Source organism: Durio zibethinus, chromosome 10, assembly GCF_047325235.1.
Source record: "Durio zibethinus cultivar Kanyao isolate XHJ-2024 chromosome 10, ASM4732523v1, whole genome shotgun sequence".
Classification (NCBI taxonomy): domain Eukaryota; kingdom Viridiplantae; phylum Streptophyta; class Magnoliopsida; order Malvales; family Malvaceae; genus Durio; species Durio zibethinus.
Genome location: NC_143171.1, coordinates 22,975,717 through 23,047,805, shown reverse-complemented (window position 1 = coordinate 23,047,805; position 72,089 = coordinate 22,975,717). Strand labels below are relative to the sequence as shown.

Sequence of the window (72,089 nt, the reverse complement as noted above, 5' to 3'; positions counted from 1 at the left end):
TCGAAAACTTAATCATTTGATGCACTTAACAACTTAGATCTCATCGTAATATACTTGCATCCATGTTGGCGAATTATTAAATTCGATGTTGTATCCTCCTCCTCATCTAAGTTATCTTTTCAGGTTTTTAACTTAGATAAACCCTCTTTTGACTCAAATCACCTTTTTAGATTTTTGACTTGAGTCTTCCTATTTCATTCTTTTTTTTTTAAGTATAGTATTTCTTCATAGTGTCAAAATTTATAAGATTGAACAAATCATCTCCATCCATCTCAGCTAATATCAATACTTTACTCGAGAAAGCTTATTTCATATCATATAGCTCTTTCTAATTTGGAGTCTAATTTCTTTTATTATCATGCTGGTTTAGAAGAATTTTTTTCGAGATCAATTTCCTTTCTCAGAAGCAATAAGATCGAACCTTTTTATCATAAGCTCTCATCATTCTTTTTTGATATAACTTACCATGGCACAATGCTGTCAATTTCTTATCTTTGATGAAATTTAATTGCTTATAACACTTTTGAACCTATTTAACCACTTCCGGTCTAACTTTTTTTAAAACTCTCAAAGATGGAATTTTCACTTCCATTGGCAATACGGTTTCCATCCCATAAACTAAAAAATTAAAGTTGCCTTAATAGAGTTACGCACTAATGTTCGATAAGCATGTAAGGCAAATGATAACTTTTCATGTCAGTCTTTATAGGTCTCGATCATCTTCTAAAGAATTCATTTTATATTCTTGTTTGTTACCTCAATTATCGTATTCATTTTTAGATAGCATGACATCGAATTATGATGCTTGATCTTCTAATGGGCATATATTTCTTGCATTATCTTACTATTTAGATTTTTGACATTATCTAAAATGATTCTTTTTAAAAGTTTATATCTATAAATGATCTCTTTTTTTATGAACTTATAGATCATAGATCATGTTACATTTTCAAATGAAGTTGCTTTCATCTATTTCATGAAATAATCTATCATTACAAAAATAAACCTATGCCTATTAGAAACTTTTGGGGTAATAGGACCAATGACATCCATGCCTTACATAGAGAATGGCTATAGTGGTGCCAAAATATGTAAAATAGTTGGTAGAGTATGGATCTGACACTTGTGACATTTTTTAGCATAATTAATATAGTTACTTTACATTGCCAACTAATAATACCTAGCTCTTATGATCTATCTTATCATCATATGCCCATTTGCATATGTGTTACATATCCCATCATGCACATTCTTGATAATCTTTCTCACCTTAGCCATATTCACATACCTCAATAATACTTGATTATGATTTTTTATACAAAACATCACTATCCAAGAATAAACTCATAACAAGTCTTCGAATGATTTTTTTATCATTCTTAATTGCTTGGTCTAAGTATTGTTGATTCCTAATGTATTACAAAATATCATAATACCATGGCTTTCCATATTTCTCCTGTTCTACATTAGAACAATGAACTGGTATATCTTTAACATCTAGCTTGATCAGCTAAATATGAGTATTATTATTAATTCAGATCATTACTGTCAGAGTAGTTAAGGTATCGATAATCAAATTCTTTTCACAAGGTAAATGATCAAACTGAACGTCTTCAAATTGCTTAATCAACTTTAGGATATATTTATGATATAGAATGAGTTTCAGATCTCTTATCTCCCATTCTTCTTTCAACTAATATATAACTAGAGCTAAGTCTCCAAACATTTTTAATATTCTAATCTTTTTATTTATAGTAACTTGTAAACCCATGACACATGCCTCATATCAACGATGTTATTTGTGCAATTGAAATTCAATCTCACTATTATAGATAATGTGTTCTTCTGGAGAAATTAAAATTACCTCAATTTCATGCCCCAAAGCATTAGCAGCTCCATTAAAGTATATTTTTCAACACTTCTCATCATGCTCTTGCTTCTCAAGTTGAAAAATAGTCATCAAATCTTTATTAAAAAATTTTAACTTCATTGGCTCATAATCTTCGATAGCACGATCTGCGAGAAAATTGACTATAGCACTTCTTTTGATTGTCTTTTAGCTTACATATATGATATTATATTTTAAAAGTATTACTTATCATCTAGCAATTTTTTTAGACAATGAAGGTTTCTCAAAGATATATTTGATTGGATTTAGTTTTGCTATAGGTCAGGTAGTATGATAAAGCATGTATTATCTGAGTCTTTTGACTGTCCAAGTTACTGTATAACATATTTTCTTTAAAGAATATTACTTGGGCTTGTATTTTTTGAACTTCTTACTTAAGTAGTAAATGACTCTCTTTTTCTGCTAGATTTATCTTATTGTCTCAGTATACATCTCATTGACTTCTTGCACACTATTAGGTATAAGATAAAAGGTCTCCCTAGCACAGACGACACCAACATTAGAAGATTGGACAAGTATTGCTTAACTTTATTAAAAATATTTTGGCATTTCTCATTTTATTTTCTCGAATTATTTTTATGAAAAAGCTTAAAAATGGGATCACACCGATAGGTAAGCTAAGAAATGAACTAAGAAATATAGTTTAGTCTACCCATAAAATCTTAAACTTTTTTCGGTGTGTTTAAAAGTGACAAATTTTGAATGGCTCATATTTTGTTTGGATCGACTTTAATTCCTATTTCACTGACCACGAAGCTTAATAACTTTTTTGACTTTGCCCTAAAGATATACTTGGTTGGATTTAGCTTGAGTTAAAATTTTTTTAACCTTTCAAATAACTTTATGAGGTTGGTAACATGATCTTCTCTTTCTTGAGATTTCATAATCATATCATCTATATACACCTCAATCTCTTTATACATCATGTAGTGAAAAAGTATCATCATAGTTTTTTGATATGTAGCTCTAGCATTTTTTAAATCAAAAGGCATAATTTTATAGCAAAATGTACCTTACATGATCATAAAAGTAGTCTTCTTCATGTCATCCTCAGTCATCATTTTCTAATAATACCCTGAGAATCCATCCATGAAGGAAAACATTGAATGTCTTACCATATTATCCACTAGTGTGTCAATATGAGGCAAAAAAAACTTATCCTTTGGGCTAGCCCTATTCAATTCATGATAATATACACATATTCATACATTTTCATCTTTCTTAGGGACTGGTACTATGTTGACTATCCATTATGGATACTTAGCTACTTGTAGAAAACTTGCATCAAACTACTTCATCACCTTTTCTTTAATCTTTAGAAAGATCTCAGGCTTCATTCGCCTTAGTTTTTGTTAGATTGATTTACATTTTGGCTTTAGAGGTAATTTATGTTTCACTATTTTTAAGCTAAGTCCAGGCATATCTTAATAAGATGAAGTAAATACATCTATAAATTCTTTGAGCAAATCTTTCAACCTTTATTTATCTATTGATGAAAGTGAAGTGTCAACTTTAACCTCTTTCTTGTTCTCTTCATTTCTTAAGTTCACCATTTTAGTTACCTTATAATAAGGCTCAATTGATTTATTTTCTTGCTTAATTAATCTCATTAGGTCCGGAGGTAATACATATTCCTCATAATCATCTTCGCTATCAAGTTCATCAGTGTTAATTAAATTTTCCAAATTAACCCCTTGATTATTATCATGATTATCTTTATGTTCATTTAAAGACCTGAAAATTGAATGGAATTGGATCTATTGGCAAGAAGTGTGCAGAAAATGAAAAATGAGAGCAATAAAAAAATGAATGAAAATGCATCCTTCCTAATCTTTTTTAAAATAATAACAAATAAATGGCCCATACATAAAAGATTATCCCAATGTTTTTGGGCATAAGTTACTGGGATGTAAAATTACATTGAATCAGTTTCAATGATAGTAGGCATTTCATTGATACTCCAATTGTTAAGCTTGCAACTTAGTAAACTAGGGTAGACCCACATTTCTTGTTCATGCCCTCTTTCATCTCCAATTGTATGGACGAACAACTTAAAGAATGCCTCTGCCATACTTAGTTCAAAATCTTTCTCTGCATTTAAGTATGTAGGTCTGAAGGGGTCATTCAAGTATGGGATGATCACAGGCATAGTCTTCGATTCATACCCTTTTAGCCTCACCATCTTTCTTTTTGTCTTATTTGCTTGTCTTCTTTTAATCTCTTATCTTTTTACCTTATAGCCTAGGTTTAACCTATCGCTATTGTTAATTATTGTTGGGGCCTCTCTTATCTTTTGTAAATTTCTATTAAGTCCTATTTTAGGATACCAATTCTTGCTAATGATTTGACTTACCATTATTTTTTAAAACTATTGATTTTTATATCCTTCACCTATAAAATTGACTAGTTTAAAGGATCGATAAGAACATTTCAATACTTTTTCAGTAGCTTTCACATATGGGGTATTCAATGGCTGAGTCACAAGTATATCTTATTTTTCAAATACTACCACCAATTAACCTTTCACATTAAACTCAATCTTTTTGTGCAAGGTAGAAGGAACATCACATGTCATGTGAATCTATGCCATTTTCAATAGACATTTATAAAATGAAGAGATATCTATCACTTAAAATTTTACATTAAATGTGCATGGCCTAATCTACAAGAACATCTCTATATCTCCTAAAACTTTATACCTGGTCTCATCAAAAGCTTGAACGACTATATGACTACTCTTCAGATATGAGTAATCAATAGGTAGTCTTATTAAAATTGATATAGGCATGACATTAATAGCAAAGTCATTGTCGATAAGGACCTTGAATATAATATGACATTTACACTTGATAGTGATATATAGAGTTTGGTGCTTCTCTTTTCTTATGGAGGAATTTCATTATCGTTAAATGCTATGAAGTTTAACATAACCAGGTTTCTAATTAAGTGATTTACATACTCAATAGACACATTATGTGCTACATATACCTAGTTTAACACCTTCAGTCAAGTATTTTAGTATAATTTAGAATTCAATAGTAGTGATAGCAATGAAATTCATGCTGGTATCTTATTTAATTATTCAACTATAAAGTATTTACTATGCTTTACTAGCTTTAAAAATTCATAAGCCTCTTCATTTGATACTGGCTTTTGATAGTCTTTTTCAAGCAATATTGTTATATTATTTTATTCTTCTTCTACCTTGGCCTTTTTTTTGCTAGCCCTCTATAGTATTTCAAGAGTATAGCATCTTTTACTTCGGGTAATCTTCCTTACACTAGTTATATTGGCAGCATCAAACTTAGATACATTCTCCTTTTGTCCCTATATTACCATATCACAACCATATTTCCATAGCACAACTTTATCATTCTTGTAAATGAATAAAGTAGAGACTTGAAAAGTTATCGACCTAGGGATAAGCCTGTCTATGATCGATTTTGGTTTATCTCTATAGTAAATTATTATCGATTTTGGAAACAATTTCAATGGCTTGTCAATCATAGACACTTCAACACTTCTTAAAATATCATTCTCTTTATAAAGCTCAATCTGGTAAGAATCTATGAGCTTTTATACCTCATGATAAAATTGTTTAGAAGTTTTAATAGAGTGGTCAGATGCCTCACTATGATATTTATAGTTGCTATTTGATACATATCTTTAATGATAATTGTGTGGACTCACTGGTTGTATTATGTCAACTTTACACAAAGCATCAAATAGCTGACTGATAGGTGTCTTGATTTTTTTCATTTTCATTTTCATATGATGCTCTTGATCCTCACTTAGAGCATTCACATTATGGTTAAGCAAAAGATTACTACTAACATTAAGTGTTGCTATCCCTTTTATATCAAAGTTTATCATTTCATTTTTGATCAATTACTGTACATTATGCTTCAAGGTAGTGCAATTCTTTGTGGAATGACCAGTAATTTCATATTGGTAATCAAAGTGAGTTGTAGGATCATATCACTTGGGACAGGGTGGTTTGAGTGGCTTTAGACAACTTGAGAAAATTAAGTGATTATTATAGAGCTCCTGATAGAATTTTGCATAAGTCATGGGGATTGGGTCAAATATAAGTTTTTTCAAGTAATTTGTAACTCTTATGAACCATTTATTGGGCTAGCAAGATAAATTTAAAGTTTTACGAGAGGTTGAGTATCAGGACTATACATGATAGTTTTGGGGTCTAAAAGCGGACTAATATGTTGGTGGGTAAAATGGTTATGGGGTAGGCTGATATGGGTAAAGTAAGGTATTATTTATAGTAGGGTAATATAGGGAGTAAGCTTATGGTAGATAAGGTTGATAACCCTTGAACTGTTATTTTTCAAAGTTCACTACTTGAGTAGCTATATCCCTTTACCTCTTTAAATGATTCAGTTTTTTTCTTTTCTATATTCTGCAAAGAAAGGCGATTAGGGGCTAGATCTATGATATGCTAATATTGACTAATAAAGTCATAAGTTATATCACTCTAAGACTAAATGCAGGTTCTATCTAGTTAGACATACCACCTAGCAGTAGAGCTAGTAAATTTATCTTGAAATACATACATTAATAGCTTTTTATTATCAGTATTGGTAGCTATCTTTTGGTAATATATGATGATATAAGTCTTTGGATACTTTGTACTATCATATTTTTCAAACTCTAAAATCTTAAACTTCAAAAGAATACTGATATCTGAGACTAAACAAAGCCCAGCAATATTTACAGAACCATAAAAACTAATTCTCTTTACTGCTCGTAATCTTTCCTCAAGCATATGTATCTTTCTGTCAACTATTGAGTTTCCTAGTGACTTGACCACTTTTTTTTTCTTTTTTTCTTTTTCCTTTAAATCATTTAGATCAGAGACTTGGTTTAGTTTTATTACTTTTTTAGTAAAGACAAAATTTATATAACTTTGGTAATACCCTGGATTTGAAATTGATGGCATTCTAAGGTATATATATCCTACAGGGTATGTGAACTGTTATGGTAATACATTTTATATGGACTGGGCTTGATATGATCCATAACCAAGAGGATATAAAAGGTTAGTCATTTATTGTGATAGATTATCCTATTGGCTAGTATTTTTTTTTTACATTCTTTTCCTTGTTCAACTTATTCAAGGTCTCCAGAACCTTATTCAACTCTGCTTCAAGTTTCTTTTGAGCTTTCTCTATCTTCTTCAGACGATTGAAATTTTCTTGTTTCATTCATCTGGCTTGAGCTCTTATATTGTATTGGTGAATTGATTGTGTAGGGTTTTTACTTGGTAAAGCTATCCTTGAACCTTGAGTACCATAATTATATCATTATTAGAAATGATATGCTTTATGTTTGCTATTTTAATGCATGAATGGAATGTGCTAATATTTTCCATATAACTATCATTTTACATTAGTACATCTCCATGGATGTAGATATGAGATCTGATTTATCAATAACTAATATGTGGTAAATATTCTTTATATGAAAATGATGTAAATGCTCAATGTTAAACATGACAATGAAAATGATGCATAGAGTTAAATGATAATGCAAGCACTAATTGAAATAATGCAAATATGCAAAGTCAAACAAATAAAATGATTAGATCACAAACTGTTCTTTCTTATCTCCTAACTTTAAGGTACATCTATCAATGGGTAAGAATGACTCTATCTTTAAATTGACCTCTTAAGTGAAAATTATATGTTGGGCTAAGTGATTTTAACTACTAAAGATCTTCAAATTGTTCCTTATATCATTATTCATCATAAACTAGTAAGGCATTCCAATCTTTACCCATCACAAGCTAGTAACGAAAAGAATTCAATTTAAGAAGAGGTATTTTGCTAGCCATTGTAGATATTATCATCTCACAAGAGCATAAGTACTTTACTCCCTTCTAAGAGGGACGAAACTCAAGTATAAAGCTTATATAATACAAATGCATGTGATAATGTGTGTGAAGGAATAGAAAAATTTTCAACACCATAAATCAAGATAAAAAAAGAAAAATGTTAGTAAACAAATAACATAATCTTTACACTTTAAAACCATTAGATCAAAAGATAGAATAAATTTAAAATGTTATGGCCTGACTCTCTATAGTTATCTCTAGTGGAGTCACCAAACTGTCATAACATATAAATCCGTAAATCTATAGCTAAACTTAATAAGAAGAGTTACCACCAATCTTTTATTACTAGGTGTGATTGGTCACCTAATAAATCTATCCTTTTACTGATCTCTTAAGCTTGACTAAGGGTCCATAAAAAATAGGTTCTGATTTATTAATCATAACAAGGTTCAGGAGTTCGGTTACATATGAAAAATGTTATAGCACCCTTACATGCCCATCCAAGTAATGGTACCATTTTATTTTAAATTATCCTAAAGTTTTGATTCTAATGGTCTTAAATTTAATATTAAAAATAATTCTTAAGATTTCTCTATCAATCTGGTAAATTCTAAATAATACTTTCTCATATCAAGAGTATTCAAAATCTTATTTATTTTCTTGAAGAAGTTCTATCATCGAAAAAAAAGTTTAATCATTTTTCATTTTGGTTTTTTATTGAAAATATATTTAATTATTCTACAATTTGGGTCAAATTAGAAATATTTTCTCACCTAGAAATTTTTTAAATAATCATCCATTTGTGATTACTAACAATTTTATCCTCGAAATTTATTTTTTGTTTTACAAGTTTTATTTGTAAATTTTCCACAATTTGGTTCTATTTAGAAATTTTTTTTTCTTTTTTTTTTTATCTTTAGAAAGAAAATAATATGACAATTACTTTTTTTGAATTCCATTTAAATTTTTTCACTATTTGGTACAAATTTAAAGAAATTTCTCACCTAAAGATTTCTTAAGAAATTTACTATTTGAAATTTCTAAGATTCTCATCTTTGAATAATTGTCAAATATTTTCAACCAAAATTTTTAAGTTATATTTTTTTATTTGGAAAATAATACAATTACTTTTATTGAAATTTCATCTAAATTATTCTACCATTAGGGATAAATTTAGAGAAATTCCTCACCTAGAGATTTCTTAGAAAATTTATCATTTGAAATTTTTAAGATTCTCATCTTTGGGTAATTAATATATAAATTTCAAAATTTTTATTAAGTTTTTTTATTTTTTAAAATTGAAAATAAATATGAATTATTATTATTTAAACTTTATCTAAATTATTTTAGCATTTGAGACAAATTTAGAAAAATTTCTAACCTAAAAATTTTATAGAAATTTATTATTTGAAATTTTTAAAAGTTCCATAATTAGATAATTAATATTTATTCTCAAAATTTTTTTATTTTGTAAAAAAACTTTTAAAATTTAGTCATGCAAAAATATTTTAAAAATAAATAAACAAATAAAATAAATAAAAAAATAAAAATACCAAAAACAAGAACGGCTCGACTCGACGACTGACAGGTTCGGCTCGACTGTAAAGAAGAAGTGGCTAGGACAGTTTGGCTTTATAGCTCGACTTAAGCCAAGAATAGGGACACAGGTCGAAAGTGGGTTGACGCTATAGGTCGGGTCATCCAAATATAAACAAATGGATCTTGGTAGATCTAAATGTCAAAACGACGTTGTTTAATAGCAATATAAAAGATCAAATTCTTTTTTTTTCTTAAATTTTTCCTTTTTCTCTCTTTTTTCTTTTATTTTCTTTCATTCTTTCTTTAGAACTCAAGAACATTAGTTGAATCTTCATTAGATTTTAAAAATTCACATCAAATTTTGGGTTAAGTCACTGGAAGTTTGGTGAAAGTTTGTCAGTTTCTGGAAAACTAATACCAAAAATTGAGAATATCGCCAAAAGCTGGGATTGTTGCTAGAAAGTTGCCAAAATCTTCAAAGATTGCCGGAAAACTCATTTGGATTTTGAAAAACTCATTGGAATCTGAAATTTTCATATTTTTTCCAAAAAAAAACTTTTCTAAATTTTCTTTTTGATTTTGTTGGTCTCTCTGCCTTTTTGCTGTATTTTTTTTGCCTACCTCCATTTATGTGTCTACTAATTTGTCTGCTAATCTCTCTGTATTCCTTTTGAGGCTTGATGCTAATTTGTATTTATAGGATTTCAATCTAGAAAATCTTAAACCAAAAAGGATTTTAATTTCCTTTAAACTTTCCTTTCAGATTTTAATGCAACTTAAACTTTTTAATCCATCTCAAACTTTGCAATCCAAACAGACACATTTTACACAAACTCAACTATTGATTTTGTTTTTTTGGTTTTTTTATTTATTATTATTATTTTTTTAATTAACAAAAACAAATAGAACTCTATACATATTGAAATATCTACAACTTAAAAATAAAAAAAAGGGATTACATGTGTTAGGATTTAAATTTTAAATCTGCTGGATGTTTTTTTAAGAATAATTATATAAATTAATTGAATTAAAATTTGAATTTAAAACAACAAAATAGTTGAATCATTAATCTTGTTTGCTTATATTCGTATAATTGAAGTTAAAACTAGCAAAACTGATATAGGCTAAAAAAAATTCATTCAACTTGTTCAAATTTGATCTAATTTAAATTTAAAACGATTTAACATGAACTAATCTAAACTCAAAATGATCGAATGTAACCAAACCACTAACCTAAAACAACTCAAACTCTAAAACAATTTAACTTAAAATTGAATAATTTAAAATAAAAATAACCTGAATTTAAATAATTAAAATTTTAAAACTCAAATTATTCAAATCTAAAATAACTCAAATTTAATATAATTTTAAACTTGAGATATCCAAAATTTCTTTAATCTAAAAAGATATAACTTGAAATAATTCAGTTCATTCAACTGCCACCAAGTACTACTAGTAATTTGTTGGTACAAATTTACTCTTTGTAAAATCATATTGAAAAGCCATGGCTTAATGGAGTAGAATTTATCAAAGTGTTATCCAAAATAAGCCAAATTAATTCCTTTTAAAAACCATTAAATGACAAAAAGGAAAAATAAAGAAAAAACCCAAATCTTTCAAGCAGGATGGAACTTGAAATATGAATTAAGCTTTAAAAGAAAAGTTAATTTTTGAGGTTACATTCTTTTCCCGTTTTGTTCATATACTAGAATCTACCCCAAAGGATCTCCAATACTAAGAATCAATACTATACAAAGATGACACATGGTCCAAACTGTCACCGACTTTTTTTAATAATTTTAATATCATTCTCAAGATTTGCACTGAAATCAAGTAGTAAGAGAAAAGAGGTTTGATAGGCGAGATTGAGAAGATGCTTTGGCCTTTGGAGCCGAAGAATTTGACTCCAAAGTCATAGTTGAAAGAGACACAGAGTGCCAGAGTGGGGAAGGGAGAGCCCATGCTTTAAAGGTGACGTTGATTTATACATTGACTCGAAAAAAAAAAAAAAAAAACAAAGTCTTTCTGATTTCTCCTCCACCAAAATTCTCAAAGATTTGAGACTTTAAATTAATTAATAAATAAATATTTCTTTTGTCCTTTTTTTTTCTATTTTTAGAATATTTCAAAATTATATGATATTAATTTTTTTGAATATTTAAATTTTTTTATATTTTAAAATCATTTTTATTTTTTGATATCAAAAATTATAAAACTTAAATTTTATAATTTTTTTAAAATTTAATATTAAATAAATTAAAATTACTTTTTTTTAAACCTTCATCAAAGACAATATATAAATACTATGAGACGGAAAGAATAAACAGAGACAAGACATTGTCACCTCATCTGTTACCCTTTTGCTTCAATCACATCCATTTTCTAAAGAAGCATACAAAATTTTAGAAATAATAATGAGATACGCACATTAAACCTCGGGGAAGCAAACATTGGAATTTTAGTGTCCAAAGTTATATACCTAGTTGTTATAGATAACATATTTTATATGACATTATGGTTCATGTATTTAGTTTAATGATAAATATTTAAATAAATCATGAATCGAGTTAAATTAGATTCAATTAATTTTTAAAAATTTGATTTGGGTTTTTAAAATTAAAAGTTTTAAATATTTAAAAATTATATATTAAAATATTAAATATTTTTTAAAATATTTTAAAATTAAAATTAAAAAATTATTTTTATTAATAATATAATATTTCGAACAAAATTAAAATTAAAATTTTAAAATTTTATCCAAAATATTGAGCGTACATATCAAGCTATTAGTTCAGCCCATGAACATACTTCTTATCAAGGTTGAAATTCAAAACCGTGCTATGGATGCAAGAGGTGTGAATCAGGTGAGGGAGACAAAGTTCTTGACTAGTATCTCAACCAATCTTTCTACAGGCCAATTATTTTTTTTGACAAAGAAAAAGAGTTATTTTATATGATATGCTTCTTTTCCAATAAAATTGTAAAAATATATTTATCTTCAAAAGGAAAAAAAGGATACCATCTTTTTTATGGTTTTGTTTATTGATAAAATTAAGATCAAATTTTAAAACATTGCAAACTTTATGTTATAAACTAATTAAGAATATTAACAATATTCTCTTCCGTATTAAAAAAAATAATTAGTATGTCAAATATAAAAATTTCCTCTTTTTCACTTTCTTGCATCGAGTTCTTCAAAAGGACTCTGTTCGTTTTTTTTTTTTTTTAAATGAGATCATAATTTAAGAATTAAAAAAAATTATAAGTGTTAAAATTTAAAACTCAAATTTATTGAATATTAAATTTTAAAAATGATAATATAACTAATTGACCTTAATTTCGAATTCATATGATCCATTGTTTGAATACAACTAAACTTTGATCCCCTGCATCTCCAAAAACTTTTTTGTTCTCACGGGCAGTGTTGTATCATGTGGAAACTACCCACCTTTTTTTTTTTTCTGTATTTTTATGAATAGTTACAACTTTTTTTCCTATTCTGTATTCATAAGATATCAGTTGACTTGTTGTCATCAAACTCATCTTCTCAATTCTAGTATCATCCGAAACTTCCCATTCTCGGCCTGTTACAAGTTTTTTTTTTTTTTGCAGTAATCCACACTTAAATATATGAACATGTTCCTTCCTATGTATGCAAGAAAGCAACAACTATTAAACACAGGTATTCATATGATAAAAGTACATAAGAATTGTTGAAATCAGAATATCAGATTGCTAAACTTCAACCAAACTGATAAACTGATCCCTTATTCCAAGACTTATTTCGATGAGATGTCCAAGTTTAGTATTTGCTTTATCACCCGTCTCTGCAACATAACCTTCACCCTCATGCTTCTTGACAGAGCTGCAGTAATGGTTCACAATCCATGTTCAAGGTTTTATGCTGAAATTGCTGACCCCCATATTGTTGTAGTGAAGCAGATGGGCACTAGTTTTTCAGTTTTGTGTACCATTACAGATATTCTTCTATCAATACAACTAGAGATTATTGACTTGGCATGGTACACATATAGAGGAAAACTTCTAATCTTTGATCATTTAATAGAATCACTGTCTTGACCAAACTTGATAATCTGATCCTTTATCAATATACTTTTGCCAGCTGCCATCCAATTGATTTTCCTTCGAAGGATTCCAATCAAAATGCCCTAGTTTTATCACTAGGGTATCACCAACCTGTGCAACATAACCTTCGTTATTGGCATGGTATATCTTGACCGAACTTCGGCAATGGATCCCAGATCGTCTTCGAACTTCTATTAATTCCATTAAGAGATCACGGATGCCAAATTCATAGAAGTGGTCATAAAATATTACAGGCTGCAATATTAAAAGAAATGAAAATTGTCACATGCTCGCATGACAAAAGTAAAGTATGAAATTTATGATTCAATCATGTCTATCCTTTGATGCTCCATTAAGAGACATTTGAAGAATCTAGATAGGGAAAAAACGCATATTGTAAAATCCAGAGAGTAGGGGTTCCAAGAAACATTTTTCAGGAATTCCAGTTCTGTGTCTGATGTAGAATAATACAGCAATTTCAGTGACAAAGAACTTACTGTTCCAGGATGGGTCAGGATGTAAGCATATCCCTGTGTAAGCTTATCACGAGGAAACGGCCAGTGACCCTAAAATAAAACTCAAAAGTTAGTAACTGTTGATATAACAACATGACGAAGTGGATTGTTGTGGGCATTATTGATGGATATTATAATTAGTAAATAGGCACGTTTGATGCGTACATGCATTACTTCATATAAATTCAGAAGTGATTATCTGCTTTAAACCTTTTCAACGAATCTACAATATGGCCATATCCATGTACTTGGGTTGGTGGAGAGGTGTCAGAGATCAAGAGGTCATGAACTGAAATGACTGTTAGTGTTAGATGTACAGATAAGGCTAATCCTAATAGTCTGGCTCAGATTGAAGTGGATTGAAATTTGCTGAAATATTCTATTCAGAAAGTCACACTTATGATTCAACAAGAAAAGATATATAGCATCATAAGCTTCATCATGATATAAAACACTACGATCCTTTCACTCTTTCAGATGTTCTTTTAAGAAGATGGCTATGCTCTATCTAGGCAGACGAGAAGGAGGAAAGATAACTACTTCAACCGTCAAAGTGATAAAAGAAAGTTATGTAATCTAACAAGGAAGTTTAGCTTAGAGATTAAGGTGTTTACAGAAATTGTACCCATTTTGACAGTCAGGAAAGATGATACAGCTCTGAGTGTGTGTACGTGTGCCAATTTTTGGGAATGCACGTATGTGTTCAAACACATGCATGCTAGCATGTCTTTAAGAGAGATAGGGAAGGAGTACCTGCGTTGATCCAGTATCATGGTTCTCTAGGAATGTAACAGCACGTGAAGGCCACCATCCCATTACTCCTGTTGGTTTTCCTTGAGGATCTATCAATCTCCAATATTGATTATGTAAAGCAGAGTGGAGTATCCCCTGCAATGGAAAAATACTTGAGACTGCATTTGGAGGAAGCATGAAGCTATTTGAAAGCAATTTCTCCTTATGGCTTATAATGGACATGATATGGCTATCAGAAACATGTGGCAGGCAATATTTCAGATAAATGAATCACAAAAATTTTCTGGTATAAAATTTATAGAACATAACTTTTTTCAACATGCAAAAAGTGTTAGCAGGCAACTGGAACCTTGGCAGTGCAGCTATCACATTGATGAATCAAATCTCAATGTTTTACTTGCATCATAGTTTCTACATACCAGAAGAAAAGGGGGTCTTATATAATTGTTCTTTTCCAATATATGGTCGTGCAAATTAACAATTGAAGAAAAATGCACAAGACATGCACTATTATAGAGATGTCCGTACCAGGCATTAGCAAGTCTCTGAGAGAGAAAGTCTGATTTCAAGATGGCCATGTTAACATTCTTATTTCCAGAGTCTTGTCCTATGCATGTGAAGAGGCCTAATAAATTATATGCTGCCTTTAATTAGAAATACCTTTGTTGTGACATCAAAAGCCGAGGAAGTACCACCGGTGGCATTAATCCAGTTGATTATACGTTGCCGATGAGCATCTAGACATGTCAGCAAAGTCCCAAATATCATGTACGCCAATTTTATTCTATGAGAAAGAAAATGAAACACATGGCAGTTCCATGCAGTCACCAGAAGGACTTAGAAGCACAACACATGAATCTGAATTAAAGTGGGGATCGCATTGCATCACACAATGCAGAGCCAGAAATAAGAAATCTGTGAGTGAATTCAAGGGCCAAGTTGACTAAACTACCCACAAGAATTTCTGTAATAAATATGAACATTATTGAAATCACTTAAATTGAAAATTTCAGAAATGATCACTTCAGGGGTTGACAAGAACTTTTCAAATACCCCAAAACAAGATCTGCTTCAATAAATGTTTCAGAATTCACCGCATGACAGACCAATCAAAGAAGTTTTAACATTGAAAATAGCCACTAACAACGGATTATATAAGCTTATGTGTTTCATTGAATGAAAACTGGAGTTTGCTATAGCCAAAATGTCAAACGAGATCAGACGATAAAGTTAATTTCTTCATAGACAGTACTACATTATTACCTTGATTATAACACAAGTTACCATGTTCATAAGCCAAACTGTCCCAATATTCTCCTATAGCAAATGCAGGATTTGAAGCTTCTATATATTCTTTCGCGTATGTGCCAGAGAAGCCTCTGCAAAAAAGAGCAAATAAGTCATTAATGCTGCTAAAAATGGCATCATCCATAGTTTGATTCAAATGTTTTTGCCTTCTTTTTCCACTTTTTAATGTCCTCTTTCAAATATTTTAGAGTCCTTTTAGGTTTTTGTCTGTGGGCACATTTTATTGTTGGTAAAGCAGAGCGTGGTAGCATTTTGGGATGCACTATCGCATTTTGAGGTTGCTTTCCTGATGGCTTTATGCACAACATTAGAAACCATTCTTGCATGAACTTATAATGAAGTTCTACTGAATGATTTCTCAGCTTCATTCTTAGTTTTTTTTTTGGCCAGGAAAAGCTTCATTCTTGGTTGATGGCGTAGAAAAGTAATTAAGGTAGCTTTTATCCAAAAACTCAAACTAATCTCTGAACTTTGTAATACATTGCATGTATCAATGTTTTCTCTTTCCGGAATACGTAGACAATCATACATGTATGTACAATAAGCTGGCATAGATAAAAATATTGCAAATCTATCTGATATCAGGCTATTCGATTTCTTAGATTGAGTATGAATGCACGACAGCACAAGAAAATGCAAGAAGTGATTCATTATTGTTTCTACCGCAATAAATATTAACTTAATTTGCACTGGTAGAATTACATGGTAGGTTTTAGTGCTTATGCATTCCCCCTGCTCATGGTTTACCATCACAAATAGTAGATCAAAACACTCATTACTAAAGAAATAGAGGAGAAGTTAATGACTGTTGAACATAGGTTCATATACTCTGGAAATAAATGAACAAGAAGCATATTGACCAGCCATCCCACAGCACAAGAGTGGAGGAAATTTCAACAAAGAAGCAATCTATTTCCTTTTTCTCTCATCATGCCTACTGTAATTTGTTTGTCAAAATATATGTACAAGATAAGATGAAATAATAATTCTTGTACCCCCCAATAAAATAAATAAACTAATGACATGTAAGAAAAAAAGGACAATAGAAACACCTTCACCTCACAAAGTCAAGCCGCCACCCATCAAAACCAATATCATTACGGAGCCAGTTCAACCATTGCATTATATCTCTTCGTACAAAGTCTTGGGAATGATCAATGTTTGGTGCTGCATGGAAGATATCACCTAAACATAAACTAAATTAGTTAAATTTAGGGAAGTCCTATTTTTCATTTAATATCTAGAAATATCATGCCATCTGGTTCCATGATAATGTCTAATATGGTTAATCAGCACTTTCTTAAGATGTCACTGCTCTAATTAACAAATTTCAGATCAGCTCCTAGTAGCCAGTGAATTTTTTATTAAATGAACAAATGCTTCTATTTTACAAAAGTAGAACTCAATCCATCCCTCTCTCTCTAATTTTCTTTTAGAGAAAAATGTTCAAACCTATGCAAAGGTTATTGTTGCTATGCATATAGTTAAGGAAAAAGATCCTTTCTGATTCGATTGAAAAAAATACTCTTTAACACCTTTGTAAATGCCCCAATTCCACATAAGGCACATATAAAAGCATAGCCTCAAATTAACCATATTTTCAGGAGTTACAATCTACAGTTTCTACTCTATATTACTGAATTATATATCTTCTTCAGTTCATTTAAAACAAACTATATCATATACATACCACTTGAAGGATTTCCAAGGCCCTGGAAATTTGGATCATCACAAACAATTGCTTCAGGCCCCCATGCAAGCTTGCCTCCAAAAATATTCCAGACACCATTTGGACTCTGAAATAAGCAAAACATCATTTAACTAGACCCCTGCAATAGACTCATTAAGTTCCTGTCACACTTTCAGCAATGCCTCAAGATCTGTAAATAAGTTTACACTCACTAAGGATTTTTCCCTCAAGAAGTTTACACTTCTATATTTATATAATTCAACTACATAAAGAAAGTTTAGCAACCATTAATTTTCTTATTCTTGATAGTTATGGTTGTCTGAGATGCATGGCTTATTAACAACCAGATAATCAAGTGGATTTACAGTATTTGAGTTTAAAATAATCAAAGAAGTAAAAGGACATATGTAGCAACACATAAGTAAGTTCCCTTGAAAGAATAAGAATCCAAAACCACTCAGTTTTGTCTTACTTAGTTTGAATTCAAAAAGACATTAAGTTAGTTTTAAGTAAAATATACCTATTTGAGATTACTGATCCCAGTTTGCAGCACATGACGAATACCTTTTTGTTTGAGCGAATTTTACGAAGTCTTTTAGATAAGAAAATACAGCCACAAAGAGCAAAATTGAGACTTTAAAAGCAATTATTGAGGGAAAAATCTCCCTGGGGGTTGGGGGAAACCTGTTTATGCGCACAGCGATGGTTAAGTACGACATCTCCCAATGCCTGCATATATAGGTGACACAATTTAAGGTTCAGTTCACCATAGGCAACAACTAACAAACAGTATAGAACAAAACAGCATCTGCAATATCACCAATCTTGAATATTTAAACCTCTGTTATCTTTTTTATTTTCTTAGTTTTGTCATTCTTCTGTTTGCAACTTCCAAGATGAAGATGGAGGTTTCATAATATTTCTACCACTTTAATTTAATATATAATGAGGTTATGCAATAATTTCTCATAAATGATTTTTCACAAATATATGATTTGCTCAAATTAATACTCGTATCTGTTCCCAACACTTTGATATTACGCACAATGAGAAATAAAATTTCTGAATAATGCACAAAACTACATAGAGAAATTCCATTCCAAGAGTTTGAACAAAAAAAAAATGTCATAAACAAGCAGAAAGGAGTCCCAAATGTTAACCACTAAAGCTTACTATTCAAAGAAATTGTTCCACATACCAGAAGGTCCTGAGAGTGCATTTCCTCTATACAAAATTTCAGTTCTTCCACAGAGCCATATGAGGAGTTCAAGTTGTAAAGGTCAGAAGGCATATAACCTGCAAGTTATTCCATATTATTAGCACTGCATAAAACAATAAAAAATGTGTCCACAATGTTTAACACCCGCAAACATATTAATTGATGTAACGTGTACTACCGAACAAATAAAATTAGCAGAAAAACTAACTGCTCACTAGGTTGATTTCTTAGGTTTGCAACATTATCATAACAAGAGCATGACATTATCTTCCATACCAGAACAACCACATGCATACATGACATGTTATCTGGAATGACAATTTACTCTATAAAATGTAATAGAATGGTTTAAATTTCAGAAGAGCCATAATTCCAATGAGAAACAAGAAAATAGTAGATGAAACAGTTGAAACTAGTGGAATTTACCTTGAGGTGCAACAGATTCTGTTGGTGGTGGGAACCATACTGCAGTCATCCCAGATTGAGATAAATCAGCAGCCTTAAGAGCTAGCTCCTGGTACCACTGCCTTCTCCAACTTTCCCAATTGAAACCTTGAAACTTGAAATTAACAAATTAAGATTTATGAGTGTTGAAAGTTTAAACAATAGAATGATATCTCTTTATAATGAATATTTTTAGCTGTTTCATAGTTAATCAATGATAACCTCACCTGAAATCAAGTCAAATAAGCATAAGTTCCTATAGTAATAATAAAATGCACATATCTCTATCCCTACCAAGTTTACAATAAAATCAGACATGAAGACAAAGAACAAAGATTAAAGTTGTCTTCAAAGTTAGCTGGAATAAACAAATAAAGTGATAGACAAGAAAAGGTTGCTGGTGAAATCAGCAATATCTCTGGGTGCCTTCAAAAATCTGAAAATACATCACAGATAACACCAAAAATTGAAAAAGGAAGACCTTTTCCCTCTATGTAAGGTTTAAGGAATGGGGGGAGTAAGATATCATATGGTGTGAAACTTACTAAGCAGTCATTGATACAAGTTAAATTTATTTTTTATCTTGTTATTTAATGGCACAAATCAGTCATTCTGTCTGCCAGGAGGAAGTAATTGCAGAGAATGAATCCACTCTACCACAAATTAGTATTAGAAAAAAGTGTAATGCTTCCTTCAATAAACAAATATAAAACTCTGCCATTTTGTTTTCTAGAAAAAAGAAGATAAAGAATTACAATTTACAAAGTTTCAAAGTGGTCATTGACACAAGTGGCAAACATACTACTTTTGCTGCTAAAAGTAACAATGCAAACTAGGTTAAGATCCTATATTAGCCAAATAAAATCATTTCATTTTCCCAACATGACGGACATTTGACCAGGATAATATACTTAATAGATATCTATGCTTTAAGTTAAAACCATGAAACCTCAGTTAATCAAAGTCATGTGGTATCAAATCAATAGCAAGTAAATCCAGCCATATCAACTCACCACAATTTCTCTTCCTGTTCCAGTTCCTGGCTCTGCATTGATTTTCATATTCTAATGCAAATTAGATATGAACCTTCTTCTACAAATTTTTTTTGGGAATGGCAAAAGGAAAATTTAAGATAAAAGGAAAACCAACCTAATTTTTTTTCTTCTGGAATCCTTTGCCATTTAACTGTCTTTCGCTGAAGTGCCCGTTCCAAAGCCTTACGTTTCTTCTCTATTACTTCTTTTTCAATTACATGTTCAATAAGCATATCACCGTCTTTTGGCTTTTCTTGAGCAATGGACCAAACCTCATCAGGTTTGGGCAATTCCAAAGATTTAAAATTTGTATTTAGGGCTTCAAATATGTCAGTCTTTCTAGGTGGAAACTTGGGACGGATGCTCCGTATCCTTCTTGCTATCCTCTGAGAAATCTCCTTACGTGGACCATCACTCAGAAGTTTCCATTTCTGCGAATCATCATCAGTCAAAAGGTCTATCCTCCCACCATTAACAACATAGATGGCTTCTTCATCCTCTTCATTTTGTGGCCTTTCCTTCAACAATAATGACTCAGCAATCTCTGCTCTCTGTCTCCACATCTTTAAAGCACTCTCTGATGTCCTCAGTGACCTCTGTAGGGCTTCACATCTTCTCATGTAGGCATTGTCTCTCGAACGTGTTGTTTCTTTGGCAGCATTAACAGCAGCTTTGATGCTTTCCAACTCAGCCTTAAAAGCCTTGGAAACAGCCCTCTTTCTTTCTATTGCTTCTTTCTTTATTTTCTCCAACAAAGACTTAATCTCCTCTTCCTGCTCCAGAGCCCTTTTCCTACTCAACTCTTGAAATTCAAGCAATGCCTTCTCAGCATTACTGGCTCGGAGTTCTGCTGCATTTACTTGTGCTTGGACCTGTTGCAACTCCAATTTCAACCTGTCAACCTCACTTTTTGAAAGCAATAATTGAGATTCTAACTCACTGACAGCCCCTTGTAACTTAATATTCTCAGACTGAACAGAAGCAATAGAATCAATTGGATTTATACTATCATTGAAAGCAGCCACAGCTTTTGCAGCCTGGTCACCGGCCTTTTCTGCCACTTCAAGGGCCTTGGTTATAGCATCTTTTGACTGCTCAATGATTGACAAAATAGTGCCTTCGGTTGCTTTTCTTATTTGTTCTTCAATTTGATACGCTGACTCAGCAGCCAAGGTTTCTGCAGCTGAAACCCTCAGCTTGGCATCTTCTAATATGTGAGATGTGGCCTGTTGGAAAGCAATCTCTGTTAACTTTTCAACTTGTACTGCAAGTTCAACGGTATCTTGTTTTGCAAGAACCAACTTAGATTCCAAGGTAAATTTCTCTTCCACTGACTCCTGCAGCTTCTGATGGAACAGAGATTTCGCTGACTCCAGTTTTGAAATAGTCAATTCCTTGTCATGCAAAATCTCAGCCACATATTCCTGCTGTTTAGCCTTAGAGCAAGCAAACTCTTCAAGCAATTGATCTCTTTCTTTCTCAAGGGCTTCTTGTCTGGCCTGAGCCTCAGAAAGAGCTCTTCTGGTCTCCATTAACTCCACCTCTTTCATCTCCAAAATTTCATATCCCCCTGATGAAGAACCATCTTCATTATCAGCCACATCTGCAGAAGTGTCATAGGGATCGTCCTGCCATAGAAATTCAACAATCACCAGCCATTCCCAACCTCTTGGTACAACAGTTACTCAGCTTTTTCATTCATTTATTTCTTAAATAAAGGGAAAAATCACAACTACGAAACCAAGCAGAGTCACCTGTTTTTACAAAGATCCAGGCAGACTACCGACTCTGAGAAACCTTGGTTTCACTTTAACATTCAGTAATCATATCAAGGCAAACTTCTAGTAAAATTTTTGGGAATTCTTGCATTATTTATATACAATTACACAATCAACTAATCAAAATTTCCCCAAAATTCCTATTTAAACCTAAATAGCTAGCGAGCGTAATATGTGTGCTACTCTAAAGCCAAAACTAATGACAATAATAAAATATGCATCAGTAAACACTCACCATCTTTGAGGCTACAATTACTCTTGGTCCGCACTGCCAGTTGCCAGTAAGTAAATGCTTCCTGCAAGAACATCATCTTCCATCCATGATATGATAAAATGCTCACATTTCAAGTAACAGCTATACCTTACCAAATAAGTGTGTATATAAAAATCAAACAATGATCATAGAACTATGAAAGAAAAAGATAACAGGTATTGAGTAAGTTATCAAAAAAAAAAAAAATTGGAGCTTTAACTTAAATAAAGAACCTTTTCCTGTTAGAAGAGCCTCCCAAGATTAAATGAAACTGCCCACGTGGTGTGCCTGAAGAAACAACAGGGAAGTGGGGAAGAAGCATCCCAAAGGCTGAACTTGGCAATAAAAAAACACTCATTTTGCTTTCTGTCAAGAGAAAATAAAAATTTTAACAACATTTTTTGAACTTCACACAACCAAAGATGATTAATTAGCAAATAAGTTTCGTTCGTAAAAAGTTACGTCCTTGGTTATAGAAAAAAGATATTGCCTATTGCTTCAAAAATAAAGATCTCAAAATCAACCTAAACAATTAATGAATTCTATATATAGCAGAACAAAAAGTAATAAAAGCAAAGCAAAAAACCCATTAAAGTGAACATTGTGATACGTTTATACAAGTCATTGGATCATGTAAGAAAGAATAAACAAGTTTATATAAGATAAAGTCATCAACTTGGCTGCAGAAACAGTTATTGCCTTGATTATTACTTAAAAAAAAACAAATCAATTCTAGCAGAAAGAAAAGTATTAAAGAAAAAACAGAAAATCCATTACGGTGAACATCTTAATGCATTTAGATAAGTCATTGGATCATGTTAAAAGACAAAAAAAAATGTAACCTGATATGTATTAATCTGAAAAGAGTTGTGGGAATTCAGTTCATTGTGTTTGATGTTGAGTGTTAATTTTTTTTTTTATCCGATTAAGGAGAGAATTAGAACAATGGGAAATTAGGGTTTGGAGCTTAGCATTGGAAACGGAAATAGGCAAAGAGAAGGGAGAGGGAATCGCGGGGTGAGAGATGCAGTTTATATGGTAGAGAAGAATGGGAGTGGCTTTGTGAGATTGCATAACGTTCATGCAGTTTTGACTATCAGTTTTGGAGGACCAAAATGCCCTCAACCAAATTTCAAATGGTCATATTCTCAAAGAAACATAAATTAGATAACATTTTTTCTTATTATGAAAAAAATGTAAAATATTTTTCATGTTTATTTTAATAAAATTATATATTATTTATCTTTTTACTCTTGCAACTAGTGTTCATAAAAATAAGTAATCATAAATCTATTTATTTTTAATTTCTTGCTTTTTTATATATTAAAACATAAAAATAAAAATACCAACCAAAGGACCATTGATTAAAAAAAAATCACTTTAAGTTATAAAATTGAATTTGTAGCTTTACTTGAATGTTGGTCCAACATTGATTAAATTTATATAAGGAGCTATTTACTGATGGAATGACTATCTATCTTTATAATTTTTTCTTGCATTAGAATTGATTAAGATTAATTATAATTTTCAAAATCCTAATTAACCCAAATCATTATTTATTATCAAAGAGATTATAGCAACCCAAATCACTATTGTTTATGAATCCATTTGTAAAGTTAAAAAATTATATTTTTTTATATAGTATGATAATTCATAAAAATATCATTTATTTAAATAAAAATGAATTTACTAATTTAATAAGAAAAATATGAAAGAAAAAGAAAAATTACAGTGACAAATTAGAGGGTAGTTAAGTCAATGTGTTAGGAGGTTAGATCAGATTCACGAGGTTCGACGGGCTTACCAGGGAAAGCAAATGTGCTTTTCTCATAGTACTAAATGACAAGAAAGAAAAAAAAGGAAAGAAAAGCCCAAAAGGCCAAAAATTTAAAAGCAAATGATGTTGGAAAAGGATTGTAATTATTTTCCAATCAATCAAACAATCTGACTGAAAAAATAGTTCTGAAGTCATTGACTTGACTTTAGCAAAAGCCATAATTCTTTAAGAAACTAGAAAACGGTCACAAAACTAAACAGCCTCCAAAGCAAAAGAAAACCCATATCCAAACAATTTTGAAGCATCAATTTGCATTACCAGCTTGAGGAGACTATTAGCAACAAATTACAAATTACCAAGAAAAAAAAAACCAAATTTCCTAAAGAAACCAGGAAATTTTCAATTACCCAGAAATATCAGCATCCTTTTATTAGCTTGGATGAGAACATTTGCAGGAAATTACAATTACCCAAGAAAAACCCAAATCAGATTATAACAAAAAATATATATTAACTTGAATCCAAAATCACTCCCACATGTCTTAAGAAATTTAAAACCAACACTGAAAATGAAAAGAGAGCAAAAACCCAGCTGTTATTTATAGAGATATATAAAAATAAAAAAATAAAAGTTTTTACCAGCTTGAAGTAAGCTTGTTAACAATGGAGGAAAGGCCTAAACCAGAGAGATCAGAAGGGATGGCGATGGCTGTCGTCGGAACTTTATATGGAGGTTTTAGCTTTGTTACAAATCTGACTTGAATCCTCCTTGAGTTTTCTTCATTGGTTTCTCTGTTAATTTCCATTTTTCTTCAAAATTTTTTTTTCTTTTGGGCTTGTTAAGTTTAGAGACAGAAGAAGGTCTGCATTTGGACATCACTGGAGTCCCGTTTCAGTGCGCTGACTCTCTTTCTTGGTGCAATCTCATCGCTGGATGTCATATTATCAGTGTGAATGAAAATATGCCTCAAAATTTTTACTGAAGGCAAGGGTAGTTTTCACAAAAGACTCTACTTTATTATTACTAATTTTTTACTTTTAAAATTAAAGTGCACTCAAACTTTTTTTTTTCAGTTTGTTCATTCTTTTTTTTTTTTTAACTTTATTTTAAATTAATAATAATAATTATTTTGATATAAAAACAATAATATTAAACTTTAATTATTTATTAACTTTATAAATATCAAATATATTATAAAATTTATTTTAAATGAATTTTAATTTAATATCTATTATGATAAATTTATTTTATTATATTTTATCTCACTTTTATTATTACGTTTATATCCAAATACATATATCATTATTGATTTTAATTTAAATTTTATAATATCCAATCTTACATTACAATAACTAATTTTATTATCATCATTATTTTTAATTTTATCAAAATTAATCTCATCATTCATCCAAATAGACTTAAGCAGGAGGTTAAGAAAAATGAAATAAAAAAAATGTGGGGAATTAGAGTTTTAGTTTATGGTAGAAACTTCAAATCAGCCTTGTTAGGTTTTTTTATTTTTTAATTTAGTTATAGATGTTTTTACTTCTTTTTTTCTCTCCTTTTTAATGGTTGAGAAAAAAAATTAAAAAATCAAAAATTAATTCAAAATCATAGTATTTGATTCTATTTGAATTTTTTTTCTTATTAAGTTCAAATCAAATTTAAATATTAAATGTATATATTAAATTCGAACTAAATTTTAGATCAAATGTAAAAAATATAAAAAAATAAATTAAATTATATATTTTTATTAATTTATATATTTTTTTAAATTTTTATAAAATAAAAATAATTATTTTCTATATAAATCTATTTAAATATGTTAAAAATTATATTAAAATAATATATAAAAAAATTTTAATTTAGAAATCGATAAATCAAATCAATAAAATTCGATTCAAATTTATCAGTTTCAAAAAAATATCGATTGAGATTTAAATCAAAATTTAAAAATATATAATATTATATAATTTTTAAAAAATCGAATTGAATCTAATTCATTAACACTCTTACCCTTTGTCTTTTTCAGTTTTTTTTTTTTTTTTCATTTTATTTTCAAGTGAAGAAAGAGAATCTATCCCTAATGTTTATTGTAATGAAACCAAATAAAACTTATCAAGTGGGATTTTCTTTTTTTTTTTTTTTTTGTAATTTACCCTAAAAGTTTAAAAAGCAGAACATTGCATTACATATAATTGTAAAGTAAACTCATTTGTGTCTCTTGTGATTTTTTCCCTTTACATAGCACCATATGATTTTTATTTTCTTAATTGATCTCCTATGATTTTTAAGTTTTTTTTTTTAACATAACAATATATGATTTTAATTTTCTCAATTAACACCAAGTAATTAGGTCAATGTTATTTGGAAGTTTAAATGACTTTCAATGGCTTAAACTCAATTAGAGGAAAACACAATTAGTCCCCTGCAGCTGAGATTTTCAGGATCAAAAGCAAACCCTCAATTTTCAAGGATTTCTATGATAAACAGGAGATTGTTGCTAAAGTTTAGCATTAACCTTCAGACACTTCAATCCAATCCATTGTCTATCAATAGTTCCCATTTGTCTCTCTAACATATCTAATGGTATTCTTTTTTCTAACTTTATATATATATATATATATATATATATATATATAAAAGTAATGTTCTACATAACTTTGTAACCAAGAAGCTAACTGAAAAAAAGAGAGAAAAATCCATAATTTTGTTACTACTTGATGAACTGAAAAACCAGCAGCACCCTAAAGGTTATTGAAAAGCATCTCCCTCTTGCAAATCCGGGCAATGGTTCTCACTCTCAGCAGTTACCGTCTTGAGCAAAATCTGCAATCAACTTTGCAACATGGCGAGGCTTCTCAACGTGAGGAAGGTGACCACTATCTGGTACTCGTTGCATACTTGCCTTTGGAAGCTCAAAAAGCAGTCTCTTTAACATGTCAAAAAATAAAGAAAAAATGAAATCAAAAGATGTAGTTAAACCATATATTGTCCTGGTTATTTCTTGATAAGGTCTATGCACCAGGGAAAATAAAGGTCATTTTGGCAACTTGTCTAACAGGTTCATATTACCTTTGATTAGTATTAATAATAAACAAATGGATAGTACATGAGCATCAAGAACGTCTAATGAAAGAATCTGTGTTTCACAAGTAGCTCTGCATGGAATTGAGTGACTCATATTCCATGTTATCATCAAGTATGATTTTATAGGCAAAATGTGCAAAAGCATACCAGGCTGCTAGTGTTTTCAGAAGAAGATGCTTTGTATTTTTTGAATTTTAGTCCATAAATTAATTTGGGATTTGAGGAAATTTTATGAATTAAAATTGTGGCCTTTTTTTGTACAAAGGAGATTGTAGTTTGGAGATGAGAGAAGGGATTACAAGTAATGGGTGGGATATCACCTCTTAAAAGGTGAACTTTTTTTTTAATGGAAGAAAAAACCCCAGCACCAGTATTGCGGCTATATGGAAATTGTATTTGTATGGAATTATTCATATTTGAAGCAAGATCTCATAAGTAATATAACCTAATAACTTGAAATGGGACCTCATAAATAATTGCCTGAAATAGCGAAAACTCACCATTGCCAGTTGGTTGCTCACAATCTTATCATTCTCGCCACAGATAATCAGTGTTTTCTGCTTCACCTACAGAAACAAAATTCAGATAGAATGTTACAACAATATTTCCCACTTTTTAATCTGTCTTCTCCCAACTTCTGACAACCTAATATTATGTCTAAGCTGTAAATGAACAGCTCATCCTTCAAAACAGTCGGACTACTAGAGAAAATTAACCTTCCATTTGGCCTCATATGCAACAAATATGAGAAAATAAATACTTTCAAAAGAAGCATTCTTTAGCAGTTCTTTTTGTGCATTCTATAAACATAACACATACAGAATCCAACTTAATTCAATCTTCAGCAAATTCGTGCATTAGGAGCACAGTCCCCGTTACTGCCACAGATGTGGATTGCTTTCATTAGATCAAGTCAAGCTATAACCTCATTCCGGTGAATGCAGAAATAAAAATAAAGCACGAAAACTGATAGTGCAGAATGCAGCAAAAAAAAAGCAGATGGATGAACTGATAACGGAATTCTGTAACTCAAACCTTAATTAGCTTTCCCCAGATAACCAATAAATACATTAAGCTTTTACATGTTGGCATTTTACCTTTTTCTTTGACCGTAATGCCCCCAATCCCACATCCGCCAATTGTGAGGATGCTATGATATATAAGATTAGATTTAATCCTATATTTATAAACTGTTTTTTGTTGGATAAAACCGTGAGACCTTCGAGTCAAAATTAACTGGCAGCAATTGAAGCACATGTTCTCATAAAACACTTATGTCCTCGGCTATGGTTAAATTCACAGGTCTATGTCTCATGTATTGTTAGAACAAGATGTTATAAACTGCATGCAAAGGCTAAAGGACTAATGTTTACTGTTTAAGCACACATGAGCCTCAAAATTTTCTCGATGTACCTGCTTTATTTGGGACACTACATTGTAGCCTCCACTAACCATAAAATTAACAGTCGCGTCTTTCCACCAAGGCATGTGGCAATGTAAGCGGCCAACCTATGTTGTCATATGAAAACAAAATTTGAGTTCAGCTTTTATACATAGCAACTTGTTGCAAGAGAAAACTAACAAATACATTAAATATCAGTGTTCAAATAGTAAAAAATGTCAGAGGTTAAAACTTACATTTGTCCAGTCTAAGCTCTTGGATAATGGTATGCCATCAAAAGCCAATAGATTTGCATAAAAGCGTAAAGGGAATGCTTTTAGTAGAGAAACCTGATTCATAAGCATTACTAGAATGTTAGCATTAAGTTCATTGATAGAATAAATGAACGAGCAAAACAGAAATGCCACAAACCACATTATTTAAGGGATATGGAAACTTACCCCAGCATAAGCTACTAATTTTGGTAACTTTGCAAGGTTTCCTGTGCCTTCTGCATATACACTAGGATTGATCAAAACCAACTTTTTGACCTGAGATGTTCAGAAAATATTGTTACTAGTGCGCACAAACAGAAAAGCTGAGTAACCAGACTCCAAGTGAGTGAGGTTAGGAGAAAAGGCATAAGCAAGAGTAAAAGCAAAACTGAGAATACTTGAGTAAGATATTCTAAAGCATATACAAAGTTAGAATGCCTCTGCAACTGCTGCCTATGTGGATATATGTCTATCTTACAAGCGGGATATGCAAAATAGGAAAGTGATCATTTAATTGATAATTAATTGGATCAGAAGTATAATGGTGGCTAACAAAATTTAAAGGCTGTCACCACTTTGACAAATCAAGTTATTCCTATTTGGGTTTTCTTATTCACATTGATTTCTTTTTTTTACTCTAGATCAATTTCCTTTCTTTTTGTCAACACTCTGGGATGTACTCATCCTTAGGTCTCAGAACCACATCTGCTAACTAAACATTCAAAAATAAACCAGTTTAGAGTGAAATTTGTTTAGAGTACAATGGCCTTCAAATCATTCATTTTGATAAGATCGAAACAACTATTGTGGCTGATGTTCCAAAATTGACGCTCTTATTAAATGAATAAAGAATACCAAAAATGGTAAGCAACTGATTCCATACAAGAAACATTGGTGTAAATTTTTTTTAATTCCTTGACAGCATAGCTGTCATTTGGTGCCTGGATTTTCAGTCCCAAAATCATTGATTCATGAGGTGGGGCAGGTTAGCATAACACCCGGTTCATTGATAATCAATCTATTTCGAATCCTCATTCTACCATTTCAGCTAAAGATGAAAATTTCCCATATGTTAGTACAATTTCAAGTTCATATACTCCAGTCCAGAGCTACAGCAGTAAATAATGGAAAAGTTCAGATGATCGGACAAGAATTATTTAGCTGCATACAACTTCCAAGTTCTTTGGCATGGATTTTTCTTAGAATTTCTTTTTAATGAAAACTATTTGACATTTGCTTGCAGCAAGATAAATATATATGATAGTGGAACATGGACAAGCACTTGGAAAAGCAGTGAGTAATTTTTCAGACAAATCATTTACAATGAATCAGGCATGAGAATGAGCTAAATCGTAGAGGACAGACTTACAGTTTCTGGATAATTTACTGCAAAGTCAATTGCAATAGCAGCACCAAGACTTGGTCCGACTAAGACCACTGGCCTTTTGATGTGGGACTTCCACAGCTAGAATAAATAGAAAACAATATAAATTCAAGGACTGATCTAAATGATCTCCATCAAACAACATAAAATGCATGTACCCAAATCATCCACACATCTCAAGCCAGAATACCAATTAGAAAACAAATATGAATTCCAAGTTCAAGAATACATGTTCGCAGCAACACTTGAATGAAAATTCAAAGCATTTAAGCCAATGGCATGAGACAACTAAACGACTTAAGATGCAGTAAAAAATTTCAGAATAAAAGAATTTGATGAATATACCTGATAGAGGTGGTAACGTTTAGATGCTACATTACATGGCGGAAGTCTTCCTAGTAAAGGTTAGCAAAAATGGAATCAAGAAGAAAGAATATAAAGACCGGTCAATATCAAAGCAGACTGCAAGAAATAGACATAAAGACAAAATCCAGTGGAAATAGAGTTAGGATGGGAGGATGAACCTAAATCAGAGAAGCCCCACCCAAGAACGTCTAGAGCCCATGCCTCCAAGCCAGATTCTTCGAGCAACGGGTAAGCACGCCTCCATTCTAAACAAGAACTAAGGGATAACAACATATTGAAACTGGTTCAGCAGGAAATAGGAAGCTTATGCTAATTACTTTAAATCTATATGCTATTAACCTGTCAAAGCAATGGAGAAGAACAACTGGATTGGGATCAGTCTGTACTAGTGGTTGTACACAGCTACTCATTATAAAACTTTCAGAACATCCAATCTGCAATTGTGACAAGAACATCATATAAGTTCCAATTTGGGAGAGCCAGATGAAAATTTAAAGGCTGGAGTAAACAAAAAACAGGTAAACTCTACAGCATAGCTCCCTGTGGAAATCACACACTGATACATGCATCTGCCTAGTAATTATCTGGTATGGTTTTATAAGGTAACATAGTTTTCTTTTACTAGAATTAAAATTTTAATTTGAGCTATTAGCTATGATAGAAAGAGAAGGGTTTTTTTCTGCTTGATTGATCAAGTATAGGTAGAAATTTTCGAAAAGAAAAACTCCCAGTACTCGATCAACAAAACACCCTTGATTTTCTATATCTAGAACTTGGAAAAACTACACATTAACAACACAGAATTCTAAAATTCCCCATCACATCCACCAGCAAACTCCACCAACAGCTAGCATTCTCCAAAAAAGTCAAAACACAGAAGAAAACTCTTGGTAATCAAAACCACTTTTTTGGGTCAGCCCAATACATTAAAATGAAACAAAAAAAAAAGTGAAGAAATAAAGAGACAACACTATAAAGAGTAAAATGAAGGAAGAGAAGGAAGAAGAACATTAACCTGTACAGGGAGCCTCTTAATCCTCCTAGCCAAATTTCTAGCAAAAGGGTCTTTGATTTTTTCAACCTCTTTGGGAAGAAACGAAGGGAACCCATTATCACCACCACCATCACCAACCACCTTCACTCCACCACTAGATCTTTCAATTTTCTTTGTTTTTGCAACTCCTCCTAATGCCGCTGGTGGAAGTGACCCCAATTTAAGAGTAGCCATCATCATCCTTTCGTTCCCAAAATCCAAAAATATCAAATACTTAACTTTAATAAAAACTTTGAACAAAACCAGCAATGATTCAAAGCTTAAAAACAAAACCAAATAAAAAACAGAAGAGAACAAAAAAAAAAAAAAAAACTAAAACTAAAACTAAAACTTTCAGACAATTTCTATTGTTTAGGTGGGTGGCACGTTGACAATGGGATTCTTTTGTTTTCAAGTACAATAACTTGCTGGACTTGTCTAATTTAATGATGAACTGGATTTTTTGACTCATTTCCAAAGAAACCAGAAAAACTCAGGTGTCTATTCTGGTAGGTACTACTTTGCATTCCCCTCCAGCGACCATGCAAGATAAAAATGAGGTCCACTCCCACTGGGCAACTAGCCTACTACCTATAAATTCATAAATTTCATAAATTTCTTTTTCACGAAAATGGCCTAAACATAACTATATGCTTTTAGTACTCCACATTAATGCGTCTTTAGTTAGCCATCCATCATTGTGAAACGTGCATCCCTAGTTAGCCATCCATCTTTAGTTGGCCATCCATCATTGAAGGATTCAACAATAATTCAAGGATATTGTTGCATTTGATTTTTCACAAATATACAAAAGTTTATGATTTTTTTTTTGTGATTTATATTGCTGTTTTAAAAAATTTTGCATTCAGACACTTAACTACAAGGTAACTTTTATTTTTAAGAAGAAAAATTTCAGTAAAATTTTTTAATTTTATTATAAAAATTAAAAAATGATACATATTTTAATGTATAATAAAAAAATGTAATAATCTTTTAATTTTATTTATTAAATTAAAAAATTACAGTATTGGTTCATAAGGAATTATATTGGTGTAAAAACTGAATGCATTATTATGCCATATGATTTTATGATTTTGTTCATCACAGCAAACACTAAAATAATGAGAGATTGGACAATTAGACACAATTTTACTATATATTAAATGATAAAATTTAATTAAAATTTAAATTTATAAGAAGGTCCAAAAGAAGGGGAAAAAAAAAGGCAAAGGAAGCCAAGAAATGACATAAGGGTTAACCATACAGGCAGTGCCATTTGTTCAGTAACTTTCCAGGAAAAAACACGTGATGTTTTATAAGAGAAGGAATGTTTTTTTTTTTTTAATAAAAATTTAAAGATAGATAGATTATTTAATTTTTTATGTTAGAGTAAAATGTGTCGTACTTAACAGTTTAAGATAGGTGGTTGTAAGTCATGCATTCGAGATGATTCCAATAAATAACTATCGATAAAACTCAAATCCAATATCTCTTCATAAAAAAAAACGATCTTAATCGATTGAACCAATCATTTATTAGTGAAAAGAAAATTTTGATCATAAAAGAAATGTTTCAAATTTACTTTACTACTACTATTAATTTTCAAGGACATAGTTTGGTGCAGGATTGATAGTTCATGCAACTACTTTCCCCCGACACTTAAACATTAAAATTATAAAATGCAGTTAAAAAATAAATATTGTTGAATATAATGCTTAGTTCAATTAATTTATATAATTATTTTTAAAATATAATATTTAAAAAGTTTAAAATTTAAAATTTAGAATCCAATATTTATAATTTTTTTTTATTTTCAAACTGATATTTTTATAAAAAATTCAATATTGTTAATAAAAATTTCAATTTTACCCTCTTTAATTGAAAATTTTAATTATCTTTTGAAAACGTAATTTGGGGTTTGTTAATGCCAAATAATAGGAAAAAAAAAAAAGAAAAGCTTGGTGGGCGTTTAAGAAGATGCCCAAGAATTTTAGGAGATATTTGTTTATATATAAAGAAAATAGTAACATATAAATAGAGAAAGTGATTATTGGTATTAAAATTAAAATTAAAATTACAAATTTATTAAATATCAAATTTTAAAATAAATTAAATTATGAATGGAAACATTTGAAATCTTGTAAGTGTGGGCCATTTCATTATTGTCGATGGCAACAGGTACGATGTCGGAGGAGTTAAGAATATCAATAAATCTACACACCTGTATTTAAATTATAAATATTCGCCCGTATTTAACATTAAAAGTATATCATTTATAATTATTTTATTATCATATTATAATTATTTTATTATAATAAAAAAATAAATAAAAATTTATCATTTATAAATATAAATTTTATATAATTTTAAATTATAATTAATTATACTATTAAAATTCTGTCCTTGACATTTGGCTTCAAATACAATAAATTTTTTTCACACAGGACGTATGACTATGTCCCGCCATAAACGTCAGCATTTAGCTCTCACGTGCCCCACCATTCTCAATTCTCCCGACAGCTTCCAAACTTTCCTGCATCTGAAAAATCAAGCCGAAGAGCCCCCAATTTGACGCCACAATCGAAAACAAATCTCCAAAAACCAAAAAAAAAAAAAATCCGATTTGACAATTAGGAATTTGTAATTATAAAGAAAAACCTTATTACCCCTTTGTTTTTTGTTTGAAATTCCGGATTTTGGGAAAGAGATGACGGAGGACGGTGGCGCTAGGGTTTCTTCCGATGATCCGACTGCAACCAACTACAGTCACAAACAAGACAAAGTTATCAAATTTATTTTTCCTCCTAAGTTTCGATTCTCAAACCCTAATTGTTCCATGATTATTGTACTTAATTTCTACAATTCAAAAGTTTTTTTTTTTCGGAATTGATAAAAAAAATCTGTTGATTTGATGGTAATTCAATTGATTTATTAGAGGAGAGGTAAATTATCTCAAAAGATGAAAATCTGTTTATAATTGTCAGAAAGCTAGAACTGCTATTCAATCCTATCATTAGATTGCATAATTAGATGGCGGTACCATCTTGATTAATTAAAAATCAGCTATCTGATGTCAAGGATGTGGACTATGTTCTCACCTCCTCTAAACAACCCCTTCATCTCAAATCCTCTTACTAATATGTATGCATCTGCTATTTCTTGTATGCCTTGTACCCAGTTACTTGTTTGAGTATGTTCTGCTTGCTTAGTTTATTTTAAGTTTGTGTTGCTTCTGTTAAAGATGAGAGATTCTAATGTTTGAAGCTTTATCTGACATCTCCATTCAATTGGGAGAGCATGTTTTTCTTCTGCTGGTGGTTTGTTTTTGTACTTGCAGGACCAGTATATAAATTACATTATGAATGAAACAGGAGTAACTGTCATACTATTAGGATGTGGTTCTGGAAACTTTGAGAGCCTGCAGGCTGAAGATACCTTTTTGCAGTGCATAATGCGACCTCTTTTTTCCTTTTCCTTCTTTATTTTGGCTAAACCTAATGATTTCTGCTGTTATTTTAGATATCTTTCTTATATAATTATGGTTTATCTGACCTCGTTCTGGTTGCAGAAGCGCAACAGCCACTGCACTTATTCTTATCCTGTAACAACCCTAAAAGTCTTGATGATGCTGAGCGTTTGGCAGAGAATCTCCTGGATACTATCAATGTAGGATTTGGTGCATCCAGGTAATCAGGTTTCCATTTTGCTAAGTGGTGATTGTAAATTTGTAAATTGTAATCTCACTGTTATGCCAAGTCTGGTTGTTTGCCATTTTGGACTTGGGTAACCTGTTTCTTTCCAACCATTTTAGGACATTATCAAGTTAAGTTTATGGTGCAATTCCGCCTTCACTGCAGTTGTTGATTGGAGTTCAAAGTTCTGGGAGTGAACAAAATGTAAATGCTAGTTCTGCTCCTGGTTTGACATCAATGGTCGTCACTACACAACCTCCACCTGTTACAGTCCCTGGGGTTACTCCTGGCCATTCTCAAGGGATGGTTGGGGGAAAGCCTTACTCTAGGCCAACCCAGGCAAGTGTAGTTGGTTGTCCTCAGCCTTTGGTGACTAGAGGGACAAGCTATAGCCGATATAGGGTTTCTAAAACTGTAGCAAACATGGGTGTTTCTACAACTGCAGCTCCCAGTTCGGTAACCAAATCTACTGTTAGATCTATTTTACAACCTGAGAAGGAATAATGGCCTCCACAAAAGTGGAAGTTTCAGGAGTTACCAGCTGGTTCAAAGAGTCCCGCAAGACCCAACCAGGTACCGGTGCATTTTCCTGCTGGTTTCCCTTCAACCGAAGCTATGAGGTACAAGGCATTTAAATTACTTATGTGCCATAATATAATACAAGACAGATCAAGTCCTTACTCCAATTTGTTTTTTTGGTTAAATTAGTGGATCAATTTTGGTCCATGGCAGACTGCTATGACAGTTATTTAGATATCCTGGGCCAAATAGCATTATCTCTTGCAATTTCTCTATGGTTTTGGGTAGGGAGTGGTGGCTTTAGAATTTAGATTGTTAAGGCTTGAATTGCCTTGAATGTTAAATTAAGAAGAAGCTAAGAAATATGATGTTTACTTAATGTTGACTGTGATTCCTCCAAAAAGAAAATGTTGACCATGAATATCTTGGAAGCATTTGTGATGAGGGCAGGATTTAAGGTAGCTATCCCAGGAGAGCTTTTTGGTAAAATGAATTTAATATGAGTTCCTTTTTAGACATTCTGGCCTATGCTAGAGTCTCTACTTGCTAAATGTTGTTGATGCAATTAGAGTGGGAAGATTTAAGTTTCAGTTTGCTGCAACTCATTTTTTAAAGTTAGAGTCACTTTTATTGTAGAAAAAAATGCTATTTTAATTAACCTCATACTTCATTCTAAGAAATATAAGCTATTAGCATATGAATGGAAGTTTTTCTATATGAGAAAATAGAAGCATATATCTATGGAGGCATTTCCATGTAATTGAGTTACAATGGCAGTGTTAAGTTCATGTGGTAGAACCAGAATCTGGACTATTGTTATAGTTCACATGGTGGAGAAAGCAAAAGACAGTGATTGGGCATTTTAGCTAATGTAATTCTTGAACTTCACTTTTAATTTTCCCAATCCTGATTGACCTTTGCTTGGATAGTTCCCAAATCTCTTAGGACGGATATTTCTTTGTCTATGTAAGTGTGTGTATGTGTGTGTGTGTGCGCATAATTTCATGAAGGCAGTCCTCTATTCTGCTGACTTATGTTGATACATGTGCCTTTGACATGTTTATGCATCCCCCCTATGTCTTCTTCCCTCCTCCCTCACCCCCTGTAATGGAATAAACAAAACCTTACCTGTAGTAAAATGGAGACCTTTGCAAGTTAATGCATTATATGTAGTACTTTGCATTTATACTTCTGGATTTATGAATAATGTTCCGCTGACTTTCTCTGCTTATCATTCCAGGTATTTTCTCTGACCTTCTATGAAGCTAATAGGCTGATACCAGACCTGTGTTAGGGCCATTGGTTTGTATTTTTCACTGGGTTCTAGGTTTTACGGGAGTAATGGGTTTTAGGTTTTAAGGGAGTAATATGACGAGTATTTCCTACTTCAAAGCCATGTTCAGGGATCCTTTCAAGTTTTATTACTGTTTGATTGGGTGTATAGCTTTTTATTACATGAATTTTGCAATTGGCGTTTTCCGTGGTTGGCATTGTGAGAATGTGCAGCTGGGTTTTATTTAAAGGTTCTTTGGTATCAATTTTACGGGGATGTTACTTTAGGATCAATTTATAGCTAAGGCTTCAATGGAAATTGCGTGAAATATACTACAATATGTACATAAACCAGTAAACTACATAACTTGCATGCCCTCTTACCGAGGACAACAAGATTTTTAGCTACTGCAGCTGTTGTTTGTTGACAGTGACATCAAGGCCGACATTCTGGCCTTTTTTTTGAATCCTGGCACAAGCTACCTTGATTTGAAAAACATGTTACTAAATTGTTGGCTTATAAGCGTACTATTGCTGTCAATGAAGACATAAAAGCCCTTTCTATGTGTCATTTTATTTTTCACACATGATCTTTGAAGAAATCTCTAAAATAAAATTATTTTATTTTTTAAATATTTTTCTTATTACAATGCTAAAATTATATGAAAATATACATGTTAAAGATTGAATATTATTAGCCTTAAAACTCAAGATTTTCATGCATTAAAATAATTAATCAAAAGAGTAAATTACTCTTTAAACATAATAGAAAGATATCTAATAAATTTGGTATAATTACCCAAATCATTCTTTATTCTAAAAATAAGAGATTTAACTAAAATATATAAAGTCAACTAATTGAAAAATAATGAAGATTAGATTTTCACATTCTTTCTTAAGCTAAGTGGTAGATGTCACTCATGTTTAGTTTAGATTTTATATTTTTGAAGTTATTTTGGAAGAGAACTTTAATGAGTATGTTTGCAGTTTGGAGGCACGTGAGAGTATAAAATAATCTAATAATTTTTTTTTTTTATTTTCTTTTTGATTAAGTGGTAATTAATTTCACATGTTTAGTCTTATCATGATGAACATGATTTTTTGCTATATTTATGGCAACTTTGTTGTTGCAAAATATTTTTATGGATTTTTTGTCAAAGACCTTTAACTCCTCTAACAATCTTTTCGATCAAATTCCTTCACATATATCATGAGACATAGCTTTAAACTCAGCTTTTGCGCTACTTCTAGTCATCACAGATTGCTTCTTGCTTCGTCAAGTAATAAAAAAATTTCACACATAGGTACAATAATCAATGGTTAATCTTTGGTCAATAATGGATCAAACCTAATTAGTATCAATGTAAATGTCTTTTTAAAAAATAACCTTTGGCCATGATTCTTCTTTAGGTACTATAAGATTTGATACACAACCCTCAAGTGTTCCTCGGTTGGGTTATTCATGAATTTGCTTACCATGTTAATTGAAAAATCGATATATGATCTTGTATGAGAAAAGGTAGATGAGTTTTCCAACAAGTCTTTGATATTTGCCCTTATTTGTTGGTGGACTTCTTTTTTCTATTCTTACCTTATTCGTTGTGTCCATAAAGGTGTTAGCAGGTTTGTATCCAAGCATTCTAGTTTCTTTTAGTAAGTTTAGGACATTCTAATTTCCTTTAGTAAGTCTAGGACATACTTACGCTATGAAACAAAGATGTCATTCATTGAGTGAGCTACCTGAATTCCAAGAAAATATTTGAAGTGTCCCAAACTTTTGATTACAAATTTTTTCGTTAAAAGGTTCTTTAGTTTGCTAATTTCTTTTACATAGTCTCCAGTAAGAATAATGTCATTTGGATAGACAATAAGAATGACTATTTTTCTTTCAGGTGAATGTTTGACAAACATGGGGTGATCAGTTTGGCATTGTGAAAAATCATATCTTTTTATCACTTTTGTTAGTCTATCAAACCATGCAAGTGAGGATTGTTTGAGATTATATAAAGATTTATGAAGCTTACATACCTTGCTAGAATTGTCTTGGTTTTTGAATTTTGGAGGAATTTTCATGTAAACTTATTCTTTTAAGTCACTATTAAAAAATATATTTTTGATATCTAGTTGGTGGAGTGGCCAATTTAGATTTGCTACTAATGATAATAAGACTCGGATTGAATTATGTTTAGCAATCAGAGCAAATATCTCCTTATAGTTAATACCATAAGATTGAGTAAATCTTTTTATAACAAGGCGAGTTTTGAATCTGTTAATACTTCCATTCGCATTATACTTAAAATTAAAAATTCATTTACACCAAATTGAATTTTTTTTTGGGTAGTTCTAAAATCTTTCATGTTATGTTCTTTTTTAAGGCATTGATTTTTTTTTAAAATAACCATTTTTCATTTTGGTTGCATGAGTGCTTTATGAATATTATTGAGAATCTACATATTGTTTAGTATAGTAACAAAAGTCCGATACTTGGGTGATAAACCTTCATAAGAAACTACATTACAAATTAGGTGTTGAGACATGATCTCATATATTTTTTTAGAGCAATCGGTTGATCAAGATCAATAAAAGAATCAATTAAATCGAATTTAATAAGAGTGTTGGCTGTGTTAGGTTTAAGTATATTTGGAATCAGTTCAAATTCTTGGTTTTGCTTTGAAGGTGTACATTCTTTTAGATCCTTTTGAGTTTTATGTTTTTTTAAATAAACAATTAATTCTTTGTTTGTTTTCCCTTGTGTGGACTTCAGGTTTAAAGGATTTGATTGGATGTTTTGGTCTTAAAAGTGAGTAGGAGGATCTGGTTGAATGTTTTAGATGTGAAAGAGAGTTTGAGAAGTATTTGGTGGTTTAGTAATAGGATCTTCCTAAAGTTGATATTCTTACGTGATTGGATTCTTTCTTTGAATGGCAGCTTTGAGAAAGTAAGGTTGATTTTAAAAAAAGGTAACATTCATGGAATGGTAAAGTTTCTTTGTTACTGATGAGTAACATTTGTATCATTTTTTATTCAGGGAGTATTCGAGAAATATGCATTTGATAGATTTGGAATCTAATTTGCTTTGGTTTTGTTGGTTGGTAAGAACAAATGTAGTGCATCTAAATATTTTAATGAGAATAGACAAGATGATTCGAAAATGAGGATAGGAACCAAAAAGGGATTGGTAAGGGCTTTGAAATTTTAGGATTCAAGAAGGCATTTTGTTTATAAGATATATAGTAGTAAGAACAGCCTTATCCAAAAAATGCTTAGGTATATAGACATCCATCATGAGGGATATTGTAATTTTCAACAAATGTCGATTTTTTTTAGCAATGCCATTATGTTGAAGAGTGTTGACGCATGAGTTTTGATGAATTATACTAAGCTTTATTAGATATGATCTAAAAATTAAATTGTAATATTCTTTCCCATTGTTGGTTCTCAATACTTGGATTTTAATTTTAAATTGAATTTGGATCATATTATTGAAGTTTTAGAATAGCTGGCCTAGTTTTGATTTTTTCTTCATAAGAAATAGCTAAGTAACCCTGGTGTGATCATCAATAAATATGACAAATCATTTAGAGCCAATAATGTTATTTACTTTAGGGACCCAAAATGTCATTGTGTATCATTAAAAAAGGGTGGGATAATTTGTAAGGCTTATTAGGATAAGTGGTAAGAGTATGTTTGGATAGTTGACAGACTTCATAGTGAAAATTATTAGAATTTTGATTGAATAATAAGGAAAACAACCTTTTAAGATATAAAAAAATTGAATAACCTAATTGATAATGCCATAACATGATAATACTATCATTATTATTACTAGAGGATGAAGCCATACAAGAGGTCTTTTGATATTATTTTTTAGAATCATTAGTTTTTAAGATATAGAGTCTTGCACATATTTTAGCATTGCCAATCATCTTTTTCGAGTCTAAATCCAAAAATTTACATATATTTGAAAAAAATTTAGTAACACACTTAAGGTCTTTTGTAAGTTTGCTTATAAATAGTAAATTGCAACTTAGATTTGGGACAAACAAAATAAATCAAGTGTTATCTCTTTGAAAATAATAACAGAATCTGTACTGATTAATTTTGAAAGTGACCTTTCAGGAATTTAAACTGTGAAGTTTTTATGACATGGGTTATATTTACTAAATACATATCCATCTTCAATCATATGGTTTGAAGCTCATGTATCCATGAATTTGATTTCTTTAGTTTTACACTCAAGGCACTTAGAAATTACTATTTTTGTGCTAAAGAACATGTTCAAATATGAGTCGTAATGTTCTGTAGTGATTAAGAAACATTAGCTTCGAGGTTAGAGGTAACCTTTAACACTAGGCTCTCCTTTCGACTAGTCATGTTGGACTCTGAGTGAAAATTTTTAAATTTCAGATCGTGTTCTAATATCATGAAAAAATCTCTATAATAAAACTATTTTATTCTTCTATATTTTTTTATTACAATGTTAAAATTACGTGAAAATATATAGGTTAAAGACTGAATATTCTCAGCCTTAAAACTCAAGATTTTTATGCATTAAAATAACTAATCAAATGAGTAATTTACTCTCTACACATAATAGAAAAATATATAATGGATTTAGTGTAATTTATCAAATCACTCTTTATTCTAAAAATAAGAGACTTAACTAAATTAAACAAAATTAACTAATCAAATAATAATGAAAATTAGATTTTCATAATCTTTATAAAATTTCTCCTGTGAAGTCTTAACATTTTTTTTTCTAGATGTTATCCAAGCAAGCCATCGAGAGATGGAGGTGGGAAAAATGTATAAACTATGTCTATTCCAAATAAATTGGTGCACCCATCATCTAATGGAATGCCACCTCCACTTTCAAGAACATTTTCGCCACCATTTCCAAAAACAATTTCTGCCTCCACCACCTCCACTAAAGTTCACTTCATCAGCACCATCTATGAAATCACATGACAAGAATAATGTTACCAATAAAGCTAAACATGATATTTTTCCTGGTAGGAATGGATTTCTAAACTACCTACATTCAAAATTTTTGGTGCCAAATTTGCTTCCTGTTATGAAAAATACTGTGATATTGACTAAAATCTAGTGATGGTATATCCCAATAAAGTGTATAACTTTATATTACTTTTTAAAATTGTTTGGTTGTTTCAGACACCTTGGTCCACTTAATGGCACATAAGGATGATGAAGATAATTACGAGGAAAATAATGATGAATCGAGGGATGGCAATAAGTTGGGTTAAGATGAGACGAGTTTTTATTCGTCTTGAATTTAATTTAATTTTATATTTATAATATTTAAATTTGTGTTGATTTGATAAATTTTTTTATTTTTATATTCAAATTTGATTTGATATTGTATAAAATTATATTCAATCTAATTTAACATAAAAATAATAAAATATTTTTAATATAAAATATTTTTTTAATATAAATATAAAATTAAATAAATATAAAATAAATTAAATAATTAAAAAATAATTTTGATTTTTTTTATTATTATTCGACCCTATTCAAATTTTACTTTTATTAAAAGAAAACCTAATCTTATAATATCCAGTTAGGGCGGAAGCCATCGAGGATGGGTTGAGCTGCCATCTTTAAATGAATCCCTAAATAGAAACTCCAATGCTGATGCAATTGAAAAGCCCTTCTGGGCTTTGTGACTCGTAAGTTGCTTAAGCTACTAAAATTTTGCCAAATATGCTGGAGTTGTTCTTGTCAGACGTTGAAGCAGGTCTACGATGGATTCTGTCGAGTGCCTATCAAGTCTGTTTCGGTTGATTTTTTTTTTTTGCAATTGCGGCTTGTCAAGTACTTACCGAGTACAAACAAGTGAAGTAACACCAAATTATTGCAATGAGATTACTTGCGAGGGAGTATTTAAAAGTTGTGAATTTGATGAGAGATGTTAATTTTATTTATATTTAATAAAAAATTTAATTTTTATTTTATTAAAAATATAGATTGATATTATATTATTAGTATAAATATAATTTTAAAATTTTATTAGATACAAAGATAAGTAATATGATATTTCTCTTATACCTATATCTTACATATATTTATATATATTTATTTAATAGAAATTATTATTTAATAAAAATTTATTTACTAAATATATATTATTTTTGATTAATTAGAATTAATATATTTTTATTGAAAAAAGATATATTCACATACTTATAAAAATTACCTAAATATATAAGATAAAAATTAAAAAAAATATATTTTAAAAAATTATAGATATGAATATTATCTATACTCATTAAATACTTATAAAAATAAAAATATAAATAAATTTTAAATATTCGTTAAATATGAATATAAAGATAAATATAATATAAAAATTCAAAGATCAAAATAGAAAATGTACTATTCTTTTCATGCCTTAATTATTGATATCTCTAAAATTGATAAATTGTAGTGTATATTGATTGTAATTTGCCAATAGTTTAGATTATTGGTTTTCTTTAGTGTCTTTGGGGAAATCATCAAATAGTTGCATTCTATTAGAAGATAAGTTCACTTGTGTTGTCAATGGAAACAAGAAGCTTGACTCTGTAAATTATTTTCCAAATAAATTAGTCGTGATAATTTTAAATATGAAAGGATAATATAAAAATGATATAAAAAATAAGATAACATAAAAATGATATGAAAAAACAAGAGCATATTATCTATCATTATTATAATATAATTGATTAATCATATTCAAAATTAGGTAGAGTTTATCAAATTTTTATATGAAACTTATATTTATAAATGATAAATTTATACATAATTTTTTTTAACGTGGTTGCATAATTGTATAATTATAATAAAAATATTATATATAAATTTAACCAAAAAAAAATGTTTTGTGTTTGGAATAATTATGATAAATAAAATTTTTTGTTTTATTGTATAACATATTAGATATGAAATAAATAGATAAGAAATGATCATTTCTAATATATATATACACATACTACATATTTCTTGTTTAAATATTAGTTTTGCTTGCGGTTCACCGAGAGCTTTAGCTTGCAGCAAGGGTTCATATTGTCGCTTTTGTAGCTAAAGCTAGAAAAATTAGACATGTGCCGTAGGCCCTACATAGGAGACGGAGGTTCACGGATTCCTCCTTTCAGAATTGTAAGGTCAACAAAGATGCGCTAAAGAAATTGTCGCTTCTCCATCCATTAAAGATTGAGAGTTATGATAACTTGTCGTACAGTATTTTGTTTTTCTTTTCCTTTTCAAACATTTCTCTTTTTGTGTTTTTTTCTTGTATTAACATGTTTGTTAGAAAAAAAAAAAAAAAGAAATAATTTAATCTCTTCCGAACAAGTTTAATATTTCTTCAAATTTCAAATTAGACATATTTATGGGTTGGATTATCCACCATGATCTATTTAACGCTAAAATTGATCTTTGGATAAAATTTTTAAATTTTTTTTTCCAATCTTGAATATTATTTTATTAATAAAAATTATATTATTTATTTTGATTTTAAGATATTAATATAAAAATATTTTAAATATTTTAATAATATTTTGAATAGCAATGCCCCAAACAAGCTTTCATATTTCAAGTTTCAGACAAACTCTTAGAGATGTCAAGCAGATTTTGTCTAATTCAGCTTCTGAACTCCTCTGTTCCAAATTGAATTTTTTTTCCTTTAAAATGTGTCAAATAGAGTATTTAGTTTTCCTTGCTTTATTTTATTTTATTTTTAGAACTTTTTAACTATTTAAGTTTTCATTTTCCTTTTAGTTTTCAACAACATACAAAAAATTCAAAATTCCAGTGTCTAGAAAAAGAATAATTCAATGACTCAGAGTTTTGGAACCAAATGAGAAACTATCATGTCATCAAAACCGCAATGTTGAAGGGAAGAAAAATAAGAAGTAATCAAAGACTCAAAGGTTGTCCAAGCATGGAAGGTTTAGGCCCATTTTGTCATAATTTGGGAAAATGTCAACAGTATTGTATCCATCTTTCGTTAACTATTATTTTTCTTTTTGTCAATCAAATGGTTCGATGCTCCAAGGCTCTAGCCTAAGTCAAATTCTAGATCTTGTGGAAGAGAGTTTGCATTTTTTTTTTTATGTTTGAATCAACTAGAAGGCTGTATGAAAGTAGTTTCAATAAATTCGTTTAATTTAATAATATAAATAAATATGTTTAAATCGATTCAAAGAAAAATTAAATTGAACAAAATCCAAAAATTTTAAAGCCATTGTCTTGACAATTCAACCAATAGTTTCGATGAAAAATGGAGTCAATTGTTCATATTTATAAGAATTTTCTCAGTTGACTTCTTTGGTTGTTAGCCACAAAAATATCTGTAAAAAGCTTGTCCAAATTCAGTTTCTCTAAATCTCTCTCTCCCCTGTTGAAGCCATTTCTCTCATGAACACCATCTTTGCAGGACCTACAAAATTCAAGTTGGGAAAGTCAAGTCTCTTTCAGATGTCAAGTTCTTTTAAGGTGGACAGATGCAAGGTCTTTCCTGCTAATACACTTGCCTCAACTGAATATGATAGGCTATCTAGAAACTTTATGATATAAATGCTATTCAATGCTTGATCCCCAAGTTGGCTTGGAGTTCGAGTTGCCATCCTACGCCATGAACTTCCTGACAGATATGAGATGAACCACCTTCATTTTGACTCAAAGCCAAGACTTTCCTTTGTGTCATCTGGCAAGTGCTAGAGCAAATAACTGACAAATATGGACCTAGTCACTGCCCATCTTAATGAGCTTTAGCAGCATATTTTTATTGTTACATCATACTTACAGCAAAGCAGTACAGCAATGGACTTGTTCCAGTGAATCCAACAAAAATTTGCTGACACAAAATGCAAATTCAAGGCAAAAGACATTCTAATTCCAGACTCCAATTTAATTTTATCATTACAAGAATGACATTACAAATACTTCATCATTTTCGCTTCAATCAGTTCAATATTTGGAAGCTAACTGAGAGAGAAACTTTTAACAGGTGGGGATTGTCTTAATCCACCTGTTTATTGATCAAAGTAAAAAGCTACAAACAAAACAGAAGCCTTTCATCATTAAAAGATACAGACGTGTATGTACCTACTTTGCTATCATAATTTCACCTCTTATGGGGATTATGCAACGATTTTTGGGATCCATCAAAGAGGTCTAACAAGTAATCCTGCAGATCTTCAGCATTGTACTTGATGTGTTTCTCACCAATGTGGTGCATTTGTCTTCCAACAAACGTCCGATATGCCTGGATCACTTTCAGGGATGTTGAAATTCGTAAATCTTCTCGAAGCTGAACATCTGGGATAAGCCATGCCGTCTGTGTTTTATAAACCTCTTCAAAAGCAACATAAAAACTCCGTAATCTCTCCTTGAGAAGTGTCTTTGAGATAGAACTTGTGCTGGAATTGCTCTCATCCTTCAATAAAGAGAGAATTGTACTCCAAGTAGCTCTCTCATAATCCATTGCGTGCTGTTGGAATTTCCAGTTGTGCTTTCGAATCCACTTATCTCCAAATAGGAGCCTGAGTTCTGAATTTTTAACCTTTTGAGCCATGTAATGTATATTGTTCATCAAAAAGAAGTGTTGCAAGGAAGCATCCCTATATAATTTGGATTTCTCATAGAGGTTGGCTTCCAGAATAGAAGTGAGTGATTGGAGGTGGAGTGCCACTGGGGAACAACTGCCCGAGAAATCTTTACTCATGCTTTCCTCCTCTGTGGCTGGACTTATGTCGGAGGAGACTGGGGTAGCAGCTGCTCCATCCTTGTGCTTGAGGAGTAAATTCAGGGTATCGTCATAGTCTGCAAGAAGTCGAATGTAATTCATAACATATCTGGTCAGATGGTGAATTCCCCCTCCTGCAAAAGGGCTTGTTGATGTGTTTGATGCAATGGCATTCTCAAATTCAAGAAATGTTGCCCTTACAGAATCACCCAATCTCTTTAAAACCTCATGATACTCAATCCTAACAGAAGAACCAGCTTCATCCAAAAACAAAGCATCAATGTCAGGAAGATGATCTGCAAGCACCTCATACATGTCTAGAATTCGTACTAGCTTTTCTGGTTGATGAGGGCTGATTGAGATGGCCTCAGCAAAGTTCAGAAGCTGCAGCATTGAAGACTTTGCCGCCTCAACAAAACATACCAAATTAACTGATCCAACCTCTGCAAAAATCTGGTCGCAGAGCCACTTCTCGCTGGAAAGATAGGGCCGCACAAAGACCTTCATAGCTCTCACCCATCTCTTCATTTTGGAATTCACGGTATGCCACTCCATCTTGAGCACGTCTTCAATGCTCAATTTCTCCATTTCAAGATTGAAGAGGCACTCATCCAATGCATCCTTTCGAACAATGACGTAGGCCTGGCAACACTCATGATCATAATTTGACAAAAACATCAAATTGGCAATGCATTTGAGGTCAGGAATCACATCTGGATGAACCAAATCAATGATATACTCCTCTGAGTTTCTGCTGATGCTATCTCTAAGGGTTGACTCCTCAATAGAGTCATCTCCAAAAGAAACTATTGAGCCCTCATCGACAGCATCATCCTCACTCGAACGAAAAGACATATGCTCAGGCTCAAAGGGTTGCCTATGCTGAGCCAGCATGTGCTTAAACTCTTCCTCAAGCCTTTGCATTGCTATCTGAAGAACATCATGAGCCCTACGTAAAAACCCTTTGTCTTCTTCACTATTTAAACACTGATTTTCTAATCTCTCAGTCAACTTTCGAGCTTCATCTACAGCATTCAGATATTTGACAGCTTCATCTGGACCTGAATCCCAAATCATAGACTCATCTGCCTCCCAAATCATAATCTTTTCCTGAACAAAACTCAACTGCTCTTCGATCCCAATTTTACCATCCTCAACAATGTTATCCTCAATTGTAGCCATGCTAGATAATTGGCTACCAAGATCTGCCAAGATTTTCTTCACATCTTTTGTAAGGATTTTATTAGAACCCAGTGCTTTCACTATATGTTTGGCCGCAGCAATTAAATTTTCCTCTCCTTCTAATTGTGGAGCCACAGATTCACAATCCCCCATGGGCATAAGCAAAACCACAACAACTCAAAAAGAAACTCAGCCAACACCTGTTTCTGCAACTCAAACTCTCTATATTCAAACACAAAGAATTGAACCCCCAAACTGCTTAAACTGCCTTGTAAACCCCAATTAAACACAACCCATCAGATTGAAAAATCCAACACTGATACTTGCCTGGATCAGAAGTTCAAGCTATTGAATCAATAAATTCATAAAAATGGAAACTTCAAAGAGTACCCATCAAAGGAAAGGACATAAAAATCACAAAGAACAACGAAACAGATCAAATTTAATCTAAAAATCTAAGACCAAAGCAAGAAAAAATCTAAAAAACCCACAGTTTCCAAAGACGCAATCTTTTGAAACAAGCATCAAAGGAAGGGAACACTTCAAATCGCAACAAAAACATAAGACCAGATGCACATATCCATCAACCGACGTCAAAATACAAAGCAGCTGAAAATATACAATAAAACTATCAAAAGAAAGCTCTTTTTGTAGCAGAAAACGTGAAAAGAGATTGAGTGTACGGAGAGTACAAAGGAAGAAAAGTAAAAGCTGAAACCAACCTTAAAATTTGGAGCTTTGGGTAGATCCCTAAGTTGCAGCCTTTTGTTACAAGTTTGCAAGCTTAATCTCTTTCTTCGGGTTTTCTTGGAGAGTGAAACTTTTCCAAGTCTTTGGTTACAGCTGTCTTTTTTTTTTTTTTGGGAAGTTTGTGGCTTTGACTAGTTTTGTCTACTACGCCGATGAAAAGGAGAAAAAAAAAAAAAAACCTATTATCTGATGAATATTGATATTTTATCTTTATGTGTTTGATTCTTTGCTTCTGTTGACCTTTTAACCAAAAAACTAAAAGTTCTTATTTTTTATTGAAAATATTATTTATTTATTTATTATGGATAAATGAGTATTTATTTCTTACTTGTCCCTTTTTTTCTTTAATCAAATTACTATAATTAGTTTTTTTTAATGATATTTTAGGGTGCATTTGCCTTTATTTTACTATTTTACTTGATTCCTAATGTTCCTCTTTCAAATTTTCTTTAGACAACTTTCATCAGTTATAAAACACCCAATTCAACATCTAATGTTCGGATTAATTATTAATTAAAAACATAATATTTAATTTGATTTAAACCTTGACTAAATATTTTCAGATTAATTCAAAAAAAGAATTTTTAACAGAAATAATATAGACTTGACGTTAAGTTGAATAACAATGACAAATGCCAACTAATATTTTATGGCTATATAGATTCAGATGATGTTATAATAATTTTTGTTAATATTAGAGATATTAGTTAAATGCAAAGTATATACCTAATATTTAAGATTATTAAACCAAACTGTATATAAAAAATTACAAAAATCCAATATGTCAAACTTGAACCAATTTATCATTTTGTCAATTAGTTTCTTTATAATAATTTATTTTAAAATTTTGACCCAAGTTAGATTTGTCAAAAACCCATCAAAATCAATTAGGTTTAATGTTTTTCTCCTATTTAAATCATGTCAAAATCAAGTTATTTTCTCCTATTTAGTCCCTACATGGACGAATTATTACTAAGTTCTTATGTTGTATAAAAAAATCATCTGTCAGAGGAAGATTTATTCTTTATTTATCATTCAAAGTTCATTTGGATAAAATTTTTAATATTTTAAAAAAATTTATAGTAAAAATATTTTAAAATGCATTAATTTAAAAAAACTCAATATTTATAATTATAAAAAACATAAATATTATTAATAATATAAAAAATATTATAATTAAATAAAATAATAATTTAGTTTTTGAAATTTGTTTTTTATGATATGTCATGTAAAGTAATGAGACGAGAGATTTAGAAAAATTTTAAAAAATAACATTTTTAGATGAATTTTCAAGAGTAAATTTAAGCTCTTGAAATTCTTAGTAAAATTTGAAATTTCCCATGTGAAATATGACAATTAAATTTTATATTTTTAAATATCTTATTTGAAAAGAATTTTCTTCTTTGAATACCACATCCAAATAGATTCTTAGGTTTAAAACATGACTTATAAAGAATATTTGGTATGGGATGATCAAACTAAAAATCATAATGATCTTTACTCGATAATTACGTCATTTGTTTGGTACCAATTTACCAATATTGCGTGATAATGATTTTAAATCATTAGGGTGATAAGATGGAATGATTTTTTTTTTAAAGAAAGTGGAAATTTCATTCATTTTCTAGTTTACAGTCTTCAAGAATAATGTGAGCTATAAGCTCAGAACTTTCCTCAATCCACAATCTACTCTCTACTACACTTAAGCTGCTCTTTGCTAGCAAGTGAGCTGTCATATTACCCTTTCTCTGAGTGTGCATAATGAGACAATTGTGAAATTGTTTCTTTTTTCCCTTTACTTCTTCTGTGATTACTCCCATTGGTGATAAATCTGGCCCTGTTGAATTAAAGGTTTTAATGATTCCTAGAGCATTTCCTCCGAGAGTTATCCTCCTAAACCCCATATCGGATGCAAACGTAAGTGCTTGGGTGGCTGCATGGGCTTCTGCATGGAAGGGGTCACTTATGCCTGGCATAAGAATAGAAGTTACCGTAAGCACCTCACTTGTGCAATCTCTTATGACAATTCCCGCTCCCCCTTTCTTTTGTCTAGTGTCTACTGCCCCATCAAAGTTGACTTTGACAGTCTCATTGCAAGGCGGTTTCCATCTGACAGGGCCATTTATTTGACTCATGTTTTTTTACTTGTGTGGCATTAAACTCAGTCATGTACTTCTTGATGAATTATACCAGTTCCTGTGGGTTTCTGTTTTTCTCCCCATGCAAAACATTGTTCGTTTCATTCCATATAGCCTAAGTAGTGATCATGCTAACCAGTAGTTGTTCTTTATCAGATGACATACACAATTGCTCCATCCACGTTGCATGCCTAGCTTTACTGTCATGAATCACTTGGTTTACGTTTAAAGAGTTCCAGACTTGAGTAGGAGGCGGGCATGTTCCAATGGCATGTATCATTGTTTCTTCCGTTGCCTCACACATAAAGCATGTCTTGTTCACATCTAGCTTCCTCTTTTGTAAGTTTACCATTACCGAGATAAAACCTTGGTAAATTCTCCAAAGCAGAGCTTTGATCTTGGTAGCTTTGTTGCTTACATTGCTTGCCATACCTTTACATTGTTGGCTTTTATTGTCACTGAATGGGTCAATTCCTCGTTCAACGCAGTGCTCAGCAATCTATAGCCACTCTTGACTATGTAGGTTTCATTTGTTGTGATAGTGCCACATTATTTTATCCTTTGCACCGAGCTTGCTTATTGGAAGGAAGCATATAGCTTCCGCTTCTTCTTGTAAGAAAACTAAGTAAATTAACTCCCTCTTCTATTGCAAGGTTGAGCTGTTTATAAGCTTTTGCACGAGACTGTCTTTCTTAAGCAATACTTTCGGTGACTGTATGTAAAAGGAGCTCATTGTTGGCAGCCATTTATCTTTTCAAATTTGTATTGACTGCCCATTGCCAACTCTCTCCCTCACACTTTTCTCCAAGATGTCGTGGACTTCCCATGTCCTTTTCCAAGTGTAGGATGGGTTGTTTCCCAATTGCGTTTCCATGAAGGAACAATCTGGGAAGTATTTTGCTTTGAGGACTTGGTGTATAAGGCTGTCAGTTTGTGTTAGCAACCTCCATCCCTGCTTTCCAAGCATTGCCTTGTTGAAGAGCTCCACGTCTCGAAAAGCCATTCTCACACGAGATTTCGATATGCACATGTTCTTCCATTTCGTCCAATGTATGCCATTTGATCCTTCTCCTTGCTGCCACCAGTTACTGAAAATACCATCAAGTTTTTTACAGCGGCCCTTCGACAACATGAACAATTCATGGAGTAAGCTGGGATTGCTTGGAGTATGGCTTTAATAAAAATCTTCTTACCCTCAAAAGATAATCTTTTGTGACTCCACCCTTGTAGTCTTGATTAATTTTGTCCTTCATTTCTTTAAATGCCTACCTTCGCCCCCGATCTACCATGGTAGGTAATCCTAGGTATTTTTTTGGACTTTTAGGTTCCTTAATATTTCTTTGTGGTGGATGTTTGTGTTGTCGTTGAAGAATAATGCAGACTTTTCGTAGTTTATTTTTTGGCCTAAACCTTCTTCATGTGTTCGCAATATGTCCCTCACCCTTTCGCCTTCGCTTCGATTTGCCTTGGCAAAAAGTAAGTTGTTATCTGTAAAAAATAAGTGAGTGATTCAGGGTCCATTAAAGCTAGCTTGAACAACATGCACCAGCCCCTCTCCTTGGGGTTTTGTAAGAACTGTTGACAGTTTCTCGCAACAAAATAGAAATAGGTAAGGTGATAATGGGTCACCTCACCAAAGGCCTCTCCGTAGGTAAAATTTGTTAGTAATCTGGCCATTTACAACAATTGAATAGGATACTAATTTGATGCATCTCATTATAAGTGATACCCATCTTAGTCTAAAACCTAGCTTATGCACCATTTTTTTTTTTAAGAAAATGCCACCCAACCTTGTCATATGCTTTACTTATATTTAACTTTAGGGCAAATTAACCTGTTTGACATGTCCTTTTGTTTTTCATGGAGTGAAGTAGTTCATAGGCAAACAATACATTGTTTATGATAAATCTTCTTAGGGCAAAAGCACTGTGGGTTTCACTGACGCAATGGGGTAGGACAAACTTGAGCCTATTAGCAAGAACTTGGCAATGAGTTTATAAAGCACATTCCACAGGCTAATTGGTCTAAATTGTGTCACATTTCTTGGTTGCTTTATTTTCGGGATCAGGACAATATTCATGTGGTTTATCTCCCTAAGATCACTATTTCCATTCAAGAATTGCAAGTAGAAATTAACCACATCACTGCCTACTACATGCCAAACTTTTTGAAAGAAAAAAGCAGGCATACCATCATGTCTTGGTGTTTTTGTATGGTGCATTGGTTTCAATGCTGTAAGAACCTCATCAGCTTTGAACTCCTCTAGCAAGAAGTCATTCATCTTGGTTAAAACTCGGTTCCCAATGGCTTCAAGAACGTCATCACACTGACTTTGCCTCAAAGATTGAAAAAGTTGTCTAAAGTAACTAGTGGTTATTTCTTGGATCTCTTCAGTAGTTTCACAACATTCTCTATTTTCATTTTCTAGGACGTTGATTGCATTTGCCCTTTTTCTTTGAAAAACCTTGGCTTGGACCCTCTCTAAGCCATTCGACCCTAGATTTTTACGCCCAAAACGTTTCCTCCTTGTCTAAGGTTGTGTTCAGCTTTTCCCTGATATGTTTCCCTCTTTGCAAGTTTTCTTCGTTGACTGTTGCATCTTTCAATTGTTGAAGATCTTTAGTAAGCCTTTCAACCTCATTGTCCATGTTTATGAATCGGTTCTTGTGCCATGTTTCAAGTCGTACACCCATAAGCTTCAGTTTTTCCATTATATTCATGTTGTTTATGTCATGACCTCCTTGCATCATGTACTGCCTACTCACAGTCAGCTTCTTTTATCTACATTGCCTCAAAAAGATACCTTGTGTGCTTTCTCCTATATGGTCTTCCTCGCTGTTTCCCCTCTGTGTTCACCATTATAGGACTATGATCTGAAGCAGATGCTGTGAGGTGGTGAACTGCATACAAAGGAAATTTCTCCCACCATCTTTGATTAGCCACCCCTCACCTTTCTCTTACATTTTTCCCAAGGTGGTTTCCTTTTTCCCACGTGCACTAGGTTCCATTGAAGCCTAAATCTTCCAACCTAGTTTCTTAACACTTCTCGAAACTCTTCCATTTATCTTTTCTTCTTTAAGCACTAACCTTTTTTTCGTGGGACCGTAATATTTATTAAAGTCTCCTACACACAGCCATGACATAGAGGATTGAGAGGATAAACTCTGAAGTAGTTCCTAAGATTGCGACATCAGACGGGTGTCTAGTTCACCATAGAAACCAGCGATTCTCCAGTTTTCCATTCCTACTGTTTCTTCCACCACCATGTCTATATGGTTTTTCAAATAGCTTTGAAGTTTGAGGTTGGTGTCTGTCCTCCACATCATTGCTAAGCCTTCACTTGTACTGAATGATCTTACTCCAAAGCATGAATTAAATCCATATTTTCTCTTTATTTTATCTAGCTTGCATGTAGTTTGGTTTAGTTGAGAAAAACTACATTGGGTTTTTCTTTCTTCAACACTTGTCAAGTACTCGAACTGCTCGCGGGTTCCCAAGCCCACGGCAATTCCATGTGAGGCATTTCATTGTTCTTGAAGGGATTGGTTATTAGTCTCCGCTATTGGCTTGTAAATCATCATGGTAACATCTGCTTTAATCTTTCCTCTTTTCAGCTGGTTTGTTGCTTCATAATCTAGCCGCTCTTCCTCGCCTGCCCATTCCATTCCATTCGCTCATTCTCCTTTTGCCAAGGTTTGTCAGAGGGGCCTCTTCTACCTTGTTTGCAACCCTGGCATTTTTTTTTCATGTCATTCTCGCACTTTGGTTCTTTATTGCTACTCTATTTTCTTCCGTTAAACTGGCACGTCCCATGCATGCATCTAGGTGGTTGTTGTCTACTATGACTGCCCTAGCCTCTATAACCACATGCTCTTTATTTGTCACTTTTCTTACATGGTATTCATTGTTCCCATGCATGGCGTTTGAATAAATTAGGTGCCTTGCCTGATTTTTTCCCCTTTTTTACTCATGTTGACCTTGACTTTTTCTACCTCTATCCTTGCCATTGTTATTTCTTGGGCTCTGCAGCATGTTTCCATCAACATCTTTTAGTGGTGTTTTCAAATTAGATTATACTTTCCCCTCATTTGCTCTATGAGTATTGTGTACCTTATCTCTTCCGAATATTGAGCTCCCTAGATTCCCCGTAACCACTTCCTAATTCTGCGTCTGATTTACCACTTTCGTTTGGATTTTCGTACTTCCAGCATTTTGATAGGGAGGTGTTCTGAAGTGTGCATCTTCTTTTTATGTTACATACACCATTGATCCATTACCGTCACCACCTCGTGTATCCTTTAGAGATGCTTGTCTAGTTCCGTTCCAGTAATTTCTCTTATCAGTTTTTGTGTTAGCCATGAAAGAGGCATAACCCTTCTTAACAGGTGATTCATGCATCCATGCCCCATATGGGGGCTCAGCCCTGCCATGTTTTCTTTGTTTTCCATCAGCTCATGTTTTCTTTGTTTTCCATCAGCTTACACTCCACTGTTATATGCCCTAGTATGTCGCATTCATAGCAAAATAACGACGATCTTTCGTATTTAAGTCTTTCTTTTATCTCTTTCCCACCACCTTGAGCTCCTAATACCACAAATCTCTTCAACGGTTTCCTTATGTCCAGCTTTACTCGCACCGGGAGGAACTTTCACTATTCCGAAAAATTCATGATTGAATCTACCCCTTTGTGATTCCTAATCTTGTTTTCAATCATCTCTCCAACTCTTCTATTCATCCATTTTAAAGGTAGATCATATATCTTTACCCAAAACTGCGCTGTGTTAATCGTATACTCTGATGGCCTCAAATCCTCATTGAACTTAGTAAGGACTAACATATTCTTATCAAAAGACCAGGAGGAGCCATCCATTACCCTCATCTTATCCTTCTTTGTACCAAAGTTAAAGAGAAATAAGTTGGCATCTAAAATACTGACCTGCAACTCTTGGGCAATCCTCCAGATGAGATTGAATGTTCCTATCATGGCTTTTCTGTTAAAAGGACGGTTAGTTAGTAGCTTACCCACTAACCATCTCTCCCATTCCTTCATGTCTATCGTATTTGTTATAATGGTTTTGGAGACCGTTAAACAAAAAATTTTAAAAATAAAAAAAAATAAAAAGAGTTGTTATTAATTTTTTTGTTAGGGATGATTGACCACCTAAAAATTTTAACCTTTTAATAAAACAAAAAAAAAATGATTTGAGGCTTATCAAAAAGATATTTTTGGACTTTGAAAATATAATTAAGTTCGAAAGTACGATCACGCGTGGAGAAGTATTAATACTTTCACAATGCCTGTTTAAAAAAAGGTACCAATAAATTATACATTATCTTTGGTTTTGAATGAAAATGGTTTTCATTTCAAATTTAATAATAACTCCATTCACTTTTAAAAAAAAATCAATTTTATTAAAAGTCATTGTTTAGGAATATTGAAGAAATTTTTAGGTTAAAGACTTACCTTAAAACTTTTTAATATCTAGGTAGAATTTAAAGATAACTCGTTTCACAAAAGATTCATCGTGACATTTCTTAAAAATAAAAATAACATTCTTTGTAAATGATAATTATTGATGACTCTATAACATTTAGGCAACGTATCAATAATTATTTTCCTTTTAATATTATTTTTGTTTTATTTTAAAATTTCATATATATATTAAAAAATAACATTTTTCATAAAAAAACTTTTATGCAAAAAAAAAAAAAAAAAACCAATGGTGCTATAATTCACCAACAAATGATAATAATTAAAAGATATGAACATGTGGAATGAATGCAAGAAACAATCTAAAAATGAAAAGATATGAATGTGTGTTATGCATGATGATGAGATACAGTTTTGAAATTGAGCTCTTAATATAAAGATACTGACTAGACTCCCCAATCTCTAGGTAGAGTTTAGATGTGACTATTTATATTTAAAATTTCATTTTTATTTCTCTTTGTAATATATTATTATTATTGTTTTTGGGTTAAGGAATCTTACGAAAAACTTAATGAAATACAATTTCTTTAATACCTCATCCTCTAAGCGATATTTGAGAACAAATTACTTCATATGAAATTTTCATATGAATTCTTAAAATTTTGGGATGGTTTTAGGTATTGGCATAGGTCAAGGTTTGTTGAGGTTTGGGTTGAATTTAGACTTTTTGGTGGGTTTTTAGGATTCAAGGTTTAGGGTTTTAGGGTTTCGAATTTTTAGGGCTTTATGGTTTCAGGGTTTAAGTGTTTTAAGGTTTTAAGGTTATTTAGGGTTTCAAGGTTTTTTTTCTTTTTTTATAAGAAAAATTAAAATTGTTGATAATTTGAACTTCTTCAATTATCTCCAATATTTAGGTAGACTTTTGAAGCTAGGTTTTCATAATTTCCCCTTTTCATTAAAAGTTTTACTATTATTATTATTTTTTTAAAAAGAGGTTATTGGTAACTGAATTTTCTCAATCATCCCTAATATTTAGACGGATTTTCAAAGAAAATTCGGATTCCTAATTTCCTTCTTTCCTTAAAAAAATTCTATTATTTTTTAATGCTCGTGGGACAAAATAAATTATATAAATGCGAACTTAAAATTTAACAACCCATTTGATCCACCTTATTTAATCATATTTATTCTTTTTCTAAAATAAAGTCCAAAAATAAAGAAACTTTTGTGTCTTGAGAGCAAAATTTTATTTCTTTTACTTAATTCTTTATTTTCAGTTCTCCAACATCTAGGTATAATTAAATTTTTAAAAATCTAATTTGAATTTCCTCCAACATTTAAGTAGGGTTTTCAATTTTTTTTTTAAATTTTTTAGAATACATTTTTTCCATTCTTCTTTTTTGTTGTTCTTATATATATTTTTTATATTTTTTCAACCAAACCTTTAACAAACTAAAGATGTAAGCAATGACCCATAACATTTAGAGCCTTGGTGGACATTAAAGAGGAAAGGTACTAGACCCAACTGACATTCAACATAGATGAAGGGCCAAGCCTATTCGACCCACATGCAAAAATAACTTACTAGCATGTAAAAGAAGGAAAAAAAGTCCCAAGCAAGCAAGTCAGTAAGTATGTTTCAATTTTATGCAAGTGAAACAAGAACAAAAAAACATAAAAAGGTTAGTGCTTTAAGTTTGAGTAAAGAACACCTAAACAACAACTTTAAGCTCTCTCATTTTTTGTGCTTCGACTACATTTAGGCTTTTCATTTTTTTTACAAAATAGATTCTCCCATTTTGTATGGAACAATGCCTAAAGCCTTTTCCTAGACCTCTATCTTTCACCATTTTTATAAGTTGATTTTTTTTTTTGCCAATGAAAATCTCTTCTTTTAGTGTTATGATTGTTGTTTTTTGTATAAAACCTGTAAGTACACAAATCAAATAATAAAGTGGAGTAGTTTAAGTATTATCTCCTTAGGATTATAGCATGTATTGTTGGGTTGTTCACAATTATCAATGACGAAATCTTGAAATCCTATATCTAAACAAATGGAAACTTGGGTTTTGATTGCAAAAAAAAAAAAAAAAATAGAAAGATTGAAAGGCAATGTAGGCTTAAATCTCACTTATCAAATTGTCACTTGATAAGCTTGAGACTAGAGCCAAAACAAGATCAAAAGAAATAAGTGAAAAACTTTAGAACAAAAAGAGATTAGGATTGCGGAATTACTTGTAAAGATCTTGAACAAAGATTGCACAAAAGTTTAAACTTGTAGAGCATAAAAAAAGTACGATTGAACTTGTAAAAAAAAGCTTGACTTGAAATTGTACAATAAAAAAGAATGCTTTGTGTCTTAATGGTTTTTATGAGCCGCTAGACGAATTTAAAAACAAAAAAGAGTCGTCACAAATCTTTTTTTATTAAGTGTGATTGATCACTTATTAAAAATTACCTTCTTAATAAAATTAATTAAATTTTATTAGAAAGATAATTTTTAGTTATGCGAAAACAATTTGGGTTTGTGAGTCAATTACGTAAGAAGAATGATTAGCATCCCCATAATGCCCGTAAAAAAGGATACCAATTAATTATATATTATCTTTTAATTTTGATAAAAAGGTCTTAGTTTTGGTATTTAGAATTGATTTTTTTTATCTTTTTTTATTATAACAACATATTTTTATTTTTAGTTATTTGCTTGAGAAATAAATATGAACATTGAATATTAAAAAATCTTTAAAAATATTCAAATACTCTGGCAATATTAAGAGAAACTCTCTCACCTAAAGAATTCTTAAAAATCGTTACTTGAAATTCTAAAAAATTTTATCTTCGGTAATTCATGATTATCTTCAATAGTTCATAATTATCTTCAATATTTATATTTAATAAAGAGATTATAAAATACGATATCTATAACTTATAATCAAAGAACGTTTTCAAAAAATTCATTTCTTATGCCATTTATAAAAAATGAGAAATCTTTATCGAAAATTATTCTAAATGCTCCAACACATTGACTATATTTTAGATAAAATTTTTTACTTAAAGATTCCTAAAAAATTACTACTCGAATTTCTTTTAGATCTCATTTTCAAAGATTTTCATTACTATTATTATTGGTATATATGAAATATGATGCATATGGATTAATTTGTGATACTACTGCATTATATAAAAGTTTTTCTTTAAAAATGAAAAATAAAAGAGAATTTTTCATATTGATAATCCTTCCAAATATTTCAATTCTTTGACAATATCTTTAGAAAAATTCTCTTTCTCGGGAATCATTATCTGGACTTTCCAGAGTCCTATCATCGAAAACTCCTGTTACTTTCAAGGTTATGTAATGCCAATGATAAGGTGTAATATGTATACAAAAGTTTTTTTATTTATTATTTATATATATATTTTTAAAGAAAAATTATTTTATCATATTTTATTACATATTTTGTATATATATTTTAAAAAACATGTTATTTATCTTCCTTATATTATATTTCTTCATTACTTATTTTAATTTTGTCTTAATCATCTAATTATTCAATAATCATTATTAATAAAATTTTTAAGGGAACAAAGCAAATAAAATTCTTTTATTGAAATTTTTTTTGAATACTCCAATACTATAGTGGTATTTTAAGAAGAACTTTTTCCTCTAGAGAGAGTTCGCAGGAATTTTGAACTTTTTTAGAATCTTATCATTAGAGATTTTGTTTACTTTTTTCCTTTTCTTATTTAAGTTTTATTCTAATTCTTTTTTAAATTATTATTTTATTAATCATTATTATATTTTTTAGTTATTTTTTTTAAAGAAGCAAATAATTAATCATAATATTCATGTTTCATTATATTAATTTTATTACTAAAATAGTAATTATATATTATTTTATCATTATCTAATATAATTTTAGGAAAATATATGAATGAAAATATTTTGTATTGAATATTTTTTAAATACTCCATTATTTTGATAATATTTTTTAAAAAAATATTCTCACTTAAAGATTTTAAGGAATTATTACTTGAATTTCCTTAAAATCTCGTCCTTGGAGATTTCTATTACTAATATTATTAACATTATTATTATTATTATTATTATTATTATTATTATTATTATTATTTTATATATACATATATATAGTTTCCATGAAGCTAGTGTGTATAGAAATAAATTGAATAAAAAATAATTTACAATGTAAAAAAAAAATTGTATGGAATTAAATTTAACATAATATATGAGATTTAAATAGCAAAAATATCATAATATATGAGATTTAAGCTTAAATTAAACTCAATAACATGAAAAAAATGGCGATATATAATATAAAAGACAAATGGACTATATGATCTATTAGCCTGTAAAGCCTAGGATAGGAGACATAGGTAATGGGTCTTGAAATGATGGCTTAATTTTGAATTTTCTCCCCACCCTAAACGGTTATTATGTAGATGATCATTAGACATATAAGATTAATAGCTTCCCCACCCAACAATCAACCATCACATGGAAAAATCATGCACATGTCTTAATGTTAAAGTAAACAAACAAAACAAAAGTGATAGAATTCCATGCTCTGGTGTATGTATTTCAAGAAGGGAAAGAAAATTGAAAGCCATGACAGATTTAAAGCTTTAAGCTTTCTCTTTCCATAAATAACCAACGAGCAAAGGAAATAAAACATAAAAGTATTAATCTTTCTAGGTAGCAAGAATGAGACTAGTCATCATTTCATTTTTTCTTTTTTGGGAATAAAACCCATCATCAAAATAGAATGTAAAACAACAGGTGAACAACTTAAAGATAAATACAAGAAAGATATAAATTAGTGGATTCAAGTTACATAAAACCTCCTAGATGATTTCACAACTTAATAACAACTATACACTATCCTTATCTAGCATTAAAGACTTTGAGTAACAAAGGCAATGAATCAAATAGTGAGAAAGCAACCATGATGAAATCAAGATTGGACAATGATGACAACCCCATTTTCTCTTGTTTTAGAAGTGGTTTTAAGGTTTTTTTTTTTTAAATTTCTTTTAATATCTATACTAGAAAACCATATACATCAATCGACATCACCAAACCATACACCGAAAAAAGAAAGGCTAAAGTTTTCAAAACTGAATAAAGCCTTGCAAAATGGCAATCATGACTAAAAAAAATGAGCTTCTACTATTTTTAGCAACCCAGTGCAGAAGAAAAAAAATCATGGACGAAAAGGGATAAAGTTTTTAGGTTTTACAACAAACCACATTTAACAAAAAAAAAAAGCCCCCAGAATTAAATAAAGAAACAAGCTTAAAGTTTCCTCTGTTATATTTATGTTGCTTTTTTATGTTTTGGAAGCCATTTACTGTTTTGAAAAACTTCTTTTAATGTCAAAACCATAAGACTATGATCCCAATTTATAAAGTTTGAAACTTTTTAGTTAGTACACCTTTGGACCAAAAGTCATCACTGAACCTAGACTATTTTATATATGGTTTTAATGTTTTGAAAAACCTTTCAAACTTTTTTTACTTTGTTCCTTTAAAAGGCTTTTCCTATGAAAGAAAAAGCTTTTTTGATATTCCCAAACCAATCACTTTTAGAAATAAAGCCTTTTGGTTTTCATAGAAACTTGCCATTTCTTTTGAAAAACTTATATTTTTTAGCCTTTTTATTGTTACACATTAAGCACATAAGTCCTTCATAGAAAGCCATGAAACTACCTTATGCACCCTAACCCTATATAGCAAATATATTGTTTATTTCATGCATGAAAGCTAATCGAAAGGAATAAAAAAAATCTACCTTTTTTTTTGTGAAGCTTTCCTTCTTTAGTGTTTTTTTATTGTGTTTTTGGCTTTTAAAACCCTTCTTTTTTAGTTTACGTTCCCTTTATTTTAGACCTTTTTTTTTTATTTATGGTTGCTCTAAAACTTTTTTTTACTTTTTTATTTTTTCATTTCTAGAAAACACTTTTTTTTAGGCTCATGGTTGCCTGAGAGTCCCTTTTTCTGGTTTTCTAAAAAACTCCTAACTCATTTTTTTCCTTTTTTTATTTTAGTCTATTTTTTCTCCTTCCGTAAAACTTCCTATTAGCTCTCAATTTGTAAAGCTATGAAGCCTTTCTTGCCAAGTTTTGTGATTTTTTTTCTATCATTACTTGCAATTGATTTGGCCATTAACCTTTGTCTTCTTTCTTTGCAAGTTTTTGGTGCCAAGACCACCCAACTTGTCTCATTCCAAGTTGTCTCCTTTTCTTTCTCATGCAAACCAAAATGGCATTATTAGGCCTTTCCTTTCTCTTTTGCTTTTTGGTTTTGCCATTAAAACCTTTTCTTTGTTTTTTTTTTTTTTTTAATTTTGCTTTTGTATCATGTGATCCCCCCCTTTTTTTTTCTTCATTTTGTCCATATAAAATCTCATGCAAGAGCCTTAAGAGCTGAGTGGACCTCTCAATCATAAGCCATTTTTATTTTTGGTTCATTTTTTGGTTTCCTTATGCATGGTCCAAGCTTTCTTCTTTCATTTGTTTTGGGTCTTCATTTATTTAGGTTAAGATTTTGGGTTTTGTTTTAGTTTGGGATTTTCTTATTTAGGCCATTTATGGGCCTTTTAAATAAGTTATTGCTAGGGTCAATCTCGGGCCTCGTTCTTAGTGTGAAATGGGACTTAAAAATGGATTGCATCATAGGCCTTGTTTGGGCTTCTAAATGGGTAACCTTGTGGCCTATGTAATGGGCCCCTAAAATAGGCCATATAATGGGTCCAAAATAATAGTCATAGCCCACATGCAAAAAAAGGGTTCGGATTAATAATGTTAAATAGTTTCGGATAAAATTAAGTGTCTATAGCTGTCCATTTTTTGTATATTTCTAAGAATCAAGAATAATGTAAAGATATAAATAATAATTTTGTTCAAATGATGTTTTTGAGAAAGAGAGCCCCCTTACTCTTTTTTTGTTTTTTTTTTTTTTTGTTTTGAAGAACTCAAAGGATTCGACTTTTTGAAAACAATTTTATAGAAAAATTCTTTTAAACAAAAGCTTGACAACTTTTGAAAATAAAATGAGAGATCATGTTCAAAAGTTTTACAAATCTTGAGATCTTTAAATTCTCTTCTAGTAAAAGGCATTGAAACTTTGAAAATTTAAAATATCTTGCCCAGAGAGCTTTAAAGATTATGCCCAATGGTCTTACAAATCTCGAAATGTATGAAAGCTTCTATAATTAGTAGCCTTGAAACTTTTGAAAATTTAAAATGTTTTTCCTAGAGGTCTTTAGAGATTATGCTTGGAGGACTTACAAATCTTGAAATCTTTGAAAACTTTTTTAATTAGAGGCCTTAAAACTTTTGAAAATTTAAAATATTTTGCCCAAACGGTTTTAGAGATTATGTCAGAAAGACTTACAAATCTCGAAATCTATGAAAGCTCCTCTAATAAGATGCCTTGAAACTTTAAAAATCTTATCTGAAAATGGCTCTTTATAAACAAAAACTTTGAAACTTTAAAAAATTTTGTTTGAAAATGGCTCTTCATAAACAAATGCTTTGAAATTTTAAAAAATATTATCTGAAAATGGCTCATCATAAACAGAGGCTTTGAAACTTTAAAAAACCTAAAAATCACTCCCCATAAACAGAGGTTATGAAACTTTAAAAGGAATCTTGTTTGAAAATGGCTCTCCATAAACAGAGGTTTTGAAACTTTAAAAAATCTTGTTTGAAAATTGCTCCCTATAAACATAGGCATTGGAACTTTAAATATCTTGTTTGAAAATGCTTCATGACATTATAACCTGAGGGTCTCATGAGTTGTACCCATTTCGAAATCATTTCTCATAACTCGACCTTTTCCTTGAAAGGTTCAAGCTTAAAAATTCTAAGTTCAAAAAACTTTTTTTTTTCTTATTTTCTTTAAGAAATATATAGAATGTAATGAATACAATACATGCGATGTGGGTATTATTAGAAACCAATATGACACCCAAATTGTGGTAACAAGATTCTCTAAGTCAATCTTTTCTATCTTTTTATTTTTCATTTTGAGCCAACCAATCTCAACCTAGTTTGCATATTCTAAGAATTGATTTCCTATGAACTATGATGATCATTTGCCGATATTGTTATTTGACACCAATTCTAACAAGTTTTTATCTTGGCTTTATGATTTTGAATGTGGACACTTTTTCAAATTTCCCCTTTTTTCTTAATCTTTTTGTTACCTTTTTCATCATTGACTCTCATAAAATAATGTAAGACCTTTTTATGAACATTATCAATCATTTATCACAATTATAATTTTTATGAGTAGTGCAATGAATTAACATTTCCTTTATTTATGAGAATGAAAAGTATCAAAAAATAAGATAGATTAAAAGATGAATGTTCATTATAAGAAGGTACAAAGATGTGTCAAGTAAAGAATTTAGATAAATAACACCTTCAAAGGGTTATTGGCACCAGAAATTACGAAAAGGAATCATATTTAGATAGTGAATATTTGAACAATCATTGATAACATTCCAAAATTCTTTCTATTAAGACCTATTCCATCGATGCACTTGATCCTTTCAAGTTCGTTGTATTAGATGTTGCCTCCGTACGTGGAAATTGATACTTTTTCGCATTTAAGCCATCTTTTTAAGTTTTCAACTTAGATCTTTCTTTCAACTCAAACTGCCTTTTTCGAGTTTTCAATTATGAGTTCTCATTTTTTTTCATTGTTTTCATTTTATTTCTTTTTTTTATTTTCTTCGCCATTCTTTATCTCTTTCTTAAGCAAAGTACTTTTTTACAGCATCTAAATTTATTGGGTTTAGCAAGTTATCTCTATCAATCTCTGTCAAGATCAATGCTTCACCCAAAAAAGCTTTTTTAACTACCTATAGAATCTCCCAATTTGGCATCTTTTTTTTTTTCGATCATCATGATGATTCGAAAAAGTTTTCTTTAAAACCAATTCATCCTTATGAAAATGTCTAAATTAAACTTTCTTGTCATGTGCTCTGTCAGTTTTTGATACAACAAAGAGCTATGTGCCTCTTTTCTTCAATGAGGTTTAATTGTTTGTAATGATTTCAGACTTATTCCACATCCTTTAAATCCACTTCTATCAAGACTGTCAAAGAAGGAATTTTCAACTCGATTGCAACCCAACCTCCATCCCATATACGAGTACCCCAATAGACGTGCGTATTGATGTCCTATAAGCATACAGCATAAAAGGTAACTTTTCATGCCAATCTTTATAGGTATCAATTATTTTTTTCTATTATCCTCTTGATATTTTTATTGGTAGCTTCTACTATCCCATTCATCTTTGGACAATATGGAATCGAGTTATGATGTTTCACCTTAAACTTAACATAAACCTCTACTAACATCTTATTATTCAAATTACAAGCATTATCATAGATGATTTTTTTTTTTAGAAGGCCATAATGACATATTATCTTTTTTTTTTTTTATAAATTTGCACACCATCACCCTTGTCACATTAGCATAAAAAGCTATTTGTAGACATTTTGTAAAGTAGTCAATCACTACAAAGATATTTCAATGCCTATTTGAAGCTTTTAGAGTGATAGATCCAATCACATCCATCCACCATATCGAGAACGGCCATTGAGGTATGGGAACATGTAAAGGGATCAGAGGAATATGAATCATATCTACATAAATTTGGTATTTATGACATTTTTTAGCATAGTTAATGCAGTCACTTTCCATTGTTAACCAATAATAGCCCATTTTCATGATTTGTCTAGCTATCATGTGACCATTTGCATGTGCTCCACAATTTTCTTCATAGACTTCTTCAAGTATCTTATTTGCTTCAACAATATTTACGCATCTTAATAACATTTGATCTCGACTTCTTTTGTATATAATTTTTCCATTGAGGAAAAATTTCATAGCCAATCTTCTGATAATTCATATGTTGTTTTCTGACGTGTTCTAGGTATTGTTGGTGCCTAACATATTGCATGATATCATAGTACCAAGGTAGATCATCAATTTCTTTTTTAACACTTGAGCAATATGTCAGTGATCCTTACACATTCAATTAGATAGGTTGGATCTCTGTTTTATCACTTACTTTGTACATTGCAACCAATGTAGCTAAAGCATCAGCCATTTGATTATCTTCTCGATGTACATGCCAAAATTAAATCTTCTCAAATTGTTTGATCAAATCTACCACATACTTTTGGTAATGCACCAACTTTGAATCTCTTGTTTCCCATTCACCTCGTGGCTGATAAATTACCAAGGTTAAGTCTCCATATGCTTCTAACATTCCAATCTTCTTTTCAATTTCCATTTGCAGGCCTATTATGCATGCTTCATATTCTGCCACGTTGTTGGTGCAATTAAAATCCAACCTTGCGGTGCTTGGATAGTAATTTCTATTAGGGGATATCAAAATTGCTCCAATCCCATGTCCTAAAGCATTCAAAGTTCCATTAAAGAACATTTTCCATAGCTTTTCTATGGGTTCACCTTTTTCAATTTAGGAGATGGTCATCAAACCTTTGTTAGGGAAGTCAAACTTTATAGGCTCATATTCATCAGTTGCATGCTCTACAAGGAATTTAGCTATCACATTTCCTTTAATTGCTTTTTGTGCAACATATACAATATCATATTCAAAGAAGACTTACCATTTTGTTAACCTCCCTGATGATAACAATTTTTCAAAGATATTCTTGAAAGGGTCCAATCTTGTTATCAACTAAGTAGAATAATATAACATATATTGTCTAAGCCTGTGGGCTGTTTATGCCAATACACAACACATTTTCCCTAATTGGGAATACTTGGACTCGTGTTTGGTAAACTTCTTACTCAAGTAATAAATAGCTTACTTTTTTTTGCCTGTTTCATCCTGTTACTCCAATACACATCCCATGGTATAATCATATACTGTGAAGTACAAAATCAATAATGTCCTTGTAATAGGCAGTACCAACACTGATAGATTTGATAGATATTCCTTAAACTTTTCAAAGGCATGTTAACATTTCTTATCCCATTTACTAGGGTTATGTTTTGTAACAATTTGAAAATTAGGTCACATTTGAAAGTAAGTTGAGAGATAAAGCGAGAAATGTAATTTAATCTTTCTAAAAAACCCTTTATTTTCTTTTGTGTATGTAGAGGAGATAAGTTCTAAATTACAAGTATCTTATCTGGATCAACATCAATGTCCCTTTCACTAAACACAAATCCTAATAGTTTTTTTAACTCAGCACCAAATGTACATTTAGTCAGATTTAGCTTAAGTTAGTACTTTTGTAATTTTTCAAACAACTTCCTGAGATTAGTAATGTGATCTCTCCCTCAAATGATTTTACAATCATGTCATGCACATATACTTCTATTTTCCTACGCATCATGTCATGAAAAAGGGTTATTATTGCTCTTTGACAAGTAGCTTTTGCATTTTTCAATCCAAAAGGCATAACTTTATAACAAAACATGCCCCACATGGTAACAAATGTGATTTTTTCCATATCAGTAAGGACCATTTTAATTTCGTTATAATCTAAAAAACCATCTATAAATGAGAACATCGAATGTTTAGTAATGTTGTCCAGGAGAGTGTTAATATGGAGTAAAGGAAAATTATCTTTTAAGCTGACCGTATTCAAATCTCTATAGTCCACACACATTTGAACTTTTTCATCCTTATTGGGAATCAGGACTATATTAGCTATCCATTTCGAGTATTTAGCTACTTCTAAAAGGCTTGTATCAAATTTTTTTTTCACTTTTTTTTTTAACCATATATCTGACTTCATACATCTCAATTTCTATTGCACTGGCTTACTTTTTGACTTTAATGGCAATCAATGCTCTACAATATCTGAATTGAGTTTTGACATATCTTGGTATAACCATGCAAACACATCAATGAACTCATGAAATAATTTTTCTAACTTTTCTTTTTTTATGGGTGAAAGAGATATGCCCACCTTAATCTCCTTCTTATTTTTCTCATCACCTAAATTGACTACATTTGTAGCTTCCTCATAAGGTTCAATCTATTTCCTTTCTTGTTCCATTAGTTTTAATATATCAAGGGACAATTGTACTCATCCAAATCTTCTTTATTATTAAGTTCATCAACATGAATAAGTTTTTCAAAATTAAATCTAGGATTATCGTCATGATTATCCTTGTATTCATTATTTGAAAACCTAAAAATGGGTGAAATTAAAAGGATGCACATAAGAAAAGAAAAAAAATAAGTTTTAATTTTGAATGAATGAAATAATAAAGGAAATGAAAATGCAAAACACTAGTCATTTTATTGAAATGGTGAAGGAAAAATAAACCCGTACATAAAAGCCCTTCAAATGCTCTTGGGCAAAAATATTGGGAAAATTAACTCACTACTTTACTTTATGAAAGATTTAAAGATAACTAGTAGCTTTATTGTTTTCCAATTATTCAACTCTTTGCCTAGGGGATATGGATAAACAAGGGGCTTTTTTTTCTAAATTGTCATGGATATGAAGTTCGGATAAGGCATTTTCCACATTTAGCATGGGTTCCCTTTATGTGAGCCATAGTGAATCAGGGTGAATATATAACAACATGTATCATACAGGTAAAGGATAATCATTTTCTCGCTGGCTTATGACCCTTACGACATGCCAACTTTCTCTCTTTCCTTTCAGCCATAGCTTTTTTCCTTTTTATCGTAGTAACTTTAAATCATAGTTTGAATCTTTCCTTGTTTTCAAACACCTTTGGTAGTTCCTTAATTCCTTGCAAAATTTTTTCGAGGTTGTATCCAGCATGCCATCCTTTACCAACTATTTGTTTGACAACCATCTCGATTGCATTTAATAAGCGTGGAGTGGACTTCTTTGATTTTTCTCCTACATAAGTTGCATTAATAAATTCAAAAGATATAAAGAGCACTCCAATGCCTCATCCACAACCTCTATGTATAAAGTAGTCATAGGCTTGGTCACCAAAATATCCTCTTCTCAAAAATGCAAATCTAGTGATTTTCTACCATAAATTTTACTTTTTGATGCAGAGATGATGGGATAGCACCTGCCATATGAATCTATGGTCACCCTAACAAACAGCTATAAGATGGCAAAATGTCCATGACTTGAAATTTTATAAAGAAAGTACACAGCTTTATTTGTATTAGTATCTTGATATCTCTCAATACCTCATTTCAAGACCCGTCAAAAGCCCTCACTATCATATGACTGGTTTTCATATATGACGTATTTGTGGGTAACTTTGTTAAGGTGTCATGGCCATGACATTGATTGTAAAGCTATTATCAATAAAAATTTTAGCTATGATATGGCCTTTGCATATAGTGGTGATATGAAAAGCTTTGGTACTGGCTTGACCTTTCAGTGGAATCTCATTATCAGTGAAAGTCATGAAATTTTGAGCCATGATCTTTTCACAATATGATCGACATTCTCGATAGAGATATTATGGTCTACATGTGCTTAATTCAATACTCTTAATAGGTCATTCCGATGCAGTTAAAAGTTTGTCAACAGCGATAACAGAGAAATTTGAACAGATATCTTATTCAATTATTCTACTACAATGTATTCGCTATGTTTAATTAACTTCAAAAACTCATAGGCTTCCTTATCAATGACAAGTTCTTTATATTGTGTATTTCGAGCCACTAAAAAAATTTTTTTTTTCTCCTAACACCTTTTCTCTTTTTTTAGTTTTTCCTTTTTGAGTTTTTTTTAACATTTGTAGAGCATAATATCTCCTACTTCCTATCATTCCACCCACTTCGATTATATATGTAGTGCTAGTGGTGTTTGGGTTGCTTGTAACTTGACAATCATTTGATCCTTGTGTTGTGATATTGTAATCATATTTCCATGGCACTGCTTTGTCACTTTGGTAAGGGAATAGGCAAAATATTTAAATTGCTATAGGTCTCATAGGAAAAGAAATAGGCTGCTCTTTTACCAAGCTTGGTTTTTCATTGCAAAAAAAATTGACTTAGGCACAAATTTGGAAAACACGTTCCCTAAAGGTCCTCTTTTTTTTTTTTTTTTTGCATTTGTCATGGGAAAAGAAATTGACTCTTTTTTCACCCCACTTGGCTTTTCATTGTAGTAAATTGTCATCAGCTTAGGCATAAACTTAAAAGAACATACTTCCCAAGGATCTTCGTTCTATTGCATTCATTAAGTTCTGATCATCTTTTTCATAGAACTTTACCAAGGATAAATCCATTATTTCTTGTAGCACTTGAAGAAATATGTCACAATTTTGGATAGAATGTCCTACCACATTCATGTAATAAATACAAGTTTGGGCTAGATCATAATCTTTATAATGGATCTCTTAGTTTGAGGGAATTGGATGAAACATGTCAACTTGAGGTTTTAACTTCATCAATGCTTCTCTTAACATGCCTTAATATATCACCATTTTTTGCATTGATTGTCAACCCAGCATGATTTGGTAAAGGATTTTCATTGACATTTGACTTTTCACTAGTATCAAAATTTATGTACCTCTTTTTGATAAAAATTTCTACTGTGTACTTAAAGTTATACAGTTTTTTGTAGAATGGCCCGTAATCCCACATGGTAATCACACCTAGCACTTGGATCATATCACCTAAGGTATGAAGGTTTCAATGGCTCTAGGGATGCAGGTGCTATGAGATAATTTACTACCAGCTAAAGGAATAAATTAGTATAAGATATGGGAATGGGGTCAATGGGAGTTTCCTCTTGAGAGGCTCTTGGTCTTTTAAGATTACTTGTTGGACTACTTGGCTGAATGAAAAATTGGGCTACAGGTGCAAGGGTTGTTAGGGCCTTTTAAATAAGTTGTTACTAGGGCCAATCTCGGGCCTTGTTCTTGGCTCAAAATGGGACCTAAAGAGGGACTGCATCATGGGCCCTGTTTAAACCTCTAAATGGTAATCTTATGGCCTATGTCGGGCCCTTAAAATGGGCCTAAAATAACGGTCATAGCCTATGTGCAAAAGATCAGTTTGGGTTAACAATATTAAATTATTTTGGACAAAATTAGTTATCTATACTTTGTAAAAAAAATATTGTAAAATCAATATTTGAAATTAAGAACAATACAAGAAAAGATCTTGAAAAAAATACTTCTTTGATTAAAAAAAATTTAAAGAACAAAAGCTTTGTTATTGGTAAATCTGTCACCTAAGCCAATAACTCAACAAAATAAATAAAATAACTAAGAACTAAAAGCTAAAAGAGAGAAGAGAAGTGAAGAATGGGATATGTTACAAATAAGGAAGCCTAGCTTTTTTATAGAGGTAGATTCGGCCAATAAGAGGATTGGGATTGCAAAGTCTTTTTCCTATCTAAACTTTAAGAGGTAAGTCTATCTTGATCTTTAAAAAAATTGGCTTAACATGGGAGTTTTTGCATGGTCAAATGGGATTCCATGATTGGTCCTTCATACTGATATGTCTTGCTATGTCATCCTTATCTTGAATTCAAATAGAGTTTTGGCTTGAGTGAATATCCAAGAGCTTATCTTCTTCAAATAGTTGTATTAAGTTAAAACTCTTGAGATAAATATTCAAGAATCCTTCTTGATTAGAACTCTTATCTTTATCTCTTGTAAAAATATTTATCTTACCTAAAAACTCTTTTAAGATAATTAAAAGGTC

General features: G+C 31.0%; 3 protein-coding genes and 2 pseudogenes across 11 annotated transcripts; 1 reads left to right on the top strand and 4 right to left on the bottom strand.

Annotated features, from left to right (window-relative positions):
* Nucleotides 1–12,972: 12,972 nt before the first annotated feature.
* On the bottom strand, nucleotides 12,973–25,139 carry LOC111292875 (uncharacterized). 6 transcript variants are annotated; one of them, XM_089766945.1, is made up of 15 exons: nucleotides 24,792–25,139; nucleotides 22,610–22,742; nucleotides 22,359–22,419; nucleotides 20,461–21,973; nucleotides 20,325–20,375; nucleotides 19,294–19,419; nucleotides 18,847–18,944; nucleotides 18,333–18,377; nucleotides 17,649–17,754; nucleotides 17,017–17,143; nucleotides 15,914–16,029; nucleotides 15,311–15,387; nucleotides 14,651–14,785; nucleotides 13,880–13,948; nucleotides 12,973–13,637 (listed from the first exon to the last, which is right to left on the bottom strand). In XM_089766945.1, exons 2-15 carry the CDS (start codon nucleotides 22,732–22,734, stop codon nucleotides 13,365–13,367), a joined length of 2,922 nt encoding a protein of 973 aa, XP_089623071.1. In that variant the 5' UTR covers nucleotides 22,735–22,742; nucleotides 24,792–25,139; the 3' UTR covers nucleotides 12,973–13,364. The 6 variants fall into 6 exon arrangements, with proteins under 6 accessions (XP_089623071.1, XP_089623072.1, XP_022741222.2 ...); XM_089766946.1 differs by having other exon boundaries at nucleotides 19,294–19,426; nucleotides 20,325–20,356; XM_022885487.2 differs by lacking the exon at nucleotides 24,792–25,139 and adding an exon at nucleotides 23,219–23,438 and having other exon boundaries at nucleotides 19,294–19,426; nucleotides 20,325–20,356.
* Nucleotides 25,140–26,305: 1,166 nt separating this feature from the next.
* Nucleotides 26,306–32,255, bottom strand: LOC111292607 (alpha/beta hydrolase domain-containing protein VTE7-like). Its single transcript, XM_022885052.2, has 10 exons — nucleotides 31,665–32,255; nucleotides 30,989–31,083; nucleotides 30,808–30,905; nucleotides 30,629–30,678; nucleotides 30,269–30,364; nucleotides 29,086–29,175; nucleotides 28,882–28,974; nucleotides 28,657–28,752; nucleotides 27,744–27,809; nucleotides 26,306–27,085 (listed from the first exon to the last, which is right to left on the bottom strand). The coding sequence occupies exons 1-10, from the start codon at nucleotides 31,881–31,883 to the stop codon at nucleotides 26,957–26,959; spliced, it is 1,032 nt and encodes a 343-aa protein (XP_022740787.2). The 5' UTR covers nucleotides 31,884–32,255; the 3' UTR covers nucleotides 26,306–26,956.
* Nucleotides 32,256–34,134: 1,879 nt separating this feature from the next.
* On the top strand, nucleotides 34,135–37,632 carry LOC111292855 (protein RIK-like; annotated as a pseudogene). Its single transcript, XR_016345830.1, has 4 exons — nucleotides 34,135–34,490; nucleotides 35,251–35,368; nucleotides 35,494–35,994; nucleotides 37,134–37,632. The product of XR_016345830.1 is annotated as a protein RIK-like (transcript).
* An 8,407-nt stretch (nucleotides 37,633–46,039) lies between these two features.
* Nucleotides 46,040–48,998, bottom strand: LOC111292015 (exocyst complex component EXO70E2 pseudogene; annotated as a pseudogene). Of its 2 annotated transcripts, XR_016345829.1 has the most exons (3): nucleotides 48,818–48,950; nucleotides 48,587–48,704; nucleotides 46,040–48,422 (listed from the first exon to the last, which is right to left on the bottom strand). The product of XR_016345829.1 is annotated as an exocyst complex component EXO70E2 pseudogene, transcript variant X2 (transcript). The 2 variants fall into 2 exon arrangements; XR_016345828.1 differs by lacking the exon at nucleotides 48,587–48,704 and having other exon boundaries at nucleotides 48,818–48,998.
* A 1,460-nt stretch (nucleotides 48,999–50,458) lies between these two features.
* LOC149516544 (uncharacterized) lies at nucleotides 50,459–50,980 on the bottom strand. The gene has a single exon (XM_089766263.1). It carries the CDS (start codon nucleotides 50,978–50,980, stop codon nucleotides 50,459–50,461), a length of 522 nt encoding a protein of 173 aa, XP_089622389.1.
* Between the last annotated feature and the right edge of the window lie 21,109 nt (nucleotides 50,981–72,089).

Excerpts from the sequence above, each read along its gene's own strand:
- LOC111292875 (XM_089766945.1), bottom strand. The coding sequence starts at position 22,734 with ATGAGTGTTTTTTTATTGCCAAGTTCAGCCTTTGGGATGCTTCTTCCC. Across the intron at positions 22,420-22,609 it reads GGCTCTTCTAACAGGAAAAG|GAAGCATTTACTTACTGGCA; the intron begins GTTCTTTATTTA and ends ATGTTCTTGCAG. Across the intron at positions 14,786-15,310 it reads CTTTTGATGTCACAACAAAG|GGGATACTCCACTCTGCTTT; the intron begins GTATTTCTAATT and ends TTTCCATTGCAG.
- LOC149516544 (XM_089766263.1), bottom strand. The coding sequence starts at position 50,980 with ATGAGTCAAATAAATGGCCCTGTCAGATGGAAACCGCCTTGCAATGAG.
- LOC111292607 (XM_022885052.2), bottom strand. The coding sequence starts at position 31,883 with ATGATGATGGCTACTCTTAAATTGGGGTCACTTCCACCAGCGGCATTA. Across the intron at positions 27,810-28,656 it reads TAGTGTCCCAAATAAAGCAG|GTGAAGCAGAAAACACTGAT; the intron begins GTACATCGAGAA and ends TTGTTTCTGTAG. Across the intron at positions 27,086-27,743 it reads TGAGCAACCAACTGGCAATG|AGACTGCTTTTTGAGCTTCC; the intron begins GTGAGTTTTCGC and ends GACATGTTAAAG.